The sequence below is a fragment of the Adiantum capillus-veneris genome, chromosome 16 (genome assembly GCF_014529385.1).
Source record: "Adiantum capillus-veneris isolate H3 chromosome 16, ASM1452938v2, whole genome shotgun sequence".
Lineage (NCBI taxonomy): Eukaryota > Viridiplantae > Streptophyta > Polypodiopsida > Polypodiales > Pteridaceae > Adiantum > Adiantum capillus-veneris.
The window spans coordinates 107570770-107642858 of record NC_140946.1 but is presented as its reverse complement, the minus strand read 5'-3'; the positions used below and the strand labels follow the sequence as shown (position 1 = coordinate 107642858).

The 72089-nt window shown below is 42.0% G+C and overlaps 2 protein-coding genes across 2 annotated transcripts; both read left to right on the top strand.

Moving 5' to 3' along the window:
- Positions 1 to 24611: 24611 nt before the first annotated feature.
- LOC147439607 (uncharacterized) lies at positions 24612 to 36992 on the top strand. The gene is made up of 3 exons (XM_086484046.1): positions 24612 to 24656; positions 25469 to 25639; positions 36856 to 36992. The coding sequence occupies exons 1-3, from the start codon at positions 24612 to 24614 to the stop codon at positions 36952 to 36954; spliced, it is 315 nt and encodes a 104-aa protein (XP_086340172.1). The 3' UTR covers positions 36955 to 36992.
- On the top strand, positions 25639 to 26419 carry LOC147439608 (uncharacterized). The gene has a single exon (XM_086485429.1). The coding sequence runs from the start codon at positions 25702 to 25704 to the stop codon at positions 26185 to 26187; it is 486 nt and encodes a 161-aa protein (XP_086341555.1). The 5' UTR covers positions 25639 to 25701; the 3' UTR covers positions 26188 to 26419.
- Positions 36993 to 72089: the final 35097 nt, after the last annotated feature.

The following is a 72089-nucleotide window of genomic DNA, read 5'->3' as shown; positions in this document are numbered from 1 at the left end:
CTTTGGCTGTGAGGAATATACTCACGTTCCAAAGGAATTTAGGAACAAACTTGAGCCAAAGAGTAGAAAGTGCATCTTTCTAGGCTATGGTAATTCTGGTGAGATGGGGTACAGACTTTGGGATCCCGAATCCAGAAAGGTTATCCGTAGCAATGATGTTCACTTTAATGAATCCAAATATCATTCTAAACCAGAGAGGGTTGAGGAGATCAGAAGAGTTGTCTTCCAAGAAGATGGACCTGCACGTGCAAGACAAAATGTCAGGGCTCAAGAGGAGCAAGGATAGGATAGATTGGAACCACAGGTTGTGGCTGAGCCTGAGCCACCTATTTTGAGTAGATCTGGACGTATCACATGACCTCCTGATCGGTTTGTTCCATCTATGAACTGTGTTATGTTTACTGATTGCAATGAGCCTTCATGTTACAAGGAAGCAATGCAAATGAAGGACTCCGGGAATTGGCAATTGGCCATGCAGACAGAGATGACAGCTCTGCATAAAAACCAGACATGGAAGCTAGTTAAATTACCACAGGACAGAAAGGCTCTACCTTGTAAATGGGTTTACAGGTATAAGATCACCGCTCATGATAGTCAGCCAAAGTACAAAGCAAGGCTTGTTGCCTAGGGCTTTAAGCAAGAACAAGGAATTGACTTTGATGAAGTCTTCTCTCCAGTGGTCAAGATGACTACATTGAGATGCTTTCTTGCATTGGTTGCCATATTAGATTTGGTGTTGCACCAAATGGATGTCAAGAGAGCGTTCTTGCATGGTGATTTAGATGTGGAAATTTATATGCAGCAGCCAGAAGGGTTTGTTGAGAAAGGCAAGGAAGATTTGGTATGCCAGTTGTTAAAGAGTCTTTATGGCTTAAAACAATCACCGAGGGCATGGTACCATAATTTCCACAAGTTTATGCTTTCTCAAGGCTACAAACGTAGTGAGTTTGATCACTGTCTATATACAAAGAAGGCTAAGGATGGAAGTTAGATGATCCTTATTTTGTATGTGGATGACATGTTGATTGCTGGCAAGCACTTGGAAGAAATTTCAGCTTTGAAGTCAAAGATGGCAAAATCGTTTGACATGAAAGACATGGGTGAGGCAAGTCATATACTTGGTATGCGCATTGAGAGAGATAGATCAAAGAAGTTGATTTGGTTATCTCAAACAGAGTACATTGACAAGGTTTTGCAACGTTTCAATATGGAGAAGGGAAAGGCATTGAGTGTTCCATTGCCACCATATGTGAAACTTAGCAAACAAGATTGTCCTGTGTCTGAGGAAGAACAGGTTGAAATGGATAAGATTCCATATGCTTCTGCAGTGGGTAGTTTGATGTATGCAATGATTGCTACTCGCCCAGACATTGCATTTGCAGTGGGAGTAGTAAGTCGATACATGTCAAACCCATGCAAGAAACATTGGGAGGCAGTGAAAGGAATATTGAGATATCTGAAAGCTACAAAGAGTATGAGTATATGCTATGGGAGTCAGGAGCTAAGTGTAAAGGGTTTTACAGACTCAGATTATGCAGGTGACTTAGACAACCGAAGGTCTACGTCAGGGTATGTCTTTACATTGGCTGGTGGTGCAGTATCATGGCGTTCTAGATTACAAGATTGTGTTACTCAGTCTACTACAGAGGCTGAATATGTTGCAGCATCAGAGGCATGCAAAGAATCAATTTGGCTTAATCGACTAGTAACAGATTTGGGAATCAAAGAAGAGATGCCTGTGTTATATTGTGATAGTCAGAGTGCTATACAACTGGCTCGCAATCCAGTTTATCACTCAAAGACAAATCATGTGGATGTGAAGTATCATTTCATCAGGGAAATGCTCGAGGATAAGCAAATTCAGCTTGTCAAAGTTCACACCACAGAAAATCCTGCTGATCTACTTACAAAAGGACTTCCCTCAGAGAGCTTTGTGCATTTTCGCAAGCAGTTAGGTGTAGGGTAGTACATCACTTCTCTACATCTCTTGTATATTAGCTTGTATAGTAGCTTCTCTCACACTTAAAGTACCACATTGGACTTTAGGTGGGAGGCTGTTGGGGTATAAAGCCCAATGTGGTCGCCCAGGTAAGTGGGTGGGCCGCTAGGTATGTACACATATTCTTTTGTAAAAACCTAATAAGAACTCACTATGCTCTACACATTACAGTAGAGCGAGTTCACCATATCGTCGTGCTCTTCTTCTCGCACTCTCTCTCGCGTCGCACTTCCGCTCGTACTCCTTCACTTTGTACCATGCATGACTTGTGTGAGTGTGTGTTCTTTCTCATCGCCCCTCATGTAGGGCTCGCCCCCTCCTTGTAGGGATTGAATCTTTGACTTTTTGACACCTCAACCCCTCATGCATAGGCCCAGTTCCCACCACAAACTTGGCCCTTAAGCACTTTAAGCTTGGGCTGGGTTCTCACCTCAAGTGCAACCCTAACATCTCAAGCACCTCAAGCTTCTCAATCATTAAGCACCTCAAGCATCTCAAGCACCTTAGTCATCAAGCATGACAAGCAGGACAAGCACCTCGAGCTGGGTCTGGTTCCCGCGCCTCAAGCTCAGCCCTAGCTTACCTAAGTTCAAAGGACTTTTACACACATTATTGGAGGTCTTCAATGAAGCTAACCCTAAGGTCTTATGCTCCATTGGTTAGCCTTGCTCTTTGATAGACCATCTCTCATTTGGGCTCCTTTACCATTGGCCCCGTGTTGAGATAGATCTATAAGCACATGTCTATATCTTAACCCTTGTTCCCGTTTATTCTCCCACATTAAGTGATTAGTTTAATATGAGAAAATCATTTGGGTTGGTTAGATATTAGTTTTTATGACATTACCTCTCTCTTGAAATCATAGTCGTCCTCGACTATGAGGTAGATATGGTAAAGTCTCACCCATTAGTCCATTGGTCTTAGCGGGTAGAGGATCCATTTTTACCCTACGACATCATTCCAGAGTGGATGACTAATCCACTTGGTGCCATTGAGAGACATTGTCTGCCGCAAGCATGTCTGCTCTTTTTAGTCCATATCATACTTCCAAAGTAGAGTGACAAGTTCTACTTGGTGTTTGGGAGACGTAGTCACCACAAACATGATCCTAAGTATGCATACTTCTTAAAATTTGTGCACAAAACATAAAAAGAGAGTCTTATAAGACAAAAACATGAATCATTTAAAATGCATTTCTTTTACATTTGCTTACTCTTTTGTGTCATTGTAAGCATCATTAACAAGGTTCATATTATCCTTAAGCTATGTTCTTTGCATGCATTTAGCATCTTTGAAAGGATAATTCTTAACTTACATAAGATACTATCAGTAATCTTACCATTTCTTAATACCTTGTGTTCCTATCGAAGGTTGAACTTGGGTTGGAGCTCGTTTGCTTCATCCTCGATCTCTAATGGGTCTACATTTATAGCCTCTATTGGTGGCTCTCCTTAATAAGGCTCGAATAGGCTCTCATGAAAAATGATATATATGAGCCAATAGTTGGGCAACTTTAACTGTTTAGTAAGACCCAAAGAAAGATTTCTTTTTCTTTAAAGGATAAGGCTCTTTTATGCCTAATGGCAGGAGCCTCTTTTGCCTAGCTAATAGATGGATATAGCCTGTTTAATCTTCTAAAAAGATTCTTTTTGATCTGGGCTATACTCCATTTCAATGAAGATCTTCCCAAGTACCTTAAGCTACAAGGGACGTTTGGATATTTCGTCTTTAGCCTCGAAAGGTACTTTCCCCTTAGAAGTATGTTCATGTTATTAGAAACATACTATTGTTAGCGTAAGTACTTCTCCCATTTTGAGCATCGATCTACCTCGAATCACAAGCTTTTAGTAGATCAAGGATCATTAGTTTTGTGATTTTCCTTTTGGCCATCCGTTGGAATAGTAGGCCAGCATAGGAGGGTTACTCTAGTTCTGATAGAGACTCTATCAGAAATTAGTGGTCATGGTAGGATTTCTATCCGACACAATTAGATGTTGGCAAGCCATGGTCCTTCTATCATACTTCATCTTTTGGTATACCATACATTTTGAAACATACTCTTGTATGTTGTCGTTTCTTGGTAAGCCAATACAAGTATGCTTTTACTCCTAGCAGAGTAAATTCAAATTCCTCTTTGCCCCGCATATGGGAGGAGCATGGGAAGTGAGGAAGATATAGCCTATTGAGGTATGGAAGATAACCATCCTCTAACGTGAGTGGTTCTTTTTCTTCCATTTGTAAAGGCTATTATCATATCCCTAAAGCCTGGGTTAGAAGCATTTTTAACTATCATAAAACATAGTTCATTGTAAGTTGCTATTGATATCCTATCTACCATTGGCCATCGGAAAAGTGCATCAGCTACATGTTTGTGCTTGCCAACAATGTGAGCAATGTAAAATTTAAATTGCAAAAAGAAATTTTCCCACCTCATTTGATTGTCGAAGATCTTGGTTTGTATCATGGATGGAGTCCGCAAGAAGTACTTTCATGTGTCAACGGCATGTAAAACAGCTCGTAGTTCCTTTTGTATATGTCCAACATTCGCTCATTGGATTTGAGTCTTTGAATCTTGTATTCTATGGTATTCCCTTCTTGAAGCAAATTTTTGCTTGAAGGCATGCATCCAGGCATTACATTGGACCTGCTATAAGCATGAATTTTTCCTATGAAGCATTTCTAGTATGCACTCATACCTTTAGAGCTTCACAACTCATGTAGACTCCTTGGATTAGGCCATCTTTTTATTACCTCTACCTTTTGTGGATCCATACAAATACCACCTTTAGAGATAATGTGACCTAATTATTGAATCTCTTGAAAAATTCACTTTTCTTTTGGTTAGAAGAAAGCCTAATCTCTCTCGAAACTTACTAGCTCATGCTATTGCCTTTTGAACTCCTCTTGTGGAGCTTATAAAGCTCAATAAGGAGGCTTATTAGGCAGTGAGCTTCATGGTAAAAGATCCATTGCATGGTCATTGTCCCCTCATTGTGGAGATAGCTCACGGGGGTATCATCAATAAAAACATTTTGGAATCCATTTAGGAATGTAGAAAATTCTAATTCCTCTTGATTCCCGTCTTTTTTTATTATTATTATTGTTATTGGTTGAAACATTGAATTCATTTACAATTTTCAATAAAAATCATGTATACGAATATATAGATTTTCATTAACTTACGAAAAGCATGCATATTTACATGGTATAGGATGCTACCCGACTCATAAACATGTATGTACATATCTCCTAGCTTAGGAAAAACAAAAGCCTTTTGCTATGAGCATCCTCTTTTGGATTTTCCAGCATAGAAACTCAAGGCGGCTTGTTGTATGCATTTCTTTGGGGACAAGCACGATAGACATGCCCTTGTTGTCCACACTTGTAGCATTTGTTATCCTTACGATAACACTCTAGCTCTGTTGGAGAGAGTCTATTCTTACCTTTGTAGACTCCTTTCTCCTTAGCTTTGTTATCGGTGTTGCTAGAGTTGCCTTTGGAGGAAGTTTGAGAATTATTCCTTCCTCTAGGCTCATTTTGATCCTTCACTTCCATGGGCTTAAAGTTTCTCTTAATCCCTTGTTGGAAATTGATTTGAGAGGCGACCATAGTATGGTGTATGACCGCCGATATGGCATTAGGCCTTTGTGAGTTGATATACTCGGCCATCTCGTCAAAAAGACCCGCACAAAATTGTTGCTTTTGCTCCTCAAAGCCTATCATTTTGTAGACACTGGCCTTGAGAAGTAAATCCCAAAACTTATCTACGTACTTCTGGATAGACTCGTAGGGAGAGACTTTCAAGCTTTGCCATTCTGTGAGGACATTGTCTTTAGTGTTGCTTGCCAGAAATTGTTTCATGATGGAGGCTCTTAAAGCCTTCCATGTCCTTGGAGCTTTCCTTTGGGCTCGTAGGCTAGCCCACCATTGACGAGCAGAGCTCTGAAAATGCATAGATACCTGACGCAATTTAGAGGACTCCATAAAGTCCTCATCACCAAAGGCCACATCAAACTGTTGGATGAAGGCCAAGATCTTGTCTGTAGCACCAAAGGTGCCATCATAGGTAAGAAAAGTGGTGTCCTTTCCTCCCTCCTTGAACTTCTTCAACTTCTTGGACCTTCTCCATACCGGATAGGACTTGCGATGGCCTTTCCTTTTGGGCTCTTTGAGAGAAGAGCCGCTACCTTCATTGGAATATGAGGAAGGTGATGAAGATGGAGAAGAGGGTGACCTCTTTCTCTCCTTTTCCTTCTTTTGGTACCTCTCTTCCTTTTTGTGATAACGAGGAGGAGGACTTTCCGGCAATCTTTCTCTCGTGGGGGGAGTTGGAGATCATTGAGGCTACCGTCTTCTTGGAGCCACATCTTCAGAAGTATTGGGAGACTCACTTCTTTCTCCTTCTCTTGGGGAAGGCTCTATAGTAGAGACTTCACCTTTCTTCTTGGATGGAGGTAAGCCCGCTAGTAATCGTTTAAGCGCTTCATATGGGTTCTCCTCTTCTCTCACCGTAGAGAGCCCTCTCTTGGAAATCTCTTGAAGAGACTTCTCAGGTGCTCTCTCTTTTGGGGGAGTTTGGAGAATCCCATAACTATGAAGTTGTTGGAAAACTTCACCTTGTAGGGCTGGGTTTCCCATAGCTTGTTGCAGCTTAGAAACAAGACACTTGATAAACATGGGAGCATCATCATTAGCACCTTCATGTGCAAAATCAAAGTTATCAATACTCGTTCTACTCTCTTGATTATTGTCATCCATGTTAACAAAATTTATGTATGTACTTAGTGTACGATTTGGCAATTCAAAACCTTAGTTGCCACTCCTCTTAGCCTTTGAAAATCGGCTCTTAAGTATCTACACCCATGGCTCAAAGTGGTTAATTATAGAGAGTAGAGGAGTAGGTCTAACATAGCAGAGTTGCCAAGGGCTAGCTCCTTTCAGACTTCTTATGGCTGAATAATGGTAAAGCCGTAGGCAAGTCTAAAAAGACTCCATTATTAAGTCCAAAGCTCCCAAGGTGTGCACCATCCCCCACATAGTGGGCTCAACAAAACCGATAATAGATCCCAGTTCCACTTACCCTGATATAATTAAACACATCAGCCATTTATAGGCTACTTAAGGAACTCTCTTCTTAACCAAGAAAAGAGAAACCAAATGCTCTGATACCAATGTAATGGAAATGGCCTATGAACTTAGAGAATAGCGGAATTAAGAGAATTAGAGTGAGCAACTTTGCGAGCATAGATGGTGAACTTAATTGGTAGTAGCAACTTAATCATAACACTTAATTAACTACGCATGAGCAATACCTTTGCAAGAGAGAGAGAGAGAGAGATTTTAGAGAATATGACAATAGTTGAGGACCGGATTTATGTGGAGCCGGTCCCCCCTCCAAAAGGCATTTGTATTATGATTCTCTCATTAAGAGAGACTTGGTACAATACAATCTTTGTGTTCCTTGAGACCTCTTTGGCAGTATGGAGATGGAAGCTTCATACACCAAGCTTTTGCATAATATCAACAATCAATCTTAGCTTGAAAACAATCAAGAACTCGTGAACATCATTAGTCTTTGTGTTCCCTAAATCATTTGAGTACATGAGGATGTATACTTTTATGCATCAACTTGTGCCTAAAGCAACAATTAATCTTCCTTGCAATACAATTAATCTACTTGCATTAAGTAACTAATCTACTTGCAATAAACCATTAGTCTTCTTGCAATAAGCATAACATGCACTTTGTAGAAAGCATTAACTATCCCAAGCCTCAGTCCCAAGACCTCAAACACCTTCGAAGGAGGAGAGAGCTAGCAGGGAATGAGGGTAGGGAAGAGGAAGAAGAAGTATTCCATAGGAGAAAGAAATAATTCCTCACTTATCATCACCCTTCTTGCTTAGCATACATAATAGTATTAGCAATGAAGATGGAGAAGATGGAAAGCTTAAGCATTGAAGCATAGCTCTTGGTTGGATTTGCATTCCATAGCCAAGAGTGTTGGTGTAGGCTCTCAACTTCTCAAGGAGCTTGGAGAAGGAGATGGAGCTCTTGCACCTTGCCTAGCACACAATGAGAGTGTGTGTGGGTGAGTATACCCCCTAAGAAACCCCCTAGCTTGCTTGGGTCGACCCCCCCTTGTAGCTCATGCTTGAAGCTCATTGGACCCCTCCAGGCCTAGCCAATCATAAGCAGGAGGCATTACAAGCAGCAAGGGTAGCCTTGAGACAAGTGTCCCCCTTTCCCCTTTGAGAGAGAGGACTTGATAAATGCAAAATCAATTAATTAAATCCCCTAAATTATCATTGGACCCCTTGGGTGACCAACCAATAGGCTTTAGGCACACCATGAGGGCAACATGAGGAGGAACTTGACAAGTGTCCCTTTTGCTTTCTTTGTACCATGCATGACTTGTGTGAGTGTGTGGGTGTTCTTTCTCATCCCCCCTCATGTAGGGATCGCCCCCTCCTTGTAGGGATTGAATCTTTGACTTTTTGACACCTCAACCCCTCATGCATAGGCCCAATTCCCACCACAAGCTTGGTCCTTAAGAACTTTAAGCTTGGGCTGGGTTCTCACCTCAAGTGCAACCCTAACATCTCAAGCACCTCAAGCTTCTCAATCATTAAGCACCTCAAGCATCTCAAGCACCTCAATCATCAAGCACCTCAAGCACCTTAATCATCAAGCATGACAAGCAGGACAAGCACCTCGAGCTGGGTCGGGTTCCCGCGCCTCAAGCTCAGCCCTAGCTTACCTAAGTTCAAAGGACTTTTACACACATTATTGGAGGTCTTCAATGAAGCTAACCCTAAGGTCTTATGCTCCATTGGTTAGCCTTGCTCTTTGATAGACCATCTCTCATTTGGGCTCCTTTACCATTGGCCCCGTGTTGAGATAGATCTCTAAGCACATGTCTATATCTTAACCCTTGTTCCCTTTTATTCTCCCACATTAAGTGATCAGTTTAATATGAGAAAATCATTTGGGTTGGTTAGATATTAGTTTTTATGACAAGACATATCCAGATGAGCCAAGAAGACACATATTAATCGAATCAGAAAGCAATGTTGAAGGGGCGGGACCCATCGTCCCAATCACCAGTAGAAGGCCTCACGGTGCCACCCAAACAACATCACTGCCATTAGATAGGCGTCTGCCTAGAGAACCATCAAATAAAGGCGAAGGGAGATCTCTGTAGACTAAGAGGAGAGTGGCGAAAATCAAACCACCATCCACCAAATCCACGATGGAAGGGATTGAACAACCACATGCTTGCTGGTTGAAACCCCCATCAGCAAGCTCCATATCAAACAACCGCCACTCGATGGCCCACGAACACCTCTAGTATTCCTAGGCTTTGAGAGGAAGCCCACCTCACCAAGATTAGTCCACCAAGGTGGGAAGATCCTACCACAAAGCGCCCACACTATTGGAGAATTACAGCCCGCCCTGAGGGAGGGTGGTCTTTCCGTGCAAGAAAAAATTTAGGACGGTGAATGAGGGTGCAACATAGCTGAACAACTAGCTGCTAGAGGCTCCCCATCGAAGCGGACCCCCGCCACACAAATCATAGTTTGCCACCACACAATCAAGATAAAATGAACCCAACTCTCTCGCACAGGCAATGCCAAGGAGCCCCACCTCTGCATCCCTCGCAAGCTGGTCAGAGCAACATCCGTTGCATGCCCACCTCCATGCTCAAATCCTTCTTCCTATTTCTTATAGGAGGGGCATTAGTTAGGCATCATATAATATGTACTTCATTGTGGCATATACTTAGCTCTTGCTTGATACAATGCTAGGACATTTCATACATTAGCCATAATTGTTTTTTTGTGAAAATGGCTCCTAAGACATGTAACCTTATCGCAATAAAGAACAAAACTGCATCCTCACAAAGTTGCATATGCATATATCAGATACATCTGGATAGCAAATCGATAATGTCCACATATTGGAGTCGGTATTGTGTAATGTAGCTCATAAGTCATTACTTAATATACATATATCTGTTAGAGGTTTTGTGCTTTAGTTGATGGCCGGACACTATGGCCAGTCAAATTCAAATTACACTAAAGTGTTGATACAATATGAGAGATCATGAAGAAAGAGAAACATGTTGAAGCTGTTACCATAGCTTAATGGTTATTTGTGTCTGTGTGTCTTTGAGAGAGAGAGGAGTGTGTATGTGTAGCTTTGTTGTACACATTTTCGATCAGTTGGACACTCCACAAAGTGGTATGAGAGAGCACCATTCAATAGAGGCTTTGCACAATAGCTAAAAATTAAAAAATTTTATTATGTGAACTTGGAATACAGTTGTTAACCCTCACGGCTCACAGACACCCCATCACCTACGACGGACGTGTATTATGTATTTGGTAGAGTCAGGTACCGGGCTTGCCGGACCAATAGGAAAAGGGTAAGAGTGATCGCCGATGAGAGGTGCACTCTAACTTGGACATTCAAGGGATTAGTTGGCTAAGCATGGGCGCCCAAGTGTGAATGGTGTGAGCTCATATAAAAGCCAACTAAACCTAAAATTCACTCATTCTCTCATTTGTGCAATAGAAGAGTGCTCTTGCTCCATCTCCATCTCCATCTTCTTCTTCTTCACCTCCTTGTGTGTGTGTGTATGTGTGTGTGTGTGTGTGAGAGAGAGAGAGAGAGAGAGAGAGAGAGAGAGAGAGAGAGAGAGAGAGAGAGAGAGAGAGAAAGAGATAGTGTGTGTGCGATCGAGCATTGCGAAGGCACGACGGCGGCGAAGCGGTTGAGCGCGGCACGACTACAGCTTCTTCTTCATCGCGGCGAGGAATCCACCACGAAGGCGAGCGTAGAGCGGTGAGTGACACACCCTTTGCTCTCTTGAGCTTGCTGGATTAGTCTTGTTGTGTGCTTGGAGCCATTTGTGGCTCGCACACGGTGTATCGGCAAGTCCCTTGCTTCGACAGTGCGGCAAGGAGCGCACGTTTTTGGCGCCGCTGCCGGGGAATCGCCCTGCACTAAGCCCAAGAGGCACTTTGTGCTTCTCCTATGAGTTGTTTGTAGTAGGAAAGAAGAGGAAGAGGAAGAGGAATGAGTTGTTTTTCTATAAGTTGTTAATTTCTGTGTTGTCTGCAAGTTGTGTGATTTCTGCATAATGTCGTGTTTTCTGTTTGCACACAGTCTTTGCACAATTAGTAGTTGTTAGCTTGTTTGCAGTGAATGAATAAGTAGGAAGACAGTTAGCAATTTCTGTTTGCACACAGTCTGTACATAGTTTTCTGTCAAGGTTTGGCTGCACACAGTCTTTGCACAGCAAAGTAGTGAGAGAGGAAGTAGGTGGACAGTTAGCTCACTGTCAGTAAGCAGTTAACAGATTAGTCAGTGGTTAGTAGCACTGTTAGTAAGTAGATAAGGTAGTGAGCTGTCTGTGAGCTGTTGACTGGGAGCTTAGGTAGGTGAGAGTGTGTGTGGCCAAGAAAGGGCCACCTAAACCGCGCGTGGTCATCGCCAAAAAAAAAAAAAAAAAAACCGAAAATATTTAAGTGTGAGTGACTGGGGGGCTACACTAAAATTTTGATCGGGATCAGGATCATTTTCCCAAGCCCAAGCCCAAGCCCAAGCCCAGGCCTCAATCTTATGATATATACTAGACTCACTGTTATATATATACCCTACCCCCTCAAGAGGGAATGAGAGCATGTGGGGCAAGTCCTCCACTCTCCTCCCTTCTCTTCCCACTTGCACCCTTAGACTTTCTAATTTGGGCCTAGTTTCCTACTAAAAACTGACGGTTTTAGGGATTTCGAGGGCATAAATTGACCAAACGGAGGGCTGTAAAGCACGGCATGTCCCTCTGACCGAGACACTCGTTTTGAGCTATCATACGTTCTATTCTATAGCTGGGTCAGAAAAAAAGGACCAAAAAATCAAAAAATAAATAAATAAGAAAAGACTTGGGTTGCAAAACACCCAAAATTACTAGGTGAGCAGCCTTCACGGGCCCTCACTGACACTTCTAGGGGATCCAAGTCATATGAACCTACGCTCTCGACGAGTGTTAGAGCACGAGCATATTGGTAGTGCCTCCATTTACGCGGGCACCCATTATTCCTCCACCCTAGGTTCTGGACCTTCGGCCTGGACTCAAGGTAGCGCGACCCAAGATCCTCATATCGTGTCTAGTGATTCTTCCTCTGACTACGAAGTCATGGAGGGGTATCCTACACCAAACCCTGATAGTTCAAGTCAAGACATGCATGCCAGGGGCCCACGGCCCGGGTCCAGCGTGTTTAGTCGCTTAAAAGAGACCCTTAGTAGAGCTACTCGCTCCGAACATGCGGTTAATGAAATAGATGAAGGGAGTGGGGAAGTAAATTCGTCATTCATGCCTAAAATAGACTCTATGATTCATGAGAGTGTGCATGTGAATGTTCCATCCACTGCACCTCCTGATCCTTTAGGACTATCTCCCTCTGAGGTTTTACTACCCGATGGTAGGAGTCTTGCCGAAGTGCAAGAGATCGAACGCTATATGCAAGCAACAAGGGAGAGGGAAATTGAGAACCTACGAGGGCTAGAACAAAGTCGAGCCCTGAAAGCAAAGACTCCTATGACAACAATCATGCCAGCCGAGCAACTGAGTGCTCCCAAGGTAGCAGTCACGGAGGGGCAAGCTATGGGGAGCAATAATGCTTCCGCTTCAAGGGAAACCTCCAGCACGCCAGGCCTAGATGGGATATTCCTAAACGAAAATTGGGAGTATGACCTACAAGCAGAAGCTTTAACTGATCGGTACACAGGACACACCTATCATGTGGGTTGGTTAGATGTTCTACAATCCACATCGGGTGCTACTAGCATAGATGAGCAACAACAGAAAGTCTGTGATGTCCTCCATAGGATTGTCGAGTTAGAAAGATAGAACACAGGGATCAACATGCCTTCAACAGGCCTAATGAGATTCTTGGATACGGGAAAGGCCAACCAACTAACCCTGTCACAAATGGAGACTCCCTCAGTGAGCCCCATTGATCCTCCATATGTTGTTTCGCCAGGAGCCTCAGTACAATCTGAGCCCACAAGTGGCAGCTTTACCTTCCCAGATCTAGCTCATCTTTCTCTTAATGACACTACGGCTACCATGCATATCCCAATGGTGAGCATGACAAGAAGTACACCATGGAGTTCATTTGTTAACACTGCGCCGATGCCTAGTAGCACAATGCCCCCAACTATACCTACATGTATGTATCAATCATGTGCACCTGTCGTACCTCAGCTTCATGTAGCTCCTACACCTCCGATTATTCCAAGAGCTTACAATCCACAATGGAATTATCCAAGCTCTTATACAAGTGGAGCCATGCCATTTAATAATAACATGCCATATCAGGCACTCCCTATGCCTAGGGCCACGCGTGTAAACTTTGGACCACCGTCTGGTACACCACCATACGAAATTTGGGACCCAAGAGCCGCGCGTATGCCAAGGCCAAGGCCAACTTCCATCTCACATGTGGTTCCAAGAGCACATACACCCATTATACCTAATCAAATAGGAGATTTGGCAGCATTTGCTCAAACTATCAGTCGCTCTATTGCGGAAAACATGCGTAGTGCACCTGATAGAGAGCCTAGGAGCAAGGCAATTCAAGTAGCTAAGCTCACACAGAAATTCAGTGGAGATGGAGATGCTATAAAGCATATGGAAGTCTTTGAACATGTGTGCGATTCCTTGGAAGAGCACAATGAGCTACATAAGTGTAAGGCTTTGAGTTTGACCCTAAGCGGAAAGGCTGGAGATTGGTATAGAACCTTAAGAGTAGAAGAGAAAACGATCTACTCTACTCTTAGGAGACTGTTCTTAAAAGAATACATACGAGAGGGAGTACTTTGGGGTGTAGCCTCTCAGCTCCAGAAAGCCCAACGAGAAGAAGGTGAATCCGTGAGAGACTTCATTAGTCGCCTAAAGAATTTGAATTCTCGATGCAATCCAAACGAGCGATTCAACAACAACCAATTGCTCGATAGATTCATTAGGGGACTACGACATGAAAGTATTTATAATGGCCTAGTCATTAGAGGTATCACTACTTGGGAAGCAGTCACCATGAATGCAATCCAATTGGAGGATAATTTAATGCTTGCAGGAGAAAGAGTGTCTGCCGAGCCGAAGTCTAGTAGCTCAAAAGCATCAGGGCATGAGCCAATGAAGATAAAGCCAATCGTGAAAGAGAAAACGATATCTGAGATGACTTTGGCAGATCTCACAAAGGCCATCCAAGAAAGCCTTAGGGGTAATCGTGCTCCACAAAACACTCATATGTATCCAAGAAGGGAGCAACAATGGTGCTCAATTTGCTTGGGCCCACATACTACGAGTGAATGCCCTACTTTCAGAGTAAAGTTTAACGGGACTTGTAACGCGTGTGGTAGGTATGGCCATCAAGCGAAGGATTGCCTAATGCTTAAACGCATCATGGAAAATAGACCTCCTATAGCTTGGGCAGACTCACCTCGAGTTCCTGCATTGATGCCTACCCCACCCATGGAGCAACAGTTGCCATTACAGCACATGGTCCCTAGAACCCAAAATGTGGTCCAAACCAACACCGTTGCCACCTCCAGTGCTAGGATCGCAACCCCCTCATCCAAGAGTTACACCTATGAACCAAATAGGTTGCGAGTCATCTAGTACTTATGTAGATTGCGAAGAGGACATAGACTCTAGTATCACCTATGGAGTCGACATAATTGAGGAGTGTCCCATGTACTATATGGAAGACTATTGGGGACAAATCAAACCGGTATATCAAGCTACTGCGCTAGCAGCAAGAGGCCAAAACATTAATAGTTTTGCCAGGAGACCACCTCTTCAGTGCTACGAATGTGGTGGACCACATCGAGTAGCTGAGTGCCCCATTAGAATGCAAAAGAATGCTACACTAATGCAAACAAGTCAAGGGAGTGCATTGGCAATGCCAATACTCATTTGTAATCGTTGTGGCATAGATCATTTGATCGCACAGTGTCCTAACAATCCAAACGCGCCGAAAATCACACCATTGAACTTAATAGAGATTGTTGATGGGACACCACCAACTATAAACATAGCACCAGTGAATGCACTCACACGGTCGATGCTCCAAAAGCAAAATTACATCCTCGAAGAGAGAGATGTTGCATCCATTGGCCGAGCGAGAAAGAAGAAAACATGAAGAAAGAAATCCCTTAATGCTTCTAGCTCAAAACTTAGTTCAAAGACTAATATAGGGACATGAGAGGATCCCCTGTATATGAATGACCCTGAGGATGACTCAGATTCGATAGAGACCACGGAGACCAAAACTATTACTACAAAGGAAAAAGCCAGTGAGGAGGATCACGAGAGGGAATTACGACGAATACCAAAAGAGTATTCAAAGTTAAACCACCCAGTTGCGAACCTCCAAGATAATCCACGAGAGACGAAAAATGAGGATTGCAAGAGAAAGATTGGAACCTATCCAAACCCAACAGTGGAAATTGAACGAGTCCAACAACTGAGGGGTTTGGTGGAAGAAACTCAACGAACATTAGAACCTGAACCCAAACATATCCAGATGTCGGACACAGTGTTTCCCACACAAGTTCAACCTCACAAGAACTACAGGCCGTTAGCTATACCCAGTATCATTCGGGAAGAGAGTGAGGGTAGGACATCTGAAAGTGGGCACGCACCTTTCCTACTAGAGAGAATGTTTGGTGAGGGAATACCCGACCCCCTTGAGGAAGTGGAGATTCCATCTTCACCATTCTCTTGTCAGGGTCCTACGTCCCACAAGATGCCATTAAATGTTGCCAAATTGATGGATTTCATGTCTTCAGAAGTTAGAACCACCATCATGTCCAAACTATATAAACACCCCGAGCTAGTCTCAGCTCTTCGATCCTTCCTCAATGCAGAATTACAGGCCGGATTACCACAGTTTGCACATATGAACAAACCTGACTCGGTAATGAATGATGAGGAACATTTAGCACCACCATCTGACCTAGCGGGACATGAATCTGTAATTGAAGTACCCGTTAACAAGTTGGGGCAATACTTTGAAGGTGATGAATCTAATGCTACTCTACCAATCACTACTAAAGGGTTAACTGTAAAGGGAGTCCTTGACGGTGGTGCGGGAGTCAGCATGGTGACAAAGAGTTGTTGGGAGTCTATGGGGCGACCTCACCTTGAAGCCACAAGCGTAGTGGTAAAAATGGCTAATGGATCTATTGTTACGCCTATTGGAATGCTTAAGGATCTCAGGATCAAGGTCTTGGGACACAAGGTAAGGCAGACTTTCATTGTTATGGATTTTTCCAAGCATCCTATGTCATTTGAGATGATCTTAGGGCGTCCATTCATGAGGGAAGCAAAAATGGTGCATGACTGGTCCAAAAACCACGTCTACTTACAGTTCCAAGACTCTGTCATTCGAGTTGATCTTTTAAGTGGTCGAACGCATCCTCTAGGAAATAAATTCATCATTGATAATCGATCAGACACAACAATTCACTCAGCTCCATTACAGTATTGTTACACGTGTAACGAAGACACGGATATTGGGGAGAACTCTCCTTATATGGATATCCTACCCGGAATGGCTGAGTCAGACAATGTTGATTGGGTACACCTAGCGGCAACTATAGATACATGGGGAGCTAGAGGAACAACCTGGGTAACACCAGATGGGGAAGAGATACCACACATTGCACCAGTAAACATGTTAGGTGTAGCGCATGTAACATCCGATGATAAGAAAGAGGCACACCTACCTGAGAGTGAAACCGGTGATTCCTCAAAGGCTTCACGCCAATACACATCAGAAACGGAATCTCAGGGAAAAATGGATTCAGAACCTGAGGAAACATCGAGTGAGCCAAGTATAGAAACTGAACACTCAAGGTCTAGTACGACCATCTATGGTAATTTATATGAGAGTGAAGAAGATACAAGCGAAGACCTATCAAGTGAGTCGAGTTCAAACATTTATCAAAATCAAAACCTTAACAAGAAACAAAGGTCATATAAGAGACGACGATATCGAGCAAATGTGAGAGCTAGGATAAACAAGGAAAGATCTACTGCAGAATGGCTTAGCTATCTAGGGGCATGTGATGCTCATCGAAAGCTAGTAGACAATTGGGGTGAACATCTCCAGAGTGTCATGTGATGCAGCCCGCGACCCATTGACCTCGCTCAATTGGAGGTTATAGAGCCGAAATTGAGTCGAACTATAAGAAGGCGTCAAAACCGAGAGTTAGAACAACAACAAAAGGAGGCAGAACTAAAAGAAAGGTCTCCGTCAGGACAAGAGCCTGCTGACTTACATACAGCTCCTGAACATTTTAAATCTTATACCACGGGGGAGCGAAAGGTTGTGATGCCAAAGCCCAACGAATACCTACCAATGGAAGCAGTGGAGTCTATGATGGTCCAGCGGTAGTTAAAGAGATAGAATTAGAAGAACCAGGTGAGGAGTCTAAACCAGTTTTTATTGCTCAAGACCTTACCGAAACTGAAGAGGCTGTACTTAAGGAGCTCCTCAAGGAATACAAGGATATCTTTGCTTGGACATATCATGACATGAAGGGCGTCCCACCTTCTGTGGTGCAACATACAATTCCCATGATCAACACTGCTAAACCCGTCCAGCAACGACCCTATCCAATGAATCCTAAGTACGCCAAAATTGTACAAGAGGAGATTGAAAAACTTATCCAATGTGGATTCATATACCCTATTGAGCACTCAGAATGGGTTTCTCCGATAGTCATTGTGTCAAAAAAGAATGGGAAACTAAGAGTGTGCGTGGACCTCAAGAAAGTTAATGCAGCCACTAGGAGAGATCATTATCCCTTGCCATATTCAGAACATGTGCTTGAAAGAGTTGCGGGCAAGGAGGCTTATAGCTTTTTAGATGGGTACTCTGGTTACAATCAAATCACAATTGCATTAGAGGACCAAGCTAAAACTGCTTTTATCACAGAGTTTGGAGTATTTGCATTTCATGTTATGGCTTTTGGCTTAACGAATGCCCCTGCTACATTCCAACGATTAATAAACACTGCGTTTAAAGAATTTCTAAGGGAGTTTTGTGAAGCTTTCCTAGACGACCTTTGTGTTTATTCTTCTTGGGAGAAGCATTTGTTATATCTACGAAAAATATTTGAAAGGTGCAGATTTTATCGCATCTCATTGAACCATTTCAAATGCCAATTTTGGGTTAAGCATGGAGTCATTCTAGGGCATATAGTGTCCAAGAACGGGATATCCACAGATGAGAGTAAGATTAAAGCCATTGCCAATTTGCCACCACCTACTAACTATAAAGGAGTTCAAAGATTTATGGGCCATGTTGGTTATTATCGAAGGTTTATTTTAAACTTTGCAGAGATAGCGCGTCCATTGTACAAGCTTCTTATCGAGTTTCACTGGACAGAAGAATGTCATCAATCTTATGAGTTATTAAAGAAGGCCCTAACAAGTGCTCCAATCCTGCGAACACCTGATTGGAATGTACCTTTTCATGTGCATATTGATGCATCAAATTTTGCTATTGGGTGTGTTCTAACTCAACCAGGAGAACATAAATTGGACTACCCTATTAGCTTTGCAAGTCGCCAATTAAATGATGCCGAGATGAACTACACTACTACAGAGCGCGAAGGTCTAGCTATGATTTACGCAGTAAAGAAATTTCGCTATTACCTTCTTGCTACCAAGTTTGTGTTTTATGTTGATCATAAAGCATTGCTATATTTGGTAAACAAGCCGTGTTCCACAGGTCGAATTACACGATGGTTGTTAATTCTTCTTGAGTTTGACTTCACTGTTGTTGTGAGGACTGGGAGGAAACATGTCATGGCGGATCATTTATCTCGTATCCCTAATGGCGAAGCTCCTATGGGGGTTGATGATGAATTGACTGATACTCCTTTGTTCATTGTTGAGACAATGCCTGAATGGAGTGAAAAGATTGTTAACTTCTTAGTTAATGGTTTTCCACCCAAAGAACTGTGAAAAGATATAGCTCAAAAATTAATCAAGGAATGAGAACCCTATTGCTTACTGGCTGGAACTCTCTATAAGAGAGGAAAAGATGATGTTCTTAGACGCTGTGCCCGCGAGGATGAGTATTTATATATTCTACAAGAGGCACACATGGGCATAGCTGGTGGTCACTTTTCAGGAAACTTGACTGCTCGAAAGATCTTACAGTCAGGCTATTGGTGGTCCACTCTGTTTAAGGATGCATCACTTTTTGCAAAGGGATGTGATGAATGCCAACGCTTCAACAAGCCACAAAGAAGGGATAGGATGCCTCTACATCCCATCAAGGTAACCCAACCATTTGAAAAGTGGGGCTTAGACTTTGTAGGACCGATTAGTCCGGCTGCACGTAACACGCAATCACAATATATCATTGTCGCTACCGACTATGTAACCAAATGGGCTGAAGCAAAAGCAACACAAAAGGTGGATGCAAAAACAACAGCTAAGTTCCTCTTTGAGAACATTATCACACGTTTTGGATGCCCCTTTGAACTTGTGAGTGACAATGGAACTCATTTTATAAATGAAGTAATAAAAGAACTCACATCAAACTTCATGATATCTCACCACAAGTCTACACCCTATTATCCCCAAGCAAATGGCCAAGCTGAGAGTACCAACAAAACTCTCATCTCCATTTTGACAAAGACAGTCGAGGCTCATCGCACTGATTGGGACCTAAAGCTTACATCAGCTTTATGGGCTTATCGTACTGCGTATAAAGTTGCTATTAATTGCACACCGTTTAAGATGGTGTATGGCCAAGAAGCAGTTATGCCATGGGAGTTTTTCATTCCTAGTCTTCGAGTAGCTTCTCAAGAAGGTTGGGATGGTAACCCCTTAGTGGAGCGATTATATATCCTGGAAAAGCTAGATGAAGAAAGGCAATTAGCTGTGCGAAATGCTCTAGTGGAGAAGGATAGGAGAAAGAAGTGGTTTGATAGCCATTTAAAGGATAAAGACATCAAGGTTGGTGATAAAGTTCTTATGTATGGGGTACGTAATGAAAAGAAGAAATTGAAATACCCTGGTAAGGGACCATATCAGGTGTGTGAAATTACTCCGCAAGGTACCATTCGTGTGGAGACTCTAGATGGAGTTGAAACCTTTGGATTCCTTAATGGGAGTAAATTCAAAAGATATTATGATCCTCTAAGCCAGGAAGAGTTGCAAGCCATCCATCAAAAGAAGGCTGCCAAGGAACAAGCAGAGCTTTAAAAAATCCAAGCAAGAGTTGAGGCTTGAGAACGACAACAACGTCTTAGACGCCAACGAGAGGCTAATCTGGGAATCACGCAAGCATTTTTCGAGGACACAGATGACGACTCATTAGAATCTGAGCCACCCCTACGATACCCAATTGAGCTAAATAGCCCCTATGGGAAAGTACTATACAATGCCTTATTAGATACGGGAGCTAAACACAATTTGTTATTCTATGGAGTTTGGTGTCAATTAGGGAAACCGACCCTATCCCCGAGTACGATGCAAGTCAAGGGCATTAATAAAAAGAAAACTGCTATTCTTGGAGTCCTTCAGACCCCTGTTGTCTATGACAATGGAAGCATAGTGCAGACGTTTCTAGTCATGTCCGCAGGAGCTATGGAAGGCAACGTAAACCTGGGACGCACGTGGATATTGGCAACCAAATGCACTATTGATTGGGATACTGGTAGTGTCACGACGCGACCACCGACTCTTACCCCTATCATTCAAGCAAAGTCACCTACGTTGCAAACTCTAGCAAAGTTGAAGGATAGCCAACATTCACAAGCCAAGGTGGTTAACTCGTCTTTGCTGGCTACCCATGAATCTAGCACTTCAACACTTGTAGTTGCAGCAAGCAGTAATATTGCAAGTACTCAACCTGCACGACCTAAGAGTACATATCAATGGGTCCCCAAGGCCTTACTTCCAACTACCTCAACCCTCCCATCCATTCCAAGAAAAAATTTCCCGGGAAAACCAAGAGCGCGCCCTAGGAGAGTCAAGACCAAATCACGATGGATTCCAAAACAACTATTAGAAGCCCAAGGCTACTATGATGGAAATGAGCAAATTTGGGTACCTAAACGTAAAATGTGTCCTTCCCTATCGACAACAAACCCCTATGAGTCAAACAGTGTAACGCTAAAGCCAATGGCAGACCGTGGGAAGGGAAAGATCACAGAATGCTACACACCTAGTCCAGAGCTAGTTTGGGCTCCAAGGCAAAACCAATTTATTCCAGCTAGCTCAGGAAGGGGGGAGTTCCATAAAGCTTCTAGCTCCTCATGTAATACATCCATAGAGGTAAAAGCTTCTACATAGCCTCCATCTATAGTGGTGGACCTCCATGAAGCTACAAAAGAATCCACACCTCCCAGTGTTCAAGAATCACCTGATGAACTACTTCAAGTTCGATCTTGGGAGAGTACCTTACCACCCTTGCAACTCGACGAGGCACCTAAGGTAATAGAAAACTACTGGCAAAAATCTCCACCTATTACCAACTGGAACAATTGGTTTCAAAGGGTGACAAGCTCATTTCAAACGGTATGATCTACCCAAGGAAGGGGGGAGTGTATGCTGACATCCATCACTCACTTGCTTCCCTCTCAACCTTTTTCCCTGACCTCTCAATCACCAATCTTAGGGAATGTACATATAAAGCTTTATACTCGCAAAAAAATAAAAATAAAGAGCAAGAGCAATTAGCAAACGAGTATGCACATTAAAAGTCAAAACATTGACTCAGACCTACACATGTCACATCTGGTACAGTGAAACATAAACCTATGTTGCTCTTGATAGGATTTGGACCTTCATGGAATCTTTATCTTGACTCACTCTTCAAATCAAGCGCGACCATCGACACAAACAAGTGTTTCTTGTCCATTAGCATTGCCCCTTATCTTTTTTGCATATATGATTGTCTACTTTAATTGTGATTGGTAGCCTAATATTCAATGCATTTGCTTAGTATCAAACATTTAATTCGATGTAATCTTTATTCATAATCAGTTGTCTAGGTTTAAAACTCAAGCAGTCCGACTAAGCTAAATCGACCAAGTTAGGTGTTAGAGATCTCCTCTTAATACCATGGGGGATGCCTTCCTAATAATCAATGGTTACTTAGGTTCTTAATCCGATTTAGGCAGCATTGTGTGAAATGTACTAGGGCTTTCTAGTGGGCTTGACCCTATTGACCTTTAGCTTAAGTATTATAAAGGGAGTTTACTAGTGTGATGAGCCTGGGGAGGTGTACCAGTGTTATATGACCCCCCAAAGTTACAAAATTAAAATGCTGAAAATGAACAAACAAAAAATCAAAGTGCCACACTGTAAAATCTTAAGCTGGAAGAGAAATCTTAGCTTGATTTGGTACTTCACTCACATGTATTGCCTATGGTACTAGAGCCCTAGAGGTTCCCAGTATGGGCGCTTTTTCTTGAAAAGCAAAAAACCCAAGGCATACAAAATAAGCACACACATCAAAATTGAATCACTGTGAAAAGAATTTGGGGGGTCAAAAAAAAAGTAATCAGTCAGGCGACGATTTCATGAGAAATTCCTTTTATGGTAGCTTAACTACAAGGTCTTCTAGATATAGCCTCTAGTCAGACCTCGAACATGAATACTTGGCTCTCGTGATTAAACAACTTAATTGACCACAGAAAATTAAGAAGCTTACCCATGGTATTAATATTCGATCTCTAGTGCCTTTCGACCGTCAAATTAGCAACCCCAGACTTGTTTAATTTTTTACCTTTACATCTGTTTATGCATTTGATTACATTGCAATTTAATGTTCATTGCTGACAAATTGTTTGAAATTCTTTTACCAATCAATTTGTCTACCTAAAACTGCATATGCTTTTTCATTACTTATGAGAATGCAATTACTGTGCCAATGTTGTTTGATTTTGCAGTGACTGAAGAAGGCTAAGGACATTCATCTCAAATGCTCTTCCACCTCGACGAACGAGCTTCAACTCAATAGCTTCCGAGGACGGAATCTACATCAGGAAGGGGGGCATGTTCACCCTCATGGCTCACGGACACCCCATCACCTACGACGGACGTGTATTATGTATTTGGTAGAGTCAGGTACCGGGCTTGTCGGACCAATAAAAAAAGGGTAAGAGTGATCGTCGATGAGAGGCGCACTCTAACTGGGACATTCAAGGGATTAGTTGGCTAAGCATGGGCGCCCAAGTGTGAATGGGGTGAGCTCATATAAAAGCCAACTAAACCTAAAATTCACTCATTCTCTCATTTTTGCAATAGAAGAGTGCTCTTGCTCCATCTCCATCTCCATCTTCTTCTTCTTCACCTCCTTGTGTGTGTGTTTATGTGAGAGAGAGAGAGAGAGAGAGAGAGAGAGAGAGAGAGAGGGAGTGTGTGTGTGTGATCGAGCATTACGAAGGCACGACGACGACGAAGCGGTTGAGCGCGGCACGACTGCAGCTTCTTCTTCATCGCGGCGAGGAATCCACCACGAAGGCGAGCATAGAGCGGTGAGTGACACACCCTTTGCTCTCTTGAGCTTGCTAGATTAGTCTTGTTGTGTGCTTGGAGCCATTTGTGGCTCGCACACGGTGTATCGGCAAGTCCCTTGCTTCGACAGTGCGGCAAGGAGCGCACAACAGTAATCATGCAGTCATTTGTGGGGCTTTTGGGTATTTCAAACGCACGGGAGATGACATGTGTAACTAATTATACACCTAGTAAGTTTTACAATACATATATATCTTTGTCTAGGCATAAGAAATGTCAATTTTGTAGATTTTCATGTGCAGTTCTTCATCTACCGCTACAAAATCATCTATGAAATCTTGTTTTTGCATGCTCAAGGATTGGGAGACATACATATGTTCATTTCTTTTGAATTCAATATCGTATGTATAAGCTACGAGTTCTTCACATACGGAGCTTTAGAAATCCACATAGACTTTAGAGAGACTAGTACAGCCGGCGGCTTCTCTCTCTCTCTCTCTCTCTCTCTCTCTCTCTATATATATATATATATATATATATATATATATATATATATATATATATATATATATATATATGCGTCACTGTGCTCCCGGAGCTGCAGGCCACACTCATCGGTTGAAGGAGGTTCTGACGCGTCGCAGGGGGCGAACCGAAATTCCCTCCCCCTTTATCCTTAGTATAGAAGCATAAAGCTCTTATATGATGTTCATTTGCAGTAGAGATTCTGTTTGGAGGATTATGGGTCCTTGTATAGACAAGTGCTTAATATGTTGTATTTTGGACAATGATTGAGACGGATCATTTATCAGATTTGGTATTTTATTGTTATGTATAGCTATGGTTTCTATGGTTTAGAAACCCCTTATGTTGAACTCACATGCTACATTAACATATGAGTGACCCCCTCGAGTGAGTAATGTAATCAAAACAAGTTTGAGAGAAAAATTATTGCTGCAAAAATTGAAAATTTAGAGCAAAAAGAAAAGGATAATATGTGTAAATTAAACTACTTGCAAATCATTTCGATTTCTAACTTAGTCTAGAAGTAGTAGGCTCATGGAGATTAAGAATATCCAACCGAAGGAGCTGTTTGTCATTGAAGTAAGGACTTGTGGATTTTGCCTAGAACTTGCCCAAACAAAGATAATTAGAGATTCATCAGGAGACTGATTTATCTATTATGCTAGTCAAGTAAGAGGCAACACACCTCTTCAAGCTCTGATACCACTTGATGGTTTTACGGTGGATAGAGTAAAGAGACAATCATAAATTAAGCATAATAAGAATTAGTACCTGATTACACACTTAATCAAAGCATACACCAAGAGATGATGTAGACACAAAGTGAACAACTCGTTATTTGTAGTCTGTGCTTTGCCGGCAAGTTTACACACTTTGTATTTGTTCCTTGTCCTTTGAGTGGGAACCTAGCCTGAATTCGCCCTGAAGGATGATGGATTTTGGAATTCTGAAATAAGAGATGTAGGCCCATCAAACACAACTATCTAGATTCTAGTGTATATGAGTGGCCAAAAGTTAAAGGAAAGAAATGTACCACGACCAAAAATAGAGGACATGGCAATTTTAGGGTTGTGCAGGTCGTACCTTAATATTTCTTTCTTTGCTTTACCGATCATTTTCTTTTCCCTGGCAGCGTCTCGTCGCTTCCTCCCTTGCTGTGTTTGCGGGCAACCATCATCACCTCCACCTTGTCCCTCCACCATCGCCATGGCTTTCCTTTTCTCTCCCTTTCGCCTTCGCCTGCACACCTCCACTACCATCAGCCTCTTCACGTTCGCCTGCTCCTCCCTCTAGCGATCTCCCCCCTTCCCCTTTCCTGTTTTTGCCTCCGCTGCTTGCTCGCCTCTTGTCAGATAGATTGAGGATTTGTGACTCTCCGGACTCGATCCGAGGCCGTAGTTCGTCTTCCTGGCGAGGGTCGCCAGAAACCTGCGAAGGCGATTAGCAGTAGGAGCAGCAGCGGAGGGCGACTTGAGCAGGAGAAGCGGGAGAGGGCCAACAATCAGCGCCTGGCAGGTCTTCTTAAGGTTTGTTCAGAGAAGGAAAAGCTCTGGTCATTCAAGGTAAGTAGCACCACTCCATTATAGAAGTTTCTGATTTTTCTTTGAGGGAGACAAAGCTGATTATGCTACCTCACGAAGAGAGCGAGCTACACAAGCCTTTGGTTAAAGGCTCAGACGTTCACAGCATGAAGAATCTGGTGTCCAAATTTAAGAAGGCTATTGGCCTCTCCCCTCATCGCTGTGACCATGGTTGCTTCACATTGCCCTGCAGACAACAGCAACAGCCATCCTGCATCGAGAAAGGTTCTTGTGCCCCTCCCGGCTTTGTAGCCGTATATGCTGGTCGGGAACTGAAGCGCTTTGTTATCCCCACTGTCTATCTCAATCATCCTGCATTTCATTTGATTCTTGAAAAGGCCAAGGAAGAATTTGGATTTGGCCAGAAAGGGGGAATTAAAATACCTTTTGAAGTGCTACTCTTTGAGCAGTTTCTGTGGCTTGTTGGTCATGGGGACCCTGCGCCGCGGGATGCTGGAATTGAGGAGTTGGAGCGCTATTATCAAGAGAAGTATCACCTTAACATGGAAACCATACATTTTGAGGAGTAGCTTGTAGTTACAGCCGTAGGATATTAATGCTTTGTCTTTTGAAACCGAAGGTTTCAATAGTGGTTGTAGACAGAAATGCAGGTCCATTGTTTATACATTTGATTTTGGAGGAGATGGTTTTGAAAGAGTTAAAACAAATACTCTTTTAATCTACATAGGAGTACTGTTGTTACCCCTTGCATTGACACTTATTCTTTTATATTTTAAATGTTCTGAGGCTGTAGGTTTCACATATTTGGTGTTGATTTTATCCTTCAAATGGAGATGAATATATGCCTCTTCTCTGTAGGAGGATAGATAATCTTCTTGGTTTATTTTGCTTGCTATCAGAAGTGCTATTTCAGTTGTGGATACATTTTTCATTCACTGTAATTATCCTTGCATGACAGGATTACTTAAAGCACATACATAGGCTATTTATAATTGTGGATGCCAGAGGCTATTTGTGATTCACCTTGTTAATAAACGTGACTCATGTTACTTTGGTAAACTACATCTATGGATGGAGAGGTGTGTCTACCTAGATCAAGTGTTTTCCGGCTAAGTTGAAAGATCTATGCAATATAGATACAAAATCTGCTTCCATGAAGCATGCATTGACTGCCTTGATGCTACAAAGATGACTGTTAAGCCACTTTTGGCAGAAGCGCCCTGGTAGTTGTTTTGATTGTGGCTTGCATATAGCTACCATCATTGAAATTTGGGGCTAATTTGCCCACCCAAACTCGTGCGGATTTGGCGCTTTCCAGAAGCCAAATGGTGACTTTTGGTTTTTTCTCGGCCGATTTTGTCCTCCACTCCAGTCATATACTCACGTCCATCAGAATGGGGCCTTGAGAACACCACCTCCAATCCACCATGCACACTGTGGAAAATTTCCATGGAGACAATGCCATCTACTTCCACACATCTATTTGCGTGCTCACTCTAGAGTCTAGCCACTTGTGCGCGACTGCTTAACAAACAATCGTGAGTGCGAGACCTGTCCTTCGGAAGGGGGGGGGAGGGGGGAGCTGTTCTTTGGTGGCTCACCATTTTTAACTATGTAGAGAGATCGGTATAATAATAAAATCTTTACCTACCTACGTCACACTAGTTTGAAGACATGTATACTCTACCACAATATTTTCATTTTTAGAAGCATGTTATATGACCTTTTTTATTCTAATAAAGTATGAGCTTATATTATATAATCTGAAGCTTTGATCTTAAATCCAAGACGAGGCAATGATGTTTGTTGATGTCTCTCCAAATTATCTTATATACTATCAAGGCGTCCTAGAGTAAAGCCTAAAATTTTGATTTTATATTGATAAGGAATAGTTCCCCTTAAATTGGCTAGTCCTTTGTGTGTGTCATCTCATCCTTTGAAACAAGAATACTTACATACTTGCGCAACTCAACATGAATCCAATCAATCTCAAATGATGCTCGCTGATATTCCCCCCTCCTTTCCACGTCGCAACCTCATGTTGGACCTTCGGGGAGAGAGAGAGAGAGAGAGAGAGAGAGAGAGAGAGAGAGAGAGAGAGAGAGAGCAACAGTGCCCCCCCCCCCCCCCCCCCCCCCCCCTTTTCTCGGTATACTTTACTCCGTTGATATTATATTCATCGCATACTCCGTAGATTTCAGTTCTGAGTTGAGATCTCTCTCACTGTAAAAGGTGGATGAGGAGTTCGAACGCGCGACATAATTATGGGACGACCTCCGAGAACGTTCTCGTAGCCAACACAGCATGCAGCAGGTGTTGCGATGTTGAGCACAATTCCCTACATATAAAAAATAGCTTGAACCTCCTGCGCCCCCATAGGTGCCAGTTCCCTGCGCGACAGGATGCAGAGCAGCTGCTGTAGCATGTGGCTGGAGCATGAGCAGCCGAATTCGCCTCGCATCTCCCCCCTCGCTCAGACGTTTGTCTGCAAACTTCGACACCTTCCATTCAGCTTTGAAGCGGATCTGGCGTGATTCTAGCGTTTTTTTGATTTTCCCCAGTTGGGTACCCCTGCTCATGCTCTGCATCTCCCGCAGACAGACTGCCAAAGTGAGAGCCCACAATTCATATTTAAAGGTTCTTGGGCATTCAAAGGCAGTTTTACATGAAAAGCTATAAACTCAAACGCATTTGGTCCAAAAGCATTGAACCCAAAAAGTTATTAGCACGAATTACGAAAATTCATACACTTGCCATGTCATTAGTGTAATTTGTAAAAATTCGTAATGGTTGTAACGTCAGCAACGCGATTCAGGAAAATCCATATTGGCTGCCACATCAACACTTGAATTTGCTTTGTGTGTGTGTGTTGGTCTTGCTTTAATCTTTAGGTTCTTTGGGACGCATTGGACATGGTCCCATAAGTTGGTAGGAGTTCTTCGTAGGGTTTAAGCCCCTCGATTGAGATGTGCAGGTTGGCTTGTTCTTTAGTGGCTTCACATGTCAGCAGTTTTTGACATCCCCTTTTCTTGAAAGAAAGTAACCGTCTGCTGAATGAACTTAAAGGACACCGGTAGGTAGACATCGAGAAATCTTTGGTTATAGTCATCCATGGTCTCTGTGACAAACATTTTCAAGGTGCCCCAGTCTGGCAACATCCGATAAAGAGAGAAGTCATATAACTGCACGCAAGTACTGTCTTGAAAGCTTTCCAGGTCCTTGGAGCATGCAATTATGTCGCGATTGAACTCCATCACTGCAAAGCATTATCTTTAAGAAATCTCGTTGCTCGAGAAATTTTGGATTCTTCTGTACAGTTCCCCAAAGCATAGATGTTGTCGAATTGTTGTAAGAACTGCAATGATTTCTTTCGATCTTTCACCTCAAAAAAAGTGAAAATTTGAATGTCATGCCACCATCCTTGAAATTTTTTGGTTGGTTCGGCATGTACCTTGGGTACGGATAATAAGGATATCCATATGGGCTCCAACCATTGCATCTTGGTAGCGATGGTGGTGCGGGAGGTGAAGGCAATGGCGGTGGCAAAGACACTATATGTGAAGACTCCTCTGATCAGAATAGACTGTTGGGAAGGTTGCCGGTTGGAAGGTCTCGTACTTTCTTGTGCCGTAGGAGGAAGGACCACCTGGGGCATCACAAGGGGTAACATATAATATAGAAAATGTTGGAAACTTTGCAGCACTAGGAGATTCTGCTAAGGATGCCACGAAAAATGTGGCAAAGCCTGTCGAGGAGAAATTGCAAGTATTCTGCTAAATCCATGAATGCCATGGCTTGGGTTCCTTATGGCTTATTCATTGTAAGACAGAGCGATGAAGACGGAAGCACGTCCTATGCGGAATGAAGTAAGGGTGGGGTGGGCTAATAAGTCCAGGGTCAAGATACAAAGATTCTTTAAATAAAATAATTTCGTGTAAACTTTGAAAGCGCCAACTTTCTCTGTCTGCTGTTAGGATTGATATGCTTTGAGAAAAGCACACGCCTGAAGCTTTGATACCACTATAACCGGGATGGCACCATGTGCCAATAGAAAAGAACGGACTTTTGGCACTTCAATAACAACATAATTAAAAGAGAGAGCACACGTGATTGGAGGGGCCAAATTCCACCCGAGAGAGTACTGGTCCCAAAGCGTGGCGTTGCTTTCGGTATTTCTTTATACTGCTTAAACAAGGTACACTCTGTGGCTCTTGCTCTGCATCTACTGCGGGAAAATTGCCAAAGTGAGAGCCCACAAGAAGTCATACTTAAAGGCCATTGCCATTCAAAAGCAGCGTACATGAAAAGCTATAAACTCAAAGGCATATGGTCCAAAAGCACGGAATCCAAAAAGCTGTCAGTGCGAATGACAAAAATTCGTACACCTGCAACGTCAGCAACACGATTCGTAAAAATCTTTACTCATTGCCATGTAAGCACTTGAATTCGATTTGTGTGTGTGTTTTGGTCCCGCTCTAATGTTTAGGTCCTTTGGACCCCATCTGACAGGGTCCATAAGTTGGTAGGACTTCTTCTTAGGCTTTAGGCCCCTTGGTCGGGATGTGCAGGTTGGCTCCATTCTTCAGCGGCTTGACACGTTGGCAGTTTGTGACAACCCTCGCCTCAACCATGTGTTTCCCCTTGTTGGAGAGGTTCGCTATTCTGAGAGGAGAGAGAGAGAGAGAGAGACCTTGGGCATCCCAACGCATAATCACTATGGCTGCCTGCAGCCCGAGATGCACAACTCTGGTGCACCCTGGAGCCCCATGCATGTAGCTCACTCTCCAGCACAGTTGGCCCCCTTACTCCCGATCCCCCCCTCCCCTCGCAATCTTGTTTCCATATCAGTTGTGTACATCGCACGCTGCTCTGGGCAGAGAGAGCGGAGAAAGAGCTCCTATCATGGCTTAAAAGCCTACAAGGCCCACTGTCAGTCGCCTCTCAAAGAGGCTTCGAGACAAACAGATACTTCGCTTTGCGGTTTGTGGAAATTGCGTGACACAGCGAGATTATTTTTTAGAAACACGTGTGGGGGAGAGAGAGAGAGAGAGAGAGAGTTAGAACCAAGACTGCCAGGCTTCAAATAAAGCATCCCCTTTGGATTCATCAATATTTGAATTTTTTAAAATTGTGGCTACATATTTTCCTCTTCTGACTGCATTTAGGTCACTTCGTTTAGAACAAGACTTAATACTCTCTCTCTCTCTCTCTCTCTCTCTCTCTCTCTCTCTCTCTTTCACACACACACACACACACACACACACTCTTATATAGCTGGTAAGTCCTTGGTCACAGACTCACCTTGCATATCCCCGTGGAACCTATTTTATGAACATAGTTGTGTGGTAGACAACATGCCTCATAATTTTCAACATCTAGCTATGTACTTATGGGATTTGAAGTGCCCTTGGATTCTTTATACTTTCCTAATCCATGTACTTGCTTACCAAACCCCTTTGGATTTACCTCACTCTGCGTGTTTTGGTGCATGCATTATACACCTTAAAAAATAGTACCATTTTCTTGGGTAGTTCTCTTACTGCTTATATCTCGCCAGCACAGCTCTGGGCATTTTACTTGCCTTGCATAGTATAAAACACACACACACACACACACACACACACACACACACACACACACATACTATCGTTCGTACATGATTTTGGACTGATACCTAATTTTGGACTCCAATTTATGGCTTACCAAAGTTGGTGGCTGTGATAAATAAAGACTTTATTTTAAGAGGACGTGTGTACCTCCTATGGTGCATGGTAAGCTGAACCTAGGACTCCTTGCCATGGTTGGCATACATGCTTTAAATGGATTTTCAGTGGTCCTCTTCACACCTAATCTCATGTGGGTGGTGTAGGAGCTTTTAAAGCCGGTAGAACACATGCATGAACATTCCCTTGTCTATTGTCGTTTTGCATCGGACGGGTATTTCTCCCTTTCTTTGGCGCTTGCTCGCAAAAGCCTCCCCTCTACTCACATGCACTGAATTCGATTTTCTTTATCTGTTCTTATTCGAAGTCGATTTTTTGGGTCTACCCTCTTCATACACACACGCATATATGCGGTTTTGCAAGGCTCCAGTGGCGTGGAGGCATTTGCTTGATCTCTTGCTTACCTGACCTTAGAACCTTCAGAGACTTTCCTCTCTGCTCACCCTAACCGGCTCAAGGCTGGTACACAATATCGTTCAACACACACACACACACACACACACACTTTCTTAGAGAGGACCTATTGAGATGGTTTACAATTACAATCGTAATCTTGGTGGCTCAGTTGATGATCACTCTTGATGTTTGGAAACTACTGTCTTCATCCAATTATCTCGAAACCTCCAAGCAAACATTCGATGACAACACCTTGGCTTGAGATCAACTATCATTGGAGTCGTATCAACATACAGGTAGGTGCTTGTGCACCTACTCAGAATCTGGTTTTTTTGTTTTTTGAGAGTTATCTTTATTATAATGGTTGTGGAACATACTTGGATTTTATGAGGACACTGTCGATTTGTTCATTGGCTCATTGGTTTTTTTTGGATTGTATGTATTATACATGCTTGTCTCCGATACAAATAATCTCTATGATGATTACTAATTGAGTATTCAATGGTTATTTTCGACTGTTCTTCATAGTGACATGCTTCACGTCCAAAGTCGACACTAAAGTTTATGTATCGGATTATGTTTGGGGGTTGGGCACTCAGAGTTGCAATACAAAAATGGGATGATCTGATTGGTCTAAATTACCCTTTAGACTTGGAGTTAATCAGTCTTAAGCATTGGCTATTATTTATGTATATTTCTTATCACAGAGATATTTGCTTGCTCTTGGAACTTGGCAAAAGTAATAATAGCTGCATCTACTTAGTACACTTTTTTGATGTTGTAATGGCTTAGTCTTTTGATTGTTTTTCGAGGTTTTTGACATACTCTAAACTTTGTACATAAGCCTAAACATTTTCTTAGAGGTTTTTTTTGGTTGCAGCTGTGCTTGAGTACATGCCTTGAATAAACTCAATGAAATAGACAGGTTTAGACATATATACAAGTTATTATGTGCCGTATACTCAGTACATGTGTATTTGAATGAGCATCCCTCAAAAATGTGTATTCTATAAGTAGGTGCCACGCACCTAGTCAGTATTTGGGGTTTTGCATACTTTTCTCAACACTTTGCTGATGCTGTCTGAAGAAAATTACCCATGCTGCTCACATTTTGACTTGCAGAAAAAAGTCTTATCATTTGACCTGAATGCAACAAGGTTGGATTAAACTAAAATAAAAGACACTCTTTGTCTTAGGAAATGATGTCACTATCGGTTGCATACAACCTCATGTGAGGGTCTCGTGGGAGATGGCATTGACCGGTCTTTTTTGAAATGACTGAGCATAAACAAAGGAAATGTTGCCGAAATTTTTGCATACATAATTCCGATTCGCCATACCCTGGTGCTTTGCTTGCATATAATATCAGATGGTTTATTTGGGATTGTTTCTTGAAAAACGTCCACTAAACACTGAATTCCTAATCTTATACTAGAGATTTGCCTTGCGGTAGTATCGTTTTGCATAGTCAGCGTCTTGAGTTGATAATGGACACTTTACTGGTGCTGATATATTGTTGCATACCTGTGACTGAGCGATTTTGACATGATCGCAATTGCACCTACTCATTATATTTTGGGTTTTTGATAAGTAACAAGTTCTTAGAAGGTATGTCGGAAAGAAAAACATTTGAAACCTGCAAGTAGTGGTGTCCATTTCCGGGTTTTGTACTTAACATAGTTTGAAGTTTCTGGATTTTCTATTCACTGATGAGAGTTTGCCTGAGTTGATGGACCGGAGTTGGGGATCCATTGGCCGTGATATCTACCTGGATTGCTAACTACATTAGTCATTTCGTTACTGGAAGTCGACACTAAAGTATATGTATCGGATTATGTTTGGGGTTTGGCACTCAGAGTTGCAATATGGAAATGGGGTGACCTGATTGGTCTAAATTACCCTTTAGACTTGGAGTTAATCAAGTTTAGGCATTGGTTTTTTTATCACAAATATATTTGCTTGCTCCCGGAACTTGGCAAAAGTTATAATAAATGTATGGATGGGGAATGACTATCATTAGCATAAATATGCTTATGCCTCTGGTAAAGATCTTCGAGGAAGTGGTAATGACCGGAAATTTTGAAATACAATTTGTATGTAAAAAATATGATGTCCAACTTAAAACATCCACCTAGCAAAATGACCTTAAAGACATGTATCTTTGTATGCAAGAAATCACTTCTGATGAAGGTAAGTATATAGTGGTGACTTCACAATTACAAAGTACTTTTTGATGCTTTTTTTTTGAACACAAATGTTTTACTTTGAAGTTCGTTCAAATTTAAAGAGCCGTAATCCTCAAGTGGGGGTCTCGGAAGAGATGGTAGTAGACTGGACTTTTGAAAATTGATCCAATTTACAAAGGGGATGTTGTCCAATTTTTTCTAGAATTAAAAGATATAAACAATAGCATATATAAATGGCTCAAACATGATATTAGATCTTGGTTATGGTGGTAGTTTGTGTTGTAATTTTTGACACCAATAACAAGGGGAGGGAGTCGTTGACACCTGTCTTCCCAAGTAATGCTAGTTATGACAGGCTTGTGTTTCTTGGATGGTGGCATGTAAGAGATTCTTTCCTTGGGATTACAACAAAAACTGCAGCAGTAACGGAAGATCGTCCAATGTACCAACAAATGTACTAGTTGGATCCTTCTACATGTAGATATAGTGGAAGCTCATCCCAAAGGATGGGCACATACGATACAGATAATATATTGTAGTGATCAAAGATCAAATTTTTGATCTAAATGATTGTATTATCCATTAAATACAGAACTTTGTATTGGTGCATATGAAATGATTTATGATATCTTGTTTTAAAATATTGTTATTCAATTTATTATCTAACTCAATTGTCTAAGTATGGTTCAATTATGAGGGGATTTTTCATACTTAAACACACACACATTGCTAAGGATATCACTATACAGATACTAGTGCTAATTATGTACTGGTACTAGAGCTGGTAGTGGTAGTGATGTTACATATGCACTGGTACTGGTACTGTATTATACATGACGAATACTCGTGCTACATATGTAATAGTATTGGTGCTACTTGTATACCAATATTGTACTATACTGGTACTGGTATTATACTGTACCGAGCTGGTGCTGCTGCTACTTGTGTGATATACTGGTACTGGTACATAAAGATACTATACTGGTATAGGTGCGACTTGTGATACTGGTAAGTGTACTGCTTGTGTACTGGTACTGGACTGATACAAGTACAAGTGATGATGTGTATAGTAATTTACTGGATTGGTGCTACTTGTGTACTAGTAATGTACTGTACTGGTAATGTATTATACTGAACTGGTACTGCGCTACTTGTGTACTGGGGATGGAACTGATGTAAAAATGGGGGAACCTTTGCCGAGGTTAATTATTGTAGATAATTCAGTCGTTAATATTTTAGACTCGTAATGTATTGGTGCTGTATTATACTGAACTAATACTGGTACTACTTGTATAACTGGTATAGATGCTCGTACTGGTAGTGTCTGTACATTTTCGACCTTTGAAAGAAGCCACTCTTGAGAAGAGGTGGGGGTTGATGGTGGGACTAGGGGGGTTATGGTTCCTTCTCTCTCTCTCTCTCTCTCTCTCTCTCTCTCTCTCTCTCTCTCTCTCTCTCTCTCTCTCTCGCTTACTAGTGGGACTAGGGGGGTGATGGTGGGACCAAGGGGGTATGACAATACTTACTGGTACTACTAGACTATACTGGTACTGATATTGGCGTTATACTCTACTGGTACTGACACTGCTATACTACTATACTAACTATACTAGTATTGGTAATCCAGGAGTTGTCCTGATACTGTACATACATGTATTGGTATTGTTACTGGTACTACTGGACTATACTGGTACTGGTACTGGTACGCATGTGCACACACACACACACACACACACACACACACACACACTCACATATGGCTGTTTATAGCGTGTTGCTATTTCCCTGATATATATATTTTTTTACAAGACTGTTGGCCCGAGGTACCTTTAGTGAATAACTCACATAAATTCACTACGTAATTTTAGTAAGGTAGTACCTTGATGGTACCTAACCCTTAGATACAAAATGGGTTATGGGCGGGCTACCCGGCTGTGTAAACAATGTCGTTTTCTGCTTAATAGCGAGGTGGCTCCCTCTTGACATGTATAAGATACTGCGCTATTAAATGCTCTGTGTGTGTGTGTGTGTGTGTGTGTGTACATGGTGGTGCGGCTACACCATCATAGCTGTTTATAGCGTGTTGCTATTTCCCTGATATATATATTTTTTTACAAGACTGTTGGCCCGAGGTACCTTTAGTGAATAACTCACATAAATTCACTACGTAATTTTAGTAAGGTAGTACCTTGATGGTACCTAACCCTTAGATACAAAATGGGTTATGGGCGGGCTACCCGGCTGTGTAAACAATGTCGTTTTCTGCTTAATAGCGAGGTGGCTCCCTCTTGACATGTATAAGATACTGCGCTATTAAATGCTCTGTGTGTGTGTGTGTGTGTACATGGTGGTGCGGCTACACCATCCCCCTCTTGAAGCTGGGCTTGCCATATGGCTAAGAAGGAGGGTGGCCACTTGCTCCAAACCTGATAAAAAGGTGAGCTTTACATGCTCACTTAGCATTGGTGATGTGTGCATTTGGGAGAAGTGTCTGTACAATAGGACTGTGAGGATTTTACTTGCAAAGGGGTAGTGTTAAATGTCGGATCTATGGCAAAGGGCATGGATAAGCAGGCTATTGTGGAGTTGACTGCTCCAACTCATTCTCAGGTGACTTTTGGCATTGAAATGGATTGCCGTCCGAACTGTTTGATGGTTGTAAGTATTCCTCATGCATATGGTGATAGAGGCACTTGAATAGCTTTTTCTACTGAACTTTATCTCATAAGTGCTAGTAAAGCACAAGGGGCTTCATATGGCTTTCCCCTTGTAAATGATTTCATCTCTGAATATATGATTAGCTTGACCTTTCTTATCATTTCTCTTTGAAAGCAATTTGGTTGGGTGACATCTATAACATGTGGGATACCCATGCATCACCTGCATATGGTATCAATGCTAACTAAATGTTGTGTTGTTTCCATGGGTGCAGGTGAGGGTAACCTTCTCAACTATGGTTTTCAAAGTTCTTTGGCTTGAAGATGTCGGACTATTATATCTTTGGGCTCCTGATTTCAATACTTATGTATAAAGACAGTTCTGTACTATGAATGGGAATTATACCCCTTTTCATTGCCATCGACCAATCGTGTTGCTTCTCTCTCTCTCTCTCTCTCTCTCTCTCTCTCTTACACACACACACACACACACACACACACTAATACATAGATACACACACACACACACACACACACACACACACACACACAACATGGATGCGAATGCGTGCACTAGCAACTGCTGTAGGTCGAGATTGGACTAAGACCTTCAAGCATCGAGGTCGTTGAGTTGTAATTATTTCATGAAGTTCCAAATATAGAGATTTGTGTAAACTACACTGGATGACACGTGGAAGGCCTCTCCTTGCTTGGAAAATTGAAGCTTTATTATATATGTATAGATTTACTTTAAAATAATTTCAATCAAGAAAAAAATATTTGGCACTCTTTTTGAGATCTCTCTCTCTTACACACACACACACACACACACACACACACATCCTTTTTTGGGACTATTCGAGATTGCTATTCGATTCAAATTGGGGTTTAATGTATTAATTGCAAAATCTTGGCTAGATTCCAAGTTTGCCTTTAAGTAAACTAACAAAATTGTGTTAGTGTATATACGAACAATTTTTTAAAATTTAAACTTTTATGGCCATCGTCTTTCCAAAAGCAAAATTACGCCACCCTTCTATTGGCTGTCAAAAAGAAAAGTAAAAGTAAAAACTAGAGTCAAACCTTTTTTCTTTTACTTGAAAGGTTAAACGTTGAAAGTGGAAAAGGTTCGCATATTCGAAGCTTAAAAGGAATGAGACATTTTGTAAGGTTTCTTTTTTAAAGTGAAGCAGTGAGTGTGGATCCCTCTCCTTCCTCACAATTTTAAGCACCATCTATACTGTATATAATGAAGCTTAAAATTTTCAAATAAACATAGACTCTCTATAGTGTGTCAGTCATTGCTTCGCTTAAAAGAAAACCATACAAAATGTGTCATTTCTCTAAAGCTTGAAATTTTGGAACTTGTGAACCTTTTAAATTTTCAAATTTTAACTTTTCAAAATATCAAAAAAAGGTTTGATTTTACTTTTTCAGCTTTATTTTTTCTTAATTGAAAGGTGACTCAATTTTGCTTTTGGAAAGCTAATGATCATAAAATTTCAGAATTTAAGAAATTGTTTGTATGCATGTTAGTAAAAATTTTCCAGTTTACTTCAAGGCGACCTTGGAATCTAGCTAGGATTTCTCAATTAATACACTAAACCCCAATTTTAATTGAACATTGGTCTCAAATAGGCTCTAAATCGAAGGACATGTGTATGTGTGTGTGTGTGTGTGTGTGTGTGTGAGAGAGAGAGAGAGAGAGAGAGAGAGAGAGAGGTCTCAAAGAGAGTGCCAAAAAAATCTCTTGATCAAAATAATTTCAAAGTAAATCTATATCTAGATATATATAATGGAGCTTAAATTTTTCAAGCAAGGAGAGGTCTTCCACATGTCATCCATTGTAGCTTGCATAAACGTCCACGTTTGGAACTCCATGAAATAACTACAGCTTGACCACTACAACGCTTGAAAATCTCAGTCCAATCTTGATCTACAATAGCTGCTCGAGTGTGAGCTCACGTCCACGTGTGTGTGCGTGCGTACGTGTGTGTGTGTGTGTGCGAGAGAGAGAGAGAGAGAGAGAGAGAGAGAGAGAGAGAGAGAGAGAGAGAGAGAGAGAGAGAGAATAAATGTGATTGGCTGCTGGCTATGTGTGGACATGAGACTCAAATGTCAACCTACAGTGCGACTGGGCATTGGTGGTGCGTGTGAGAAAGAGTCCAATCTCGCTGAGCGAGTCCGTGCGCGCACCCAAGGTTGTGTGTGTGTGTGTGTGTGTGTGTGTGTGTGTGTGTGTGTGTGTGAGAGAGAGAGAGAGAGAGAGAGAGAGAGAGAGAGCAACTAGCTACAATGTTCGCTCTCTCTGTGTACTTTGCGTGTGTGTGTGTGTGTGTGTGTGTGAGAGAGAGAGAGAGAGAGAGAGAGAGAGAGAGAGAGAGAGAGAGAGAGAGAGAACATGATATCGCAGTTGTCTGTTGTCTATGCACGTGTATGCCACTCCCCTCTTATTTTCGTAGAAGCAACACCCGCCCCTTGTGTGCACCTCTGTAGCCTCTCCCATTTCTCCATTCTGGCTGCCATGCCCTGTGTTGCGCCCAAGATCTGATGTTGGCTTTGCTGCCCTCATCGACTTGTCCTCTATGTGGAATGACACAACACCACCTCCAATAATTATCGCCGACTTTTGTCACCTTGCTATCATCCCATGCCAGTGACAACACACCACCATCATACACCACCCTCAATCCGCCATATGCTGCTATGGTGTCCCTTCTTGTGTTTCCCCATGTGGCCACGTCACAAAGGTGGCTTTATCAGCTAGATAGTTAAAAGAAAAGCATTCAAATCAGCACTAATTTGGCGACCTTGTAGTCGGTTCGAGGCTTCTCCCTAGAATTGCACCTTTCATCTATATGTATTCTATAACGACAGTGAGAGTGCCCTTTACACGTGTCGAGAGCTGCGAGATAAAGGCTACAATCCAAAAGTCGATAAAGAGGGAGAGAGAAAGTGAGAGAGAGAGGCCGCCTAAGGCGTCCGGCCATACTATTGATTCAATAAATATTTATTTGGTGAGCCCAAGGTCCTCTTTACAGTATCTGAACGCACAAGCCACCACGTGGCATTATAAGTTTAAATTAAATAAAAACTAAAAAAAGGCTGCTCTCTCGTGAAAAGCTCTTAAAAAAAACAATGCGCTGCCATGGAAAGCTCTACCAACTCAATCAAATTTAAATAAAGCTCGAGGTCGCTGCTTTTCTCAATTGCGCTCATAAGTAGATCGACAGATATCGCTGGTTCGCCATAAGCAGTTCGAAGCTCACCGTTGCTGCTTTGCTGAATTGCATTGAGAAGCAGTTCGCAGGTTTTCCAGACGCAACATGTTTGCTTATCTTTGTAATGAGTATGCACTATTTGATCCAGCCAATAAAAAATTGTGTTTTATCACTAAGGCCTCACCCCTTTGGGGCACGCCAAAAAGGATTTTAGAGTAATGATATCGTTGAAATAGTTGAAAGCCCAACATGAGGAAATAAGGCATTCACATCGTGAAATGAGAGTATAACCATGATGCCTTTTCATGATTCACCCTTGTCTTTGCAATGAGTATATTTTGTGTGCTTGGCCAATCAAAAATTTATGCATTTAAAAAACAAGGGAAAAAATAATAAAATCACGAGGCCTGCACTTGAGAGTGACAGTGAAAGGTAAAATAAATGCAAGTTGAACTGCGTTGATTATTTTGAAATGAAAAACAAGTGATAAAATCTCGTAATCACGATACTTTCCTACAAAAATGGGAGCGAGAGGGCTTTCAACTTTGGAGGAAGGGATGCAAACCATACACGAAGAGGGAGCACATAAAAACTCGCCCCTCTAGTGCTGCAAAGCCCTCCCTCATCCAATCCAAAATAGTCCCTCAAGGGCGACATCTAGTGATTAGAAACTCGACTTCATTAAGGATAAACATGTTGCGAGCATGCAACACTGGCTGAGAGCAATGTTCAAAAAGCCCTTCAAGGACAAAATGTAAACCTATTGTAGACAATCTGCCCCAAACCTTTCCGGCTTGGTAATGGTGACTCTTAGCCTTAGCAAAAAGATGTTGCTACCTCCTTGCATATGCAAAGATCTGCAAGTGCCATGCCGCATGCCACTAAAGATATTGAGCACTCAATTGGAAACGTTAGACACTAGGTAGAGAAAATGGCAAAAAATGGGGCGAGAAATATGGTCAGTAAATGAGTGAAGTGTGAAATTTGAGACCCCATCCACAACCTATGGCACCGAAAATAGCATTAATGCATGAAACTAAGAATAATCACACTAACTAGTTAAGGCAGCACAAATACAATGGTTGAAATGAAAAAGACCACCATAACAAGCACCCATCAACAACACGTTCTTCACTAGTATACCTGTAACATTTGCTGCTACTCTTTTGCAATAGCTAGGCCCTGTTAAGTATGGAGCCTGATTTACCCTTGTAATTTTCTGTGGTAAAAGCGCACATTTGTAAGGCCCCCATTATGAGGAGAAGCCATCGTGCGTGAAGGAAAATCACTCACCGGAAACCAAAATTTTTGACGGACAAGAATCAGGGGCAACTTTAGAGGCCTCGGGGGCGGAGGCCCCCGAGACTTTTTTTTTCGCCGGAATATTCTTTTTCGCCAGAATATTATGGCCGGACGGCGGCCGAAAAGTGGTCGGAAAACAAACGGTCGGTTGGCCGGTAGTCAATGGCCGATGGCCGGTGGTCGGAAGTCAATGGCCGGTGGCCGGTGGTCGGAAGTCAATGGCTGGTGGCTGGTGGCCGAATTCAAAAGCGGACTTGTCTTCTCAAGGGCGGCCACACATGGGCGGATTGGAGGGTCCGATTTGGACTTATTCGCACAAGGGCGGCTACACATGGCTGTCTCTCATAAGAGAGGGCAGCCCTTTTGGCCTATAAAAGGAGGCCATTTCTACACACATTTCATAGTGTGAAGTTGATTCAACAAGGTGAGTGTGAGGTGGTGAGAGTCAAGCAAGGCGGGAGCTCCATTAAGGGTATAATCCCTTTGTAAACTACTTCTTGTTTTGAAGTACTAAAGCCATTGAGTGGCTGCTTTCCCGTGGACGTAGCCCACATTGGGTGAACCACGTATATCGTGTGTACTCTCTCTCTCTCTCTACTCTATAATTTCGTGTATATAAATATGTCTCTCTCCATTAAGTAATCTACTCAATTATCTATTTAGCTACGTCTTATTTCCTAACAACTGGTATCAGAGCAAGGTTTGCTCGTAGCTAAATTATCTCAAGGAAAGGATTCCTTGAATTGAGTGGGAGTTATGGCGGAGGTAGGAAAGCTCAAGATTGAGAAGTTCAACGGCAAAAACTACCAACATTGGAAGATGCAGATTGAAGACTATCTATACCAGAAGGACCTCTATTTGCCACTAGGCGGTCTTGTGAAGAAGCCCGCAACAATGGCAGATGAAGCATGGATTGTCCTTGATCGAAAGGCACTGGGAACAATCCGGTTAAGCTTGGCGTCAACGGTGGCCTTCAATGTTTCGGAGATGAAGACCACGGAGGACTTGATGAAGTCACTTATGACTTCTACGAGAAACCATCGGCATCCAATAAGGTATTTCTTATGAAGCGCTTGTTCAATCTAAAGATGGCAGAGAATGGTTCAGTTGCAGAACACCTAAATGACTTTAACACAAACATAAGTCAACTTCGATCAGTGAAAATCAATTTCGATGACGAAGTACGAGCTCTCCTTATACTATCATCTCTACCGGATAGTTGGGACAACCTTGTGATGGCTGTAAGTAATTCTATCTCTGGCACAAATACTCTTAAGTTTGATGATGTTGTGGGTGTTCTCCTAAGCGAAGAAATGCGAAGGAGAAGCACAGGAGAATCATCAAGTGCTGCACTATCAGTGGAAACAAGAGGAAGGCTTAAGGAGAGGTTCAAAAACCAAAAGGGTCGTGATCGCTCAAGGCGAAGCAAGTTACGCACAAAGTCAGTTCTTGAATGTTGGAACTGCGGCAAGAAGGGCCACGTCAAGAAGGATTGCTGGTCCAAGAAGAAGAAGGAGACAGAGTCTCAAGACAACAAGCCAACATCGGAGGCCAATGTGGCAGGTAAAGTAGAGCAAGATGCTCTAATTCTCTCATTAGACAATGTGTCTAATTCCTGGATAGTAGATTCCGGGGCTTCATTCCATGCGACACCACACAAGCAACATTTCCAAGACTACACCAAAGGTAATTTTGGGTATGTATACTTGGGAGATGATGAAGCTTGTGAGGTTGTCGGCAAAGGTATAGTTTCTATCAAAACTGCTAACGGAAATGAATGGAAGCTTAAAGATGTTAGGCATGTTCCTTCTCTTTGCAAAAATTTGATCTCTACAGGACAATTGGACGATGAAGGTCACAACATTGCATTCGGAAACAAACGGTGGTAGATCTCAAAGGGATCTTTGGTGGTTGCCAAGGGTGAAAAAGTCGGTACACTTTACTTGTGTACTGTTAGCACGCAACCTTCAGCTTGTGCAGCAACTACAGAAGTTGACAGTGTGGTGTGGCACTACCGACTTGGGCATATGAGTGCCAAAGGAATGCAAATCCTTCAAACAAAGAAGCTTCTACCAGGTTTGAAAGAAGTGGACTTAGAGTTCTGTGAAGATTGTGTTTATGGTAAACAAAAGAGGGTAAAATTTCAAAAATCAGGAAATGAAAGAAAAAATAAAAAACTTGAGTTGGTTCATTCTGATGTTTGGGGTCCTGCAAGTACACCATCACTTGGTGGCTCATTGTACTATGTAACATTCATAGACGATGCGACTAGAAAAACATGGGTTTATGTCATGAAGAATAAATCCGATGTATTTTCCATATTTCAAAGGTGGCAAGCCTTTGTGGAGAATGAAACAGGTACCAAGGTTAAATGCCTCAGATCCGACAATGGAGGCGAATATTGCAGCCAAGCTTTTGAAAGCTTTTGTGCTAGCAATGGCATTTGGAGGCAAAGGACAACCCCAAGGACACCTCAACAAAATGGTATTCGGAAAGGATGAACAGGACAATCATGGAACGAGCACGAAGCATGCGGCTACATGCAGGCCTACCGCCTGAGCTTTGGGCGGAAGCTGTAAGTACGTCTGTGTACTTAATCAATCGGTCACCCTCAACGGCATTGGATGGGGGAGTTCCAGAAGAGGCATGGATAGGTAAACCGGTGAATTATGCATTTCTCAAAGTGTTTGGGTGTGAGGCTTTCATGCACATAGATAGAATCCTAAGATCAAAGTTAGATGCAAAGTCCAAAAAGTGTTTCTTCATTGGCTATGGAGAAGGAGACTTTGGGTATCGCCTATGGAATCCTGAAGATGGTAAAATCTTAAGGAGTAGGGATGTAATTTTTAACGAACAAAATATGTACAAAGATTACTTGGAAAGAAAACAAACAAAATAAACATGTGATGAGTACATGGAGCTTGAGGACGGTGAAGACTCAAGGACTGCAAACGGTGACAATGTGCAACAACGTCAACCAAATGAGGAGCCTCAACCTATTCCCCGAAGATCTACAAGAGCAAGTAGACCTCCAGAAAGGTTTGTTCCTTCCTTCAACCATCTCTTGATCTCAGATTCTGGAGAGCCGGAATCATATGAAGAAGCTATGCAACATGAATCCAAAGAAGAATGGACGAAGAGCATGCAAGTGGAGATGGACTCACTACATCGCAACCAAACATGGGAGTTGGTTGAGTTGCCTAAAGGTAAGCGGGCACTTCAAAACAAATGGGTGTACAAGCTAAAGGAAGAAGAAGGTGGGAAGAAAAGGTACAAGTCTAGGCTTGTGGTAAAAGGTTTTTCTCAAAAGAAAGGTATTGACTTCAATGAAATATTTTCTCCTGTTGTAAAAATGAACTCAATTAGGCTTGTCTTAAGCCTTGTGGCTGCTCATGATCTAAATCTCGAGCAAATGGATGTAAATACGGCATTCCCTCATGGTGACTTAGAGGAGGAAATCTACATGCTTCAACCAAAGGGGTATGAAGTAAAAGGTAAGGAGAAAATGGTTTGCAGATTAAAGAAGAGCTTGTATGGTTTAAAGCAAGCATCAAGACAATGGTACTTGAAGTTTGATCGATGGATGTTGGATCATGGATTCACAAGATGCAACTCGGATCACTGCGTCTACACGGAGAATTTGGGAGATGGGAAATTCATCATCCTAATGTTGTATGTTGATGACAAGTTGATTGCAAGTGCTAACATGCAGGACATCAAAGACCTAAAAGAGGAGCTGTCCAAATCTTTTTTAATGAAAGATTTAGGTGCTGCAAAGAGGATACTTGGTATGAAAATATCAAGGGACACGACTAAGAAGACAATAAAGCTATCTCAAGAAGATTACATCAAGAAGGTACTAGAAAGGTTTGCAATGCAAAATGCAAAACCAATTTCTACACCTTTGGCTGGTCATTTTAAACTAACGAAGGATATGTGTCCAAAGACACAAGAGGAGATAGCCTATATGTCTAAAGTTCCATATGCTGCAGCAGTAGGTTCTCTAATGTATGCTATGGTCTGGACAAGGCCAGACATTTCACATGCAGTGGGAGTTGTGAGTAGGTTCATGGACAACCCAGGTAAAGAGCATTGGCAAGCTGTGAAGTGGATACTTAGGGATCTAAAAGGGACAACAACAAATGCTTTGTATTTTGGAGGAACTGATATTTTTCTAGAAGGGTATGCTGATGCAGATATGGTAGGTGACAAAGATACTCGAAGGAGCACTACTGGCTATGTGTTCACGGTTGGAGGCACAGCAGTAAGCTGGGCTTCAAAGCTACAGAAAGTGGTTTCACTTTCTACCACAGAAGCAGAGTATGTAGCAATGACGGAGGCAAGCAAAGAAATTCTGTGGCTTCACAGATTCTTAGAAGAGCTTGGATTCAAACAAGACAATTGTGTCTTGTACAGTGATAGCCAAAGCGCTATCCATCTTGCGAAGAACTCAGCCTTTCATTCAAGGACAAAGCACATTGAGGTGAGATATCACTTCATACGCACTCTTTTGGAAGAGGGACAACTAAAGCTAGGAAAGGTGCATACAAGTGAAAATCCTGCAGACATGTTTACAAAGGTGGTCAACAAGGAGAAGTTGAGCTTTTGCTCATCTTCAATCGGCATTCAAGGATAAGAAGCCAGAATGGAAAGCAGTCACAGGTTTGGTTTGGAGATCAGTCTCCAAGTGGGAGATTGTTAAGTATGGAGCCTGATTTACCCTTGTAATTTTCTATGGTAAAAGCGCACATTTGTAAGGCCCCCATTATGAGGAGAAGCCATCGTGCGTGAAGGAAAATCACCCACCGGAAACCAAAATTTTCACAGACAAGAATCAGGGGCAACTTTAAAGGCCTCAGGGACGGAGGCCCCCGAGACTTTTTTTTTCGTCGGAATATTCTTTTTCGCCGGAATATTATGGCCGGACGGCGACCGGAAAGTGGTCGGAAAACAAACGGTCGGTTGGTCGGTGGCCGGTAGTCAATGGCCGATCGCCGGTGGTCGCAAGTCAATGGCCGGTGGCCGGTGGTCGGAAGTCAATGGCTGGTGGCTGGTGGCCGAATTCAAAAGCGGACTTGTCTTCTCAAGGGCGGCCACACATGGGCGGATTGGAGGGTCCGATTTGGACTTATTCGCACAAGGGCGGCTACACATGGCTGTCTCTCATAAGAGAGGGCAGCCCTTTTGGCCTATAAAAGGAGGCCATTTCTACACACATTTCATAGTGTGAAGTTGATGCAACAAGGTGAGTGTGAGGTGGTGAGAGTGAAGCAAGGCGGGAGCTCCATTAAGGGTATAATCCCTTTGTAAACTACTTCTTGTTTTGAAGTACTAAAGCCATTGAGTGGCTGCTTTCCCGTGGACGTAGCCCACATTGGGTGAACCACGTATATCATGTGTACTCTCTCTCTCTCTCTACTCTATAATCTCGTGTATATAAATCTGTCTCTCTCCATTAAGTAATCTACTCAATTATCTATTTAGCTACGTCTTATTTCCTAACAGGCCCAACCCTACAATTGCACTTATACGTACTATGGAAAGGGATGTTGCACTTGCACCTTCAATAACTGCATTGGCTACCTCCCGAATCTAATCCTTGTCGATCAATAGTAATCTCTTTCTCCACATTGAAGTCCACATCTCCAATCTTCCTCATCTCATGCCGCTTTGATTAGCCTCATGTGACGCCGGGGTGCATGTTGTTCTCATACATGTGAGGATCCCCTCCCTGATTAGCTCCATGGGGACCCTATATGTCTTCCAGATTTCTCAAGAGGGCCTTCGATGTCCGCTTTTTGCTGCTTCAAGCCCAGCTGAATTCCTAGACTGGTAGTACTCTAATTGATGCTCACTACCAATGCAATGCATAGCCAGTCAAAAGGTGATTTATGATTACAATTGGGCCTGCTATTTTAGATAAACAAGGGGCATTTCAGAGAACTTGCTCAATTGGGTGACTACGTGCAAGAACGAGGGAAGGTATGGAAAATGCAGCCAAGGTTGATACAACTGCATAAATGTTCCCAATGTTGTTGATCTTCCGGTGCCACTCAGCCACCAGATCTTGATAGTAGCAAATAACCCCCCCCCCCCCCCCCCCACCCCCCCTTCGCCCAAATCTCTAAGTTCCATCACCAGGAACACGTGGAATCTGGGAGATCATACCTTGACCAGTGTCCCACTACTCTACGGAGGTCTGAGAGGCCTTCTTACTCATAGGATACGACTAGTTGCCATATTGGCACACGTACAAAGTTGACGATGTTAGGGCGGGCGGAAGCTTTAAGCATAATATCAAGAAGAGGTGCTAATTATAGTCATGGAATCTTTGTCTACCACAAGAGGTCGGGCTGCCATTGTTGATGCACAAAACCTACAAGAGAAAGATTAGAAGCTTAAACCCTAATGAGCCTTGTCGCTTGCTTCTTTTGTGTGTGCGTGTGTGTGTGTGTCTCACACAGTCCAAGGTTACCAACAGATCTTCCTAGCAGTAGGCACATGAAGAGACTCACTCAATGCTTGCATACATTAAGGCAAGTCGAAGAAACCCCATGCGCCATTGCTTACCAAGCGCGAGCAGAGATTTCTCATTGCAGGCTATTGGAGAACGGTGTTATGCCTCTGTGGATATATTGCATGTCAGATTTTATTTCTTATCTTTTTTAGGGGCACTGTCGCTTCATTCAGGTCTACGAGCTGCATTTGTAGCTCCAACTCTAGTTGCATCTAAAGCTTCAATGCGAGCTATGGAACGATAGCTTGAGTAGCCCAAGGCTCCAACGTTCAAAGAGCAACAATGTCATAACTTACCCCGTACTCTATCTTTCTTTCTCTGTTCATCATGAGAAGCTCTCTTTAGTGCCTAATCAGAGATCTTTGTTCTCTCTCTTGCGATAGGTGCAGATTCCAGACATGGAAATTAGGTGTGCATATATATATATATATATATATATATATATATATATATATATATATATATATATATATATATATATATATATATATATATATATATATATATATATATATATATATATATATAGAGAGAGAGAGAGAGAGAGAGAGAGAGAGAGAGAGAGAGAAAGTAGACTAAGTAGAGCCTTCTAGAGAGACAAGAGAAAGATGAGAGCCTAGACTCTAGTGGTGTGGGTGGGAGGCCCTATGCCTTGGCCCAAGGGCCACCCAATCTCTACCTTGCTCATAGCGCTCTCAATTCTTAGTGCAACGGCCTACGCACAAAGAGAGAGAGAGAGAGAGAGGGAGAGATCAGAGGATTCAAATTTCACTCTATCGCTTTTCTTGTTTCTTGAGCTCCCGGATCTTACCTTGGTGCTTCATCATTTCCGGGATAGTGTTCCTACTTCACAATGAGTGCCCACTAACTTATCACCCAATGGAAAAAAAGTGCATTAAAAAACAATTAAAAATACATATGAAATTTTTCACTAACAAAAAGGGAACACATCACTATGACCTTAGCTCTTTGGAAAGGCCAAAAATATTCTCCCTTTTTCACTAACAACAAGTAATAAAATCACGAGGCCTACCCTTGATAGCAAAGGCAGAAGGGAAAAAGACAGCCATTTGAATTTTTAAAAGCCGTTTCAATTTTAAGAAGTGATAAAATCACTTCTTTAAACACATTTATTTTTTGACTCCAACATCTCACGTGATTAAAGATCTTTTTCAAATAGAAATGAATGGGGTGCCTTAAAGATGCTTCGAATTCTATTGGAGCTATGGTAAAGTTGATCTCCCAGAGGCACGTTCGATCACGATGGTGACATAGCTTCAATTGTAAGCTACATAGAGGATGCACAAGAGGGGGAGAGAGTTTAGCTAATGATGGCAAAAAGTTATTGTACTGCATGCTATTGGTCGTGGAGATGATCATAATATGCATGGCTGCAATTATCATATAAAACACATTGTTGTTATGGCTCACCACCATGGCACAAAGACCCTCATGCTCCACAACTCCCTATATCATGATTCATGACTCTCTCTCTCTCTCTCTCTCTCTCTCTCTCTCTCCTTGTGTGATAATATCCCCTAGGCTACGGAGAGTGGCGAATGGCAACGGCTTGGAGTGACTTCTAAAGAGCTAGAGTCAGATTCCCTTTGCCAACTAGAAAGAGTGAGAGAGAGAATTGCCTCCTCTCCCACCCTCTTGCAACTCCCATCTCCTTCCGCTACAACCATTTCGTTCCTTGGCCTAAAACAATGCCCATTCCTTCGCATCTCCAACCCCCATCTCCTTACACTACATATCCTATGCCCATATGTTCCTTGGCCTCAAACATCACCCATTCCTTTTCTCTTAAACCCTTGGCTACCCTTAGCACCACCGCAATCTAGTGTCGATACTAGCTATCCCTTCCCATCCTATTAGCTCTCCTATTAGCTCGTCCTTGCAGAGAAAGGAGAGAGGACCCTCCACCAACGAGAGCTCGCAAGTATGCTAAAATTGAGAAGAAAAAGAAGAAGAAGAAGAGAATTTTAACGTCGTAGGAAACTATCCCTAAAGACCTTAAAGATCTATGTGGCAAAGAGAGTTGAACTCAAGATTTCACCAACCCACCTGCGCGCGAGAGAGAGAGAGAGAGAGAGAGAGAGAGAGAGAGAGAATAGGTAGGAAACTATCCCAAGAGACCTTAAAGATCTAGCCGATGAGGGGTTGAACTCAAGATCTGTTATTCAAGGGGGAAATGACATAACCAATCTACCACACTTTGGTGATAAAAAGGTTATACAATTTTCCTCTTTTTATTAGCGCGCACACACACACCCACACACACACACCCGAGAAGAAGAGAGTTTTAACGTCGTAAGAAACTATCCCAAGAGACCTTAAAGATTTAGCCGACGAGGAGTTGAGCTCAAGACCTGTTATTCAAGAGGGAAATGGCATAACACTTGGGAGAGAGAGAGAGAGCTTTCAATTCTTTTGTCTTTCCCCAAAAAGACGAGTGAATCTAAAAAGATTTTCATGTCATTTGTTTTCGAGGATGGCTAGATTTTCCTCTCAGTTGTTTTTTAGGATGTGGTAACCTCTACTACCCACCTTGGTCAATTCAAAAATTGTTCCGGTGGTCTTGCAAAAGCATAACATCCACTTTTTTCCCCTGTTCCCATGCACACACAATCCCCCCCGTTTGTCATTGCCCCTTGCGCAACAACAACTGCTAGTGTGTCGATGAAAAAAGTTATGCTCACCTTCGTTCAATGCCCGATTCTTACCACTATTACGTCCACTGGCCCTACACACAAACGACGATCACCATATTGGAGTGATTCTATCCATGTACACAAACTAGAGAGAGATCGTAGAAAAACCAAATTGCAACAAAACAAAAGAGAGAAGATTGCAGAAAAAGCATCCTTGTAGTGCTCCCGCCATGTCTTGCTAGTTTTTATGCGCAAAAAAAGAGGGATTTCTCCTATTCCCCCCCCCCCCCCCCCCCCCCCCCCATGAACAAGGCGTTGTTGAAACTTCCCTCTAGCTCATGTCCCTCCGCAATGGCAGTCAACGCACAAACCCATGCTAAAGGCACAGAGAGTTCACCGTGCTTTCAGCGATGCACAACAAGTTCATTCATAAAAAGGAAGCCTTGAATTGACCAAAGAGCAAGCCCAGCAATACACAGTCGTGTGTCATCTATCCAATATCTCCCGCCTCCTCTTGGTCCTCCACACACAAAATATCTTGCTCTCTCTCAGGACTCAGGAGACATCATGACGCATGGCTTCCAACTCTCTCTCTCTCTCTCTCTCTCTCTCTCTCTCGCGATAATTACCACTACCGTCCGCCCACTCTTGGCGCACCTGTCTAGATTAGATCACTGGCATCATCCCTTTTTCTCTCAAAGCCATAAGAGAATAAAATGAGATTCCCCTTAATAAGGACCTCAAACTGAGATACCTTGGGCACTACTGGTAGCTTCCTTGTTTATATATTTCATTGCAAGATTTCTCTTGAATCCCTCCCAACTCCACTGAGGAGATTTATCTCGTCGTACCCAAGGGACACTCAGACCCATAACCATCAAGAACTTGACCGACCTGTTAACCCATGCCATGTAAAAAACCTCGCATGTCTACCTCTCTGCGACGGCCTCCTCAATTGGCCATCACCCTTGCTCCTTGCATGTCTTGTGCTTGTCTCCTTGCACTTCCAATGCTTGTGTACCCACCGTCTTGTGCGAGCAACCTCCTGTGTGACTGCCACGTTGCCCATTACCCGGCACCCTATCTCATTTTATTCTTTGTAGTTTTTGATTTAATGTGGTTGGGTCCCTCCTGCTATCCCTTACTTACATACACAGGGATATTGTTTTTAAAAAACTCATACTCGATTATCGCTGGGAGTGTCGTGTCGTGTGTCCCCCTTTCTCAAGGCCTGGACACTGCTAGAGAGAGAGAGAGAGAGAGAGAGAGAGAGAGAGAGAGAGAGAGAGAGAGAGAGAGAGAGAGAGAGAGAGAGAGAGAGAGAGAGAGAGCGCTCTACATAGGCCAACATAGAGATGTCATTTGTCGTGCTGCTTTGTAGGCACAAGATGAAAACCAAACTTTTGCCTCTATCTATGAACTTTGAGAAATCTAAATCTATAATCTATGTTAGAAATGCTTAAGGCTTCAGATTAGAAGGAATGTATGCATTATGTGGTTTTTTGTAAAACAGAAGTTCCTCACAGAGAATCAATTGGGCTGACAGGTGAAGATTGATTGAAGGACTGTTTTCTTGCTTAAAAAGGTAGAGCTTGAAGTGCTGAGTAAACTGGTCCAGACGGCTCATCAAACGGAGCCCTAGTGAGAAAGTTATGGCGGTTTAAAGTTGGAAGTAGTTGTAGGCTTGAGACGGTCAGGGAAGATGGAAACAAGTGGGCAAGGGTGATTTCAAGTGTTAGATGCATAAAGTTTTAATTTTGGAGCTTGTCGGTCTTTTCAAATCGTCAAACTGAGTCCTGGATGCCCATTTTCGAAGGCTATTGGGAGAACTTTTTGAGAACAGATTGCAACAGAAGGCAAAGCTGGTTCTGAAGACAAGTGAAGGATGGCAAAAGTATCAAGAGCTCGAAACGACTGGATGGCGGTGCAATTTGGGGGAGTTTTCTGATCTGAGGGATGCAAAGGGCATACCAAAGCGGGCGTATGCAATGGAATTGTACAAGAGCAATTAGAAATCTTAAGATGTATGTGCTGTCAGTTGTCAGCATCTCTTGAGTCTTGAAGCTGTGTTTTTGTTCATTGTATCAATTACTAGCGTTCTTATTTGCAGTCTTCTCTCTCTTAAACTCTCTTTAATCACCAGTATTATGTGAATTAAGCCATTAATTAAGTCTATCTGCACTCTTCTATCCGAGTTTGAGCGTGTGCTAAGCTCCTGTATACAACCAGAAGCCTGGTGCTTTCCCGATTGACCCTGGAGAACTGCGCACTCCGATAATTTGGTGAACCCAACATGAAATGGATCAGGGTAGATAGAGCTAGCCATGTCGTTAGGCCAATAGTAATGAGATGCAACAATTGATGTAGCAATTTTCTGTGCTTATGCATCAACAACATCTGCACCATCAACAAATGATGACTTAAAGCTCAAAAAGAGAAATGGAAGCTTGTATTCGTGAAGCCAGTCAAACAGTGACAGATAAAGTGGGGCGGTTTGAAGGCCGTGATGTTACCAAGTTCTGTCAAATATATGAACAGGCTATGGAAGACAAGGGAGCAGATGAGCAAGTTGTAGTGGAAAATTTTGTGATGGTAGTCATGCCTGAACTGCGGGCACAACATTGAGGAGCTTCGGACTGCGCATGGGGGGAACATGGGCAACGTTTAAGCCAGCTCTCAAAGACGAATATTTTCTTGAAGATAAGGAGCATGTTATGAAGAAAAGCTTTTTAAAGTGGGTGCAACACCGCAATAAGTGGTTTTCTGCACCCGAGTTGCTACAGGAATTCTAGAAAAGATTTGGTCAGTTATCTGCCATCGGACGGACCACTTTAAATTATGAAAAGGTAGAATTGTTTGTGCAGGCTACAGACTTAAAACTTCAAAAGAGCTTAGTGGATCTCCTTGAGGATCCAGCAAGGGACTTAGGGTTGAAGTCAGATTAGAAAGAAGTGATTGAAGCGGTCAATATGGTGGTGAAGCAAGGTTGGAAAAATTAGTCGGAATGAATACAGATGTAGAAGAAAAAGAAGAAGATATCCATGTGCTGTTAAAGGAGAAGACCCCAAAGCTAGAGGAGTCTTTTATGGATGAGCTTGTAAAGGGAATCCCAGAGTTAAACATCAATTTGGAAGCTATAAAGCTGGAAGAAAAAGGTTCAACATCTCGATCAAAACAAGGCGGTCCGTAGAGGGGAAGCGGTAATCAAAATTGCATGTGGTGCGACAGTCTTGATCATGTCAAGAGTGAGTGTAATAAGTTTGTAGAAGCCAAGCGTAAAGACATGGTTTTTTGGAAGGATGGGCTAATACATCTTCAGGAAACAGGTTTGCCCTTAAAGACCAAATATGGGAAAGGTGGAATGAAGAAGAGTATGAAAGAGATGTTGCAAGAACATCATGCAAGTGTAGTTGAGGCATTGACTTATGGAGTGCAAATTGAAAACAAAATACAAGAAAAAGTTTTTCACAAAAAGGGAACTTTTTGACCATATGCTTTGACAAACGGCACAAAAGGGAAAGGTCGGATATTAGTAGCTATGTCAAGTGCGAAACTTCATTAGAAAGACTATTGGGTGGGGGGACTCCCTCTCAGTATACGCATATATAGCGAGGTCTCAAACAATGAGGCTTTTGTAGAAGAAAAGCAAAAAAGGGAAGAGGATCTGGCAGGGACTTCGAAGAAGACAGCGAGGTCAGTAGTACAAAAGGAAAAAGAATCTAGCTTAGGTCTGGATCCTACGCCACCTGATGGTCCAATGGATGAAGTCGAGAAGGAGAAGAAAGCAAGGAAATCTCAAGGCCCATCATATAAACTAAGATCTGATATTGAACATGCAACTGATGTCAAGAAGGTACTTGAGGAGCGGATTTCGAACAGTTGGGTGGAGTTTACCCTAGGCGAAATCCTAGGTATTGCAAAGTGGGAAGTTCATGACATCATCATTGATCCTATGAAGAGGAAGCGTCAAATAGTGTATGGGCATCCAGGACACAAGGGGTGCATAGCATTTATGAACAAATTGAAGCCATATTGAGCAGTGTTAATGAAGAATAATTCGGGGATGATGAATGGGGAAACATAATCAACATAACGAGCTTCCAAGGCGGGTAAAGCATATCAGATTTCATGAGGATGAGAGTATCATGAAGACGTACCTCGCAGCCATTTTACACGGAATCATTGGGCGAGGGCTACTATTGAAACTTTGGTGAAGATAGACAATTTGAACGAGCCGGTTGTCGCATTGGTAGATCATGGTTCAAAAGTAAACCTTATGTCAAAAAGCTTATATTCAAAAGGGAAGTGGCCCATCGAACATGGGTGGCATATCCGAGATGCTAATGCACAATCAGGTGATTTGTATGGTGCATGTCCTAATGTTAAAGTAACTATAGGAGATAAAAGTGATGAACATAATTTCTTTGTGCAAGAGCACTCAACTTATCCAATTATATTGGGAGAACCTTATATTACTGCGATGCAAATGGAAACAAAGATTTTGAATGATGGATCTGCATATTCGAGGATTTGAAGTCGTGATGGGAAGAAAGCGGTACAATTTCTAACTGTTTGTGTAGACCATGCTAGGAATAGGGACATCTTAAGGGATCATCCATTGCTGAAGTTGACAAAAGAATTTAAAGAGAATAGGGGTTTCTCGGATTTGATCCAAGTGCCATTGTAAAGCGAGACTATGATGGTGCTTTGAAGGAGAAGTTCTCACTGACACTGGGTGTATACAAAGAGGCTTTTTCTTCAGGATTTTTGGTTTTATCTTCAGAAGGATCAATATCTTATAGGAAATTTAACGACCTATGAAAATGGGAGAAGCAACACGTTTGCAATGCTCAAGGTATGTTTCAAGAATGTGAGATATTGGATCCAAGTGAAGCAATTTCAGGGATTTTTGAAGAATATGCATTGGTGGACACAATGGGCGAATTTGATGCAGCCATGCAATCCAATGATCAAGCCGAGATTGAGATTGTTAAGGTAAACTCTCTTGATATGTATGACATCCTTTTTGAATTCAAAGCAGAGTTGGGATGCAGAGGAGATACAGGTAAATACAAAATACAAAACAGTGGCAAAGAAGGTCAAACCTGTGGCTATTCCATTGCCAAAAGAGAGTGATACAGTTATGGAGAAAGCATCTTGATAGTCTATTCTCCGATATCCAGGTAAAATTGGGCATTCATTTACTGAAGAAACTTTGCAAGAATTATAGATCGGTGATGAAAATTTTTTAAATCAAGAAGAGAGAGAATGTTTTCAAGAAATGTTAAAGAAGCATGGGAAGGCTTTTGTTTTCCAACCAGGTGAGATTGGTTAAGTCGATCCTAGATTTGTGGATCCCATGGTGATATTCAATGTTCCACATCTCCCTTGGAATCTACGACCTATACCTGTTCCAAAAGCTCATCTTCCTAAGTTGGTTGATCTGTTAATTGAGAAGATTAAAATGGGCATTTTGGAGCCCTCTTGTGCTCCTTACTCTAACAGGTGGTTTACGATTCCCAAGAAGAATGGCACATTGAGGTTTATACAAGATATGCAGCCACTGAACAAGGTAACTATAAGAAATGTAGGTACAAGTCCAGTGGTTGATGAATTTGCAGAGGCTTTTGTTGCTAGAGCCATCTATTCTATGGGAGACTTGTATTCATGTTATGATCAATTTCAACTGGCTATAGAAAGTAGGGACAACCATGCATACTCCTTTGGGATTAGTAAGAATGTGTACATTGCCACATGGTGCAACTAATTCAGTTGCCCAAATAATCACCATGCCTTTTATTAACGACGTGCCGATAAAAGGGTGTGAACAGGGTGCCAAAGATGAAAGATCAGAGGGGGTGCAGACAGTTTGTGGCTAACCATATTGTTGCTTGTGACAGGATATTATTGAGGCTTTAAGAGGTCAACCTTACACTCTCAGGCCAAGAGTCTATGTTCGGGGTCAATGAAGTTTTGATCGTGGGACACTTATGTGGACCATCTGGTAGAAGACCGAGCCCTGTCAAAGTGGAGTCTATTCAAAGGATGAAGCAGGCATGCAATTCAATTACAAAAGTGTGAAGATTTTTAGGTGCATGTGTTTTCTACTTGATATGGTTACCCCATTTTTCACATGTTGCAAAAGTTTTATACCAACTGCTCAGGAAGGGACATAATTTTTTTTGGAAATAAGAACACCCGAAAGCTGTGTGTAAACTGAAGAAGATGTTACAAGAGGCTCCTACATTAAGGAAAGCAGACTACAAAAGTGGAAAGCCAATTATTGTGACGGTTGACATGAGCTCTACAGGTATTGGGTGGGCTATTGGACAAGATGATGAGCAGGGAAAAAGGTATGCTATCAGATTTGGTGCTAAAGTGTTAAGTGCTTGGCAAAGAGCATATTTGCAGGTTAAAAGGGAACTTTGGGGTGTAGAAACTGCCCTAAGGTGTGACGAAGAGTACTATATTGATGCTTCTGTAATAGTAGAGATAGATTGCTTACCATTGCTTGGGCGATCACAAGTTGTTCTACACCAGACATGGCCATGCTACATTGGATAGCATATATTAAGTCATTAAACATCGAGTTTCATCATATTGCAGGGAAGGATAATCCGGTAGCTGACATGTTGTCCAGGGTGAGGTTTGAAGATGAAGAGACTATGATTTCTGAAGCTGAAGATGTGGGATTGAGGTTCTTTACCTCTTCAAAACTGCATGTAGAATGTAAAAACATGGTTCTTGCATTGCAGCCTTTTGCTGAGGACAAGTATGAAGGTGAATGGTTGCTGATTGGAAAATATTTGAGTACACTAAAGAAGCAAGAGGATTGGACCAAACAAAAGTTTAAACGTATTTGAAAGAAGGCTTATGGGTATTTCTTACAGGATGCATTTCTATGGAGGCATCCAAAGAAGCAGAGAGGAACCCCTCAACGGGTTGTTTGTGATAAGGTAACACAGCTTCAAGTACTTAAAGACTTTCATGAGTTGCTATGGGCAGATCACAGGGGAGTTTGGACCACTTTTGCTAAAATCAAGGAACGATATTGGTGGAAGGGTATGTATAAACATGTGGAGCACTTTGTTGAAACTTGTACTGTATGTCAAATGTACTCAAATGTAAAGCATTAAGATGGATTACATCCAACGTATCCATTGTGTGTGCATTTCAAATGGGTAGTCGATTTGATTACGCCCATAGGGTTATGGCAAATGAGATACATTGTGCTTGCCAGGAAAGATTTGACAAACCAGGTTGAAGGGAGGGCTTTGCGAACCAAAGCTACAAGTATGGTATGCTAGTTTTTGCTAGAAGATGTAATATGTAGATATTGTTGTGTTGGACGAATTATTGCAGATAGAGGAGAGTTGGATATTGACAAAGTCAAAGACTTTTTTGCTCGTATGGGTGTCTAGTTAACACTCACTATTTCATACAATCCAGAAGGGAATGGGAAAAGTGAAAGAGGGCATCCTCCCATTGTCAAGGCATTGGCTAAGTCATGTAAGGGTTGTATTGGTGATTGGCCTCGGCTACTTCCTTAACCTTTGTGGGCGGACTGTATTACACACATCACAGTTACAGGTTTTATTCCATCAGAGCTTATGTATGGGTAGAAGCCTATTATGCCTCTTGAAGAGGCAGTGACTACATATAGAAGATGCAAAGGAGAAATTGAGGAGTGCTTGTTTGAAAAATAAGGATACTTTTAACAAACGGCATAGGCTAATGCCATGTGCTATTCAAGAAGGGGATTGGGTTCTTGTTTATGATAGAATTCTGGACAACCAGTATACAACTATGCAAAAGATAGTTAAGCAATGGTTTGTCTTGTATGTGGTTAAACATGCTTTTCCTAATGCTACCTACAGGTTATGTGAGATGGATGGTACGGAGTTGAAACTTCCAATTGCAGGTAAGCGTGTCAAGCTATATAAAAGGAGAAATAAAGAGATTCAAATTGCAGACAAAGACTTCAATGTAGACAAAGATACAGATTTAGATGATAAAGATGTGATTTCTGATGAAGATGTAGCATTGGACAACCTCTAAAGATTGGCACATACTAGACACATACCAGAGGATGTGCACATTTAGAGGGGATGGATGTCGTGCTTCTTTGCAGGCACAAGATGAAAACCAAAGTTTTACCTGTATTTATGAACTTTGAGAAATCTAAATCTAAAATCTATGTTAGAACTGCTTAAGGCTTTAGATTAGAAGGAATGTATGCATTATGTGGTTCTTTGTAGAACAGAAGTGCCTCACAGAGAACCACCTAGGCTAACATGTGAAGATTGACTGAAGGGCTGGTTTTCTCCTTCATCTTGCACATTTTGGTTCTCTTGAGTACCTACCTCTTCCAAACCTCGACAAGAGGTCTCCTGGTTGTTTGTCTTAAACCTTACCCCCATGACTTTGATGGAAGACTCCTCTTCAGTAATGCTGTCGCTACTTTCTTCTTCTGAAGTGCTATAAGTCCAGCCTTCCTCCGTCTCACTTTGTGATGATTTTTCATGGAGCTCCTCTTGGCGTTGCTCCTTCATGTCAAAGACAACCTTCTTATGATTGTCATTCTTGCAAATTAGCTTTCCACTCTCCCAATCCTGCAAAGCTCACATTTTCACTAGCCATTGTCTTCCTAGGATAAATGGTAACCATTTTCTTTGGTAGACATGACATAGAAATCCACTGCCTTCTTAATGCCAAAGGCCTCCACAAAAACATTTTTACAAATGCCTACGCACCTAGCCTTGCTATTGTTTGCCATCTTGACTTTAATTTCAGGTGTCTCATGGATGTGCATGCCTAGTCTTTGCATGAGTCCCTCTGTCATGATGCAAATTTGTGCGCCCCCATCCACTAGACCTTTCCTAACCAATCTTCCTTTGATGTAACAATCTAGTACAGGTGTAATATCCTCATTCATTTCAACTTGTGCAATTTTTACAACATGCACACTCTCTTTTACCTTTCTCCTAGTGCTACTGCCTTTGTTAAATCCCTCCTAACTTGTGGACATAATGCAAGGAATTGAGGCCATGAGATATCAGGTCCCTTACCTCGCATGTCTTCCAACAGGTTGTATGGATCCATACCATGTGCAAGAGAGAAGTTTTGGAGATTGATACGATGTCGAGTCCTCTTAGCTTCCTGGGTCTCCTTTGCCTTCTTGCCTTGTCCATGGTCACTTTGTGATGTGACACATTCTTTCTCTTTACCTTTTCCTCGGCCACGCTTAATGCCATTTGCTTCCATGTCAACCTCATTTGAATTTGTCACCTCTACCACATGTACATTTGGATCTGGCAAAGGTGGAACTCCTTCTATCCCTTGTGGAGGTGGTCTTGGTCCATTTGGTCTTTGTAAAACCCTTGGTTGTTGACCAATTCCTTCACCTGCATTCATTACTGGGTAATTCAACTTAGGTCTCCTTGGCTCCCCATGGGGCCAAGGACAATTATACATCCCATGTCCAGACTCACCGCAATTCCAACATTGCAAGACTCTCCTAGGTCGTGAATCTCGCTCTTCAGACTTCTTTGCTTGTCCCTTTGGACCTCCAGCTTGTGCAAGGTGAATTGACAGGCTGCTTAGAGATTCATTTAACTTCTCAATCACTTCCGCCGTTACCTCAGGAAGCTCCCTAGATTTTGATGCTTGTGACTTACCTTTGGGTCTAAGACCTTCTATTGGAACCTCCCCCCTTAAGCACTTGAGTTTCCTATATTTCTCAGCAGCCCTAGTTTCAGCTGCATCAAAGGTAGCAGGTGCACCCACCTCAACTTTTACCTTAAGGTCAGGAAAGAGTCCAGCTATGAACGTCTCCTTCTTTAGGAACTCTGCACCATCACCAGGGCTAGCAACATTTTTCACCCATACAACCCAAAGATGTAGAAACTCTTGCTTGTACAAGTAGTAGTCATCTAAGTCTTTTTGCTTATGAGAAACAATGTCTTGCCATAGTTTTTGAGTGTTTTGGAGATCAAAAAAGTATTTCTTGAAACGATTCAAAACTTCTGCATAATTCCCCTTAACTTCCTCAGGCAGAGAGTCAAACCAAGTGCTAGCTTCTTTCCTAAGGACCACCTCAAACATTTCTACACGTTCTTGATCAGTTACTATTCTCTTGATACGGCAAGACATCTTGAAATTAGCTAAAAATAATTCTGTATCCTCACCAGGCTCTCCAAAGAAAAGAGGATATCCAGACATTTGGCGTTGGCTCTCCATTGAATTGATTTCAAAGTGACACACATTTTTGTTTATTCTTTCTTTAAAAGATTTACACAATAATATTTTCTAAATTGCAATCTACTCTACAACAAAATAAAAATATTCACATCAAATGACCTATGATAATCAATAAGAGGTAGGATGACAGGGTTTAGTGACGCGAGAATTTCTCATACTCTTTGGGCACCAAACATGAACACCATACGTTGTTGAAAATGGATTTTTGTACTAATTGCAATGTTTACTCTAATGTGTGGAGTGAAATGGAAGGGGAAAACCTCTATTCCTGGGCCATCATTCATGGTCTATGCATGACCTAATTCTTAAAACAAAACAATATATAGACGTCCAAACTAAGGTCGTACCTAATGAGAGGTTGCCCTGGAAGGAAATGCAAAGCTTCGTTGATGATGTCTTTTTGTGATCTTTACTTTTACCTTTGAACCATCCCTGTCATACTGTATAGAGCTCATGAGCTCGTGGGCCCTCATGTAGTTTGTTCCCCATGGCTGCAATCTGAAAAACTGCTCCAAATGAACAGCCCGCACGGCTTCGGTGACCTCCGGCCTTTGGTGGAGATTCCATATTTCCCGTGGCATGATAGTCATCTTTACCATGTCACCATCAGCATCCCTAAACTTTGCGATGAAAATGTGAGCAGGGATCTGAGCTAGTGATTCATCCGAGATGTGAGCTTTTTCATTTGTAGAGAGCTCATCCACTTCATATGGTGCTACTGTCCACTGCCTTGCTTTCTTTTGGTGAGGTATTCTGTGTCATTAGAATCACAAGTTGTCAGGATTTTCCTTTCGCAACTAGTAGCATTTAGACTTTTAGTAAAAAGAAGTTCAAAAGTTAAAACTGATCATAACTTGAACAAATATCATCCATTCTTGTCCATATTTCACCAGTGGGACTAGGAAGACTAGAGCTATGACTGATTGAAACCTGAGCCAAATCTGGGCATGAGGTACACCGATCGCGATCGTAGTACAATGCCCAAAATGATATTTGATCACATGAGTGGTTTGCTGATAGCTAGAGGGTCATTTTGGTCCACTCTGTCTTTTATTTGAACCACTTTGGAGTTTATAAGTCCCAATTTTGGGTTACAAGGGAGTTTTGGAATAGACTTTGATTTTTCATGGGTTTTTGATGTCCAATTGGCTTGAAGCTTGATGTGTGACTTGAACAAGATGCGTACAAGAGATCTGTTAGGTTTTGGTCAAAATCTGATGCTGAGGTACACCGATCGCGATCGTAGTACCTGGGCTTTTTTGGGTGAAAACTAGATGGCTTTAGTCTCCTATGCCTGCCTAGCCCACTGATGATTTATTTTCAAGTTTTGGACTTAAAATGAACAAATTAGAGCAATTTTTCACTGTTTGACCTTATTTTACTAAGTCTAACCATATTGGGTTTTCCTGATGAATTCTGGTTCGAGCCTGGAGTTAGGTGATGTTAGTTTTTGAGCTTTTACTGCTTCCTTGATGTGTTGCTATCACCAGCCCACTCCACTGTCTGATTCTGACTTGATCATGCACTTTTTACCCCGTCTTTGGAGATTTTCCAGACTTGTGCATTTTTCAGGCATTCTTTGGATACCAAAGGGATAATTGGATATCTCTGAGTCGCCTTTTAGTCTTTGACATTAGTTCGGCCAAATTCTTCCCTTGTGTGATCACTCGAGACTGAAATGGTCATCCCCGTCCTGGTAGGAGATTCTGAGCTCCATTCAGGGTTTTCTACTACCGTGCTGACTCCTAATCCGACAGGTATGCCTTTCAAACCATCCGTCATAATTTTCATTCTAATTTTGCTATTTGTAGGTCAATTTTTCCGATTCGGGTGTGTTTGAAAAATTTGGCCCATTCTATGAGCAAAATTTGTGCATTTTTCATGAAAATCCAAGAGAGTGTATCACTCACTGAGTTCTAAGCTTGGGCCATGTCAAAATTTCTAAAACCTGCCAACTGGGGGCACCGATCGCGATCGTACCATAGGTCCCAAATTAATTTTTGACACCTGCAGGTTGTTGGCGAAGTTGAGGGGAGGCCTTTTGTAAATTCTGTGTCAATTTTGGTCAGTGGGGTACACCGATCGCGATCGTTGTACCACCACCAAACTGAGATTTGATCACATGGCTTTGTTACTGACATTGGTGGGAGCACATTGATGTGTTCTGTCCCTGAAAAAGTTTTGTCATGATGCCTCTAAGGGCCCTTGACCTATTTGACTCAATCCGACTTTGATTTGATCCATTCGCCCGTTTGTGCAATGATTCGCACTTGCATGCGTAATAGACTTGATCTTTACTTGATAAGGAACATACCTGTGAAATCTGGTATGAAATGCTGGCTCCGAACGTCCATATGGGGTAGAAATGTGGCAGCTTGCTCTAGGTCAAGAAGCTCTCTTCTTCTCTACATGACCTATATCTTCCCGAGGTTTTCGCGACATAGGTATTATTTTCATTACCTTTGATCCCGATATAATCTGCATACCATCTGTGGGTCGAACCGTTCGTCATTCTGGCGTCGTATGACCATTTGATGCGATTCTGGCGAAATGTGGTCATGAGCATTAAGGCTGAAATTCGACATCTTCAAATTAGCTTCATATCTTCCATGCTTGATAACCCTATCATGATACTTTGGCTTTTGCTTCCAGAACTTGATTCCGACACTATGGGCAATATTTTTAATTTTTGGAAGATTATCAACGAAAATCAAACAAAATAAATTGAAAATACTTATTAACCGACGAAAATTAGCCAAAAATTATTATACTCAGCCCTAAGCATATATTTTCACTAGAAGCATCCCAATGCTCCAGATTTTGTCATTACAGCTCATTATTATGCTGGTTGGATGATAAAAAAGCTAAAAAATGCAAGATTTTGATCAAATTTCTTTGAAATTGAACTCTAAAAAATTAAAAAAACAACAAACACATGCATTATGTACATATATACACGTTGCACTCCTTAATGGTCCTGACTGATACTAGATTTAGCAGTTACTCTCCCCTTCCTAAACTGAGTCGTCCTGGATGAAGGTTGTGTGCATGTGCATGGGTTTTGAAATCTGTATCTATGCACGGCCGTGTAATGTGGCCCTATCCTCATGTTTGAAACAATGCATTGGGTAACAAAGTGCTGTGCAAGATGCGGGGACTGAATGTAATTTTTAGTGGCTTTGGATGGCAAGGCTAGCTGTTGATGGAACAGAAGAGCTTGCAGTTTAATTGCTCTCTCCTTGATTGTTGGTTTTTTGATGGCAACTATTTTTGGAACCCATTTGTATTCAATTTTTTTCATATTTGCCAATTTTAATGTAGGTTCATGAATTTTCTTAGGTTTCCATTGCCATTTTGTTAGTTCAGGCTTCTTGTGTTGACTTTTTGGTCTCCCTTCGATCTTTGTCGTCGAATTGTTGGTTGTCTCCAGCTTTGGTTGCCATTTCCACTCTGGATTAGCTCTTGAAGGTCTTTGATATGGTGTTGCTGTCGTCGGGAGTTGTGACTTGGGCAGCCATATCTGTCTCTGTTTGTTCTGCACGACGGTTTTCTTTATCCATACTTTTCGAACAACCGTTTTCGGTGTTTCTGGTTGATGAGCTGATTGGTTTTTGTCGATGGGGATAATCGGTCACGAGTGATCTGTTTTGGCAAATGGAGTCATGTACGTGTTAGAGTTGTGTGTGTACATCAACGCATGTTCTGACCATTCGGTAACTGCATTGTACGTTCTCATCCATTGAACTCCCAAACATAGTGATTCTCTGATTTCTCCGTCTTTCATTATGAGAAATTGATGAGGACAACTATTTCCATCAATATTGATTGGTAAGTTTACTATGCCCAATGTTGGCATTTTTGCCCCGTTCGCGGCTCGTAAATCTCGTGTGGATTACACTAGGGGTTCATCGGTAAGCATCTTGTAAGTGGAGAAGTTGACCACATTGACTCTTGCCCCTGTGTCAATCAATGCTCGTTGAAATCTTCCATTCGGAAGTCTGACATTGATGCGAACATCAATTCCTATCTCCCATTGCTCGTCAGTGTGAATTATAGAAAGAGGAATTTGAGTCGTATCTGCTGGTTGAGGAAGTCTTTGTTGTTGTAATTTCTATTTCTGCTTTAAAATCCTGATTCTGGCCTCCTCCTGTGCTTGAGCTTTTGTCTCATTTGCTTTGTTCTTGCGCTCTTTCGCAGCATGGATTTTGGCAAGCATCTCTTAGGTTAGTGGTAGGTTGTACTTCTTTAATCTGCAGACTCTAATCCAATTAGGCATCTCCTCTCCCTCTAATGTCGCAAGCTTAATGGCACAGTTAGATGATATGTCATGAATCACATAGGGTCCATTGCCTCGCTTTTTGAGTTTCCGGGAATGTTGTTTCAATGTATACATTAAGAAGTAATCCCCCGTAGCAAATTCCTTGTTGATAACATGTTGATCAAAGAATGATTTCATGTTTCGTTTTTGCGCATAGATTGATGCAACTGCTCTCAATCTAGTTTTATCCAATTTTTCCAGGTTATCTATTTGATTGGATAATTCATGGCCCGTCCATTCTAATTCTTTAGCTACCCGAAGTGTGGAGATAAGAAATTCAAGTGGCAAAATCGCTTGAATTCCATAAACCATGTTGAACGGAGTCGTTCCGATTGAGGTTTTGTACGCTACTCTATATGCCCATAAAGCTGAAAGCAGCTTCTGATCCCAGTCGGCTCTCGATTCACTAACAATTTTCATGAGAATTGTCACCAAAATCTTGTTCGTACTTTCTGCTTGGCCGTTAGCTTGTGGATGATAGGGAGCTGACTTCTTGTGAATTACCATGAATTCATCCAATAGGAATTCGATCACTTCATTGACGAAATGAGTCCCTCTATCGCTCACTATCTCTATCGGTAAGCCATACTTGGTGAAAATGTTCTCATACAAAAACTGTGTAGTCATTTTTGCATCATTTTTGGTTGCTGCTTTTGCTTCAACCCACTTTGTTAGATAATATGTTGCCACAATAATGTATTGAGCGTGCGTTTTATATCCAGGAGGCGCAATCGGTCATACAAAATTTATTCCCCATTTTGCAAACGCTCTTGCCCCCATCATTGGCCTCAAGGGCATGTCATCTCATGCTCTAGGAATCTTTGTCCTTTGGCAATCGTATCGTTTCACAAACTCTTCAACGTCCATGAATAGTGTAGGCCACCATATGCCAACAATAAGAATTGCTTTGGCCGTTTTGTCAGCTGAGAAATGTCCTCCAGCTTGTCCGCCATGTGCTTGCTCTAAGATAGGAGCGTATTCTTCTTCCATCGCACACATTCTCAATTGATTGTCTTTTCCTCTCTTGTAAAGATTGTCCTCAATCAATACATAGTTTCTGCCTCTTTCATGATCGTTTTGATACGTGATCTACTCATCCCTTCAGGTAGTATCCCAATGGTGAGGTATTCTACAATGTAGTTACTCCATCTGGGTGCTACAGATAATTTGAACAAAGTCACGTGTTCTATCGGCTTTTGAAAAGTGCAGATAACACATGATTTGATATGCATATGAACACTTTGTTGCATTTTCGGCCAATATACACCCATTCTCATCAATCTTTGATACGTCTGTGCATGCCCATTGTGAATCCCCATAGTTTGTACATGAGCCTGGTTTAGATACAAGTCCTATTCACTTAGTTCAACACAAAGCCTAAGGATTTGATCCGATCCCTGTTTGTATAGCCTTCCAGCCAGCATTACCAATGATCTAGATGCTGCAATGGTAGATGGTTGTCTTGTCACATTCAATGACCCAATAGTCAACAAAGGAATTACATCCTCGCTCCATCTTGGAACCATTTCTATGTTGAAGAGATATGCATCTGGCAAATCATCATCAACTCCTACAGGGTTTTCTCCATGCACCATTCTAGATAAATGATCCACTCTTTGGTGTATAGTTCCTTTTTTGACTACAACCGTGAAGTCAAACTCAAGCAGTATGATGTACCATCGTACAATCCACCCCGTACTGCAAGGTTTGTTTACCAAGTACAGTAGTGCTTGGTGATCAACGAAGAATACAAATTTATTGGAAAGTAGGTAATGTTTGAACTTTTTCACAGCATAGATCATACCCAAACCCTCCCTTTTAGTTGTTGTGTAATTCTTCTCTGCAGTGTTTAGTTGTCTAATGGAGTAATTGATTGGAAAATCCATGTTGTTTTCTCCAGGTTGTGCAAGTATGCATCCTATAGCATATGCTGATGCATCTACGTGGATGTGGAATATCTTTTCCCAATCCGGAGCCTTCAAAATTGGAGCGGATATCAATCTTTGCTTCAAAGTTTGAAAAGCTTTCTCGCACTCATTTTTCCACTCAAATTTAGTTATCAACGCGTAAAGTGGTTTCACAATTATAGCGTATGAGTAGATAAATCTGCGATAATATCCACAATGGCCCATAAATGCCTGTACCTCCTTTACACATATGTCCCAATATTTTGCCTTGTCTTACCATGAAGACACATTTCTCCGGATTCAGGAAAATTCGATACAGTCTGCATTTCTTGAACACTTTGGTTAAGTGCTCTATGTGCTCCAATCTTACGAGAGAGTGAATGCACAAGTCATCCATGTAAATTTCTAAGAACTGTCTTAGATATTCTTTAAAGCATGACCCATCAGCCTCTGAAATGTGGCTGGTGCATTCGTTAAGCCAAAAGCCATTACCCTGAATGCAAAAATGCCCCATTCAGTTGCAAAAGCCGTCTTGTGCTGATCCTCTGCTTGATTGCAAGTTGGTTGTAGCCTGAAAAGCCATCCAAGAAACTGTAAGCTTCTTTTCCTGCCACTCTTTCTATTACATGATCAGTAATGGGTAGGGGATAGTTGTTCCGAATTGTAGCAGCGTTTACTTTCTTGAGATTGACGCACACTCTCAACTTTCCATTTTTCTTCGGGACCACCACAATCAGTGAAACCCAGTCAGTGTGCTTAATTTTGTAAATAAACTCTGCCTCTCTCAGTTTATCTATCTCGTCCTTGATCTTCCTTGCCAACGTCTCATTGTAAGTATAAGGACATTGTCTTCTTGGTTTAGCGTCATTCTTAAGGGGTATTGTGTGTTGACAAATACTTGGATCCACCCCCTTAAGATCTTTGTATGACCATGCAAACACATCTCTATACTGTTTAGAAGTATCTATCAAAAGATTTTCCTCTTCTTCTGTAAGATCCGTGGCAATATATGCAGGTTTTGGATCTTCTCCTGGCTCCACTAGATCTATTCGTTTGGATTTTTCAGGACCGTCGTATGATGTACCACGTTCCCTCAATTCTCTCATTGGTTGTTGCACGATGATTTTTTTATCTTGTATGGTATACTTCTTATAATGGGATGGCACATCCATCTTGTCAAAATTCGTGTCCTTATCTGTTTCCATTTCACTTGTCCATATGTCTTTGAGGGTCCGTTTGAGCTTATTGTACGCTGTTTTCCTCTCTGTTTTGGTCATTCTAGACCCTGTTTCCCCCTCCTTATGTGTCCCAGTCGTTTGCTTTTTGCGCTTGTTCTTCTTGTTGTTTTTCCATGGTTTAGTTTTGATAAACCGGCCAGTGACATTGTCTTTGACACAATCATCAACTTTTACAAGCCTTAGATATCCCGTTTTGTCATTGACAATAGGCATGGGTTCATGCTTATTCGCTCTTGATTTCCTTGTTCTCTTTGATCTATACTGCTCTTGTCGACTAGGTTTTTGGTTAGGAAACTCGTTGAAAGATGTCCGGTCTTGACATACACTTCCTATTCGTCTCTAATCCACTTGATTTTTCATCATCAGCATCTATCATTTGGATTTCATCACCCAGTGATGGAAGGTCATCGCTTAGTGAGTCTGTGAATTCCTCCTCTGTTTGATTCCTATTGTCCAATACAGATATCTCATCAACTATTCTTTTACACTCAGTCTCACGTAGTGGTTCTTCTTGTTCCTCGCTTTCTGATCCTGACTCAAGGATGACGCTAGCCATTTGCAACGTTACTAGGTCGTATCCTTCATCGTCACAAAATTTTGTAGGCGTGCATTCGTTAACACATACATCCAAGGTTGAAAATATTTGAGTCCACCCAAATGGCTCAAATAAATGTTCAGGGAAAGGTTCTGGGAGATAAGCCTCGTCTTCTACTGACCTTTCCAACACACATTCCTCTTTGACTAAGTCTCCACAATCAGATGTTCCACACATCCAGAGATGTGCTTTCGTTTGTAACCACCCAGGTATTTCTTTTTCATTCATTGTGGTTGAATCAAATTCTTGCACTGGTATTTTTGCAATGTCTCTATAGCTGTGATCCTTCATGTTGATTTTCGTTATTAGCTCCTCATGCCTTAGGTAAATTTGATCGTACCCCCAATCTTGTATCATTTTGAGTTGACGAATAAAAGGTTGCCCCAAAATAATGTCAAAGTTGTTCGTTTTTCCGAAGTCTACCACGGCAAAGGTGTGCTCATAGTTAATTCCACACAAAGTTATAACTATTTAGTCCAGGACTCCCAATAGTCTCTCTACATACCCATCTACGAGTTACAGTTTCATTCTCGTCTTTCTGAGAACTGGACGGCCCCATCTCTCCCAGATTTCCTTTGTAGCAATTGCAACTCCTGCTCCACTATCTAGGATAGCTATCGTCTTTATATCCTGATATTCAATAGATAAGGTTGTATTACCTTCCTCACCTTCACAGTAATCTCCGAACTTGTTTATGGGTGCAGGTTTGGCTTTTGGTTGACCTTCCCGTTTGTTTTCTTCTACCGTAGGGTTTGTCTGAAGAGGAATCTTTATTCCTTTGTTCTCCAAATGTTTCCCCATGTCTTCCCATAAGTGTGGGCTGATTCTCAAGAGTTTTGACAGTGTGATTGTGCATGTTACAGGTGTCGACTGCATCTCTTGAAGACTTTTTGAGTCAATCATTTGTGGAATAGCTCTCATCTGGGATGGAACTAATCTTATCTTCGATTGTGCCTCGTGTTCACCTATAAATGAAGGCAGGGTTTTCAGGGATTGAGCTTTGCTTTCCATCGAAGCCTTCGTTCCTGCATCTCCATACAACAATTGTATATCTCCTGGATAAAATTCGTTGTCCATGTTAACCTCAGGAATTGGTGCAGACTGTAATGTCGCGCTTCTGTTCTTTCTATTTCTAATGGTTTCCCATAAGTGTTGTGGCCATGGTTCTTCCACTTCTGGAATTGGCATTATAGTCATTGACTTAGCATCATCAGTGGTGTTCGGCACCACTCGGTGATCCAATGACAATATAGTTTCAGGACTGGGTCCGTTTACTTGTTCTGATTCATCAATCTTCAATTTTTCTCGCTCTTTGTGAATCAGTACTTCTTGTTCTGAGGTTCTAATCGCATTAGGTTCCATCAATGCCTGGGCTGTTTCAATGAGGTGTTTACAGATTTCCAAACGCTTCGTTTCCACTTGTGGTTGAGGATAAGTCAACCATCTCTACTCCAAGGTTTGGTTTGTTTTTAGCCTTGCTTCATACGCTTGTAATAGAGCATCTAAAGGCTCTAGCACTTTCTCGACCAAGAATGATCCCCCTGAGGATGCTTTCCTCGGCTTGTTGTTGTCCTCAACAGTTTTACTATCTCTCTCTTGTTTCAGTTGCTCTTTAGTTTCATGTAATTCATTTTGCATGGCAATTTGGGTTTTCATCCTTCTTACTTTCATTCTGTCTCGTTTCACCTTCCAGGATTTCCGTTGTGTTCTCACAAATAAACTCTCGTTTTCTGTGGGTATTGGCAACTTGACATTTTCTTCCAATGGTTTGTTTTTCACTAAGTCCTTGGCTTGGGCTCTGGTTACTGCATTGATTTGGATCATGGGTTCGGTTTCTGATCCACTGCTTGCACTTGGTACCACCCCCACAATATTCATAGTTGCTTTCCCTTGTTGTCTAGATTCCTTGGGCAATCTGGCAATATGTGATTCACACCACAATCGTCACAAAACCCAAAACTTTTCACTCTTTCGCCTTTGAAAGGACAACTACGCTCCCAACGATCTGTACTTTCACAGTTATAGCACTGTCCAATTGGTGTTTGATTTTGAGGAGGTGGTCCTATGGGTTGTCCCGCGCTATTAGGATATCCTCTTGGTTTATAGTTCTGGTTCGCAATGAACATTAGCGTTCTTTCGTCCCCCAAATATTGATCCCTCAAAGGTTGTGCTACATATGTTGGTGGTTCCATACCCTCGTTATTTCCCCACGTTTGATAGGCTTTATTTGCGTACATATGTGGTTCAGGTTCAATTACGTAAGGTTCATTTGGTTCCTCGTAATAAGAAATTTGAGGTGTATTATTTGTTCCTTGTGATGCTTCGTAAGGTTGAGCATACCTAATCATGGCCCTATTTTCCTGTGGTAATGGAGGTTGTTGATCCAACACAGGTTGAGGTCTATCTGCTCCTGCCACCATATTCACATTTGGCCCAACTTGATATCTTGGAGAAGATGGTTGGGGTGGTCTACTGGAGGTCCATACGGCCTTTCCCTCACATAGCTTTTGTTGTAAAAACACTCATCCGTGCCATGGTTCATCCATTTTTTCTCTATGGCGCACCATTTCCGTACTCGTCCATTGGCAACTGGTGCTTTCGACTGTTGTGTGCACCACGGCGTCGGGTGATCCCCCCCACATATGTCACATTTCCTCATCTGCGACTATCTCATCACCGGATTTGCTCTCATATGTTGCTGCATTCTCTTCATTACTTCCTCTATCATTTGGTCAGTTGTCGGCATCAAAGAAGCCTGAGCATCTTTCTTGGTAGAGGGTTCACTCTTAATGGATGTAGAGCCACTGGTTATTGAATCAGTATCCTTTGACACTTCCCCATATGCTTTGCAGTTATCAACAAGATATAACGCTTCCCTTGTAACCTGTTCAAATGTGCTACAGGCTTTCAAGTGAAGGTCCTTTTTCAAGGTTTCATTTCTAAGTCCTTCAATGAAGAGCACAGACAATCTCTCGTCCTGAGGTAATTCTCTCCTTGGCCATCTCTCAATGTATTGCTTGAATCTCAAGGATGCTTCCTTCACTTTTTCGTTCTTCTTTTGTTTAAAAGCATATATCTGTGATACAGTATTATGCTTTATACCCCGTTTTGAGAATTCTTCCGTGAACTCCCGCAATACATGTTCAATATTTGGACAAGCTTCAGGGTTCAAAGGTTGAAACCATGTTAAGGCCGTCCCTTCCAAGGTCAGCCCGAATCCCTCATATTGAGTATGGAAATCAGTGATCTGCTCTGCTCTTAAGACTTGCTTAAAGAGTGACACATGGGCATATGGATCCCCTGATCCGCTATACTTCTTTGGCATGCACTTCGCTACCTGGGATGGCCTCATTTGTCTATGGTCTGCGACCAATCTCAATGCTCCCGTGTCTCGACTTAATCGTTCTCGTACATCATGGATGTCGTGGGTTGCTCTCGTTGGCTCCCCCACCACGAATCTACTACTAGGAGGCAAATGTGATGGTGTGGCTGCAAAT

What these genes read in the sequence shown, in the direction of transcription:
- LOC147439607 (XM_086484046.1), top strand. Translation starts at nt 24,612, where the DNA reads ATGGAGATTAAGAATATCCAACCGAAGGAGCTGTTTGTCATTGAA. An exon ending in AGGAGCTGTTTGTCATTGAA is followed by an intron (nt 24,657 to 25,468) that starts GTAAGGACTTGT and finishes ACTCGATCCGAG; the next exon opens with GCCGTAGTTCGTCTTCCTGG. An exon ending in AAAAGCTCTGGTCATTCAAG is followed by an intron (nt 25,640 to 36,855) that starts GTAAGTAGCACC and finishes CCATGGGTGCAG; the next exon opens with GTGAGGGTAACCTTCTCAAC.
- LOC147439608 (XM_086485429.1), top strand. Translation starts at nt 25,702, where the DNA reads ATGCTACCTCACGAAGAGAGCGAGCTACACAAGCCTTTGGTTAAAGGC.